Below are 72,089 nucleotides of genomic sequence, written 5' to 3'. Positions count from 1 at the left end.
GCTTCTTTGAGGAATCTGCTGGGGAAGTTTCTGGAGAAAAAATTCATATTGTGCCAAGTGCTAGATTCTAGGCTACTGGGAAAATTGACAACCAGATTCTGGGGTTCAATTCAAGGAATACTAATTTCTTATGGTTAGAACCTAATGCCATAATTTTGGTGCATATATGTATCTTTTGCTTATCTAAAAAGACTTGAAGGACAAAAATCCAACTAAAAATGAACAATGTATCCACACAAACAGGCTTCTAATGTCATGTTATTTTGTTTCTTCTTGTTATCTTTATGAATTTACAACAGCTTACTCAAGTGTCCTTGCCTGGTCACACAGGTTACACATATTGGAAAGCCCCTGCCTTTGTTAGAGGTGAAGCTATACTTTCTCTTTGATGCAGTGTGATGGTGACAGACAGGTCAGTGACAGGGTGACTCTGACTTCCTGAGTCAGGAAGTAAGGTGCAGCGATCTCCAGTGATTGCTCCTCATCTTCATACTGACCTCAACTTCCAGGGGCTACTTTGTCTTTCCAAACTTAACTTTCATTAGGAAAGAGGGCTGGCACTTTCCATATACATACTTCAAGCACCAGAATATGAAAGAAGCTCATGGGCCACAGCAAGTCTTCAAAAGTGTGTGGACCTCTCAGAGGAATAAAAGACCCCTCTTCAGACTCAGCACAGTTGACCTAAAGCCCAGGGAGAGGAATCTGGGAGTCAGAGATGGATGTGCCATCCTCCTTCAAAGTGCAGAGGATATCAAGGCCTCTGAAAGCCAGAAAGGATGCCTCCCATCCTGCCAGGATGGCACTTCTTACAGAGCAAGGACTAAGAAGCGAGGGCTCAGACCTCAATGGATTGACACTGTGCCAACTGATTTCCTCTCTCAGTCTGTGGTCTGGATATCTTGGAAATGACAAGTACAATTATGTGTTCTATGAATTGTGCCAGGAGTTCACCCCTAGAATTTGAAGCAGAAATCTAAACTTTAAATCTTTTACCTGTTGATATAATGTTCTCAGTAAAAGATTTGCTTTAAAAAATATCCAGTATAGGCCAGTGGAGGGCTTCCTTCTGTGGGCAGCCGGCACAGGTAGAGAGAACCAGTCAGATCTGCCTCCTCCTGTCAGCCACCATCACAAGGCTTCCTTCTTGCAGGCAACCAGCAGGAGCAGGGACATGCAGCCAGGTAAGCCTCACGCACCCGCAGGCCCCCAGTGGAGGCCCTTGCTTCCTTTGGGCAGCCATCACCCACTGAGAGAATCAGACAAACACACCACTGTGTGCCTGCCACCATTAGGAGAGTTCCAGTGTAGACACACAGGCTGAGAAAAGAGGCAGCCCCAACACCAGGCACCCCTGGCCATCAGGGAAGCCCCAATGTAGCTGCACGGGTCTACAGAATCCTGTTCCATGCCTTGTTATCTCCCTATAAACCTGTGGTCGGAAGAACCCAGGTGCCTGTCCCATTCCCCTGCACCACAGAGGGGCAACCAATGTGGGGAGTGCCTGGGACCTCACAACCAGCTAGCTTGTTGGGAGAAACACGGGAGAAAGACAAGATAAAAGACAATCTCAGATCTCCAGCCCGCACAGAACAAGCCTGGGAGATACATTCATTGAATAAGATGGAAGTCACACACCTGAAATCTCCAAGAGGATAGCAACTAAAGTAAAGAAACAACTTCATGAGTCTGTAAAAGTAATCAAACCAGAAATAATATCTCATGTAAAAGAAAAAATCACAAACATACTGAAGAATTGCTTAGCATACCCAAAGACATAGATAAAAAAGAGGAGCATAGGAAAATGATGGAAACCTTGAATTAACAATGTAGAAAGGAATTACAATGCATGAAACAGATTCAAAGAGAGATCTAGGAAATCCGGAAGTTGATCAAAAGCTGGTAAAAAAGCTTGAAAGAGAGTGAAGATAGACTTTCAGACCTTGAAAACAGGATTGCAGCTAGCAATTATGAGAAGAAAGATTTCTTAAAAATAACAAAGAACCAGGAAATACCAATTCAACAGCTGCAAGACAACACAAAGAAACACAATTTAAGGATAATAGATACCAGGGAAGAAGCAGGGGTCAACACAAGTGAAATAAAAAGTCTTTTTATAGAAATAGTAGCAGAAAACTTCCCAAGCATGGGAAAAGCCTCTGGCATGCAGATAAGTGAGGCATATATAACTCCAACTAGCCTTAGCTAAAGTAAATCTACACCCAGACATATAGTAATCAAGATCCCAGAAATTCAGCACAAGAGCAGAATACTAAAAGCTGTTAGAGAAAAGAGTCAGATCACCTCTAAAGGAAAACCAATCAGAATCACAGCGGACTTGTCAACACAAACCATCAAGTCAAGAAGAGTCTGGAGTCAGGTGTTTCAAATCCTGAAAGAGAACAACTTCCAACCCAGATTGATGTACTCTGAAAAATTATCTTTCCAAATTGATGAAAAAATAAGATACTTCCATGATAAAGAACAAATGAAGAAATTCATGACCACCAAACCAACCCTACAGAGATTGCTAAAGGATATTTTAGAGAAAGATAAAGATGACCGTGGTTCCAGGAACAGCATCAGAGGAGGATCGCCAAACAGGACAGGCCATTGAATGAAGGGGAAAAGTGGAGGACGAACAACAGGAAGACAACAGGTCAGAGACAAATCAGTGTATGCTGGATGTAACCATTAGTGTAGATAGCCTCAGGTCAGCAATAAAAACAAACACATGGAGAGTGGATCAAGAAACAAGATCCATCAGTATACTGTATACAAGAAACACATTTAATTCAAAAGGAACTTCATAGACTGAAAATCAAAGGAGAGAAAATAATGTTTCCATGCAACAGTAGATCAGAAAAAAGCGAGAGTAACCTGACCCAGTAACTGTAGAATGCATAAGAAAGATATGGTATTTTCATACAATGGAAAGCTACCCAGTTATAAAGAAAATCCTGAGGCTCTTGTAAGTAAATGGATGCAACTGGAGATCCCATTCATGGGCACAATGGTTTAAACTCATACAGGTAAACCCTAGCATAAAAAACAGAAGGAGTTAGTGGGATCCAAAAAGCACAGGAGACAGTATGAAAGTGGTGGGGAGGAAACGCCCAGGAGGGAACGGTGGTGACTATTGTTAATTTCTTATTGTCTTGTCTTGAACTCTTACATTGTCTTCACAATTTTGTTAGGTTTGGTTTTGTTCTGTCTTGCTTTGTTAGATTTTACTGTGTCTGATGGTATGGCAGCTCTTTTGAACATAATTGGATATATGGTTAGTTTCCTATTATCTTGTTTTGAAGTCCTATAATGCTTTCATTCTTTTGCTTAATTGGTTTTATTCTGTTTTGTTTGGCTGGTTTTATTATATGTGATGGTATAAACAGCTATTTGAAGAAAGTGAGACATTATAATAGCCATCGTTGATTTTCTATCATCTTGTTTTGAAGTTCTATAGTGCTTTTATTCTTTCTTTTGGTTGGTTATATTATGCTTTATTTTATTTAATTTTATTGTATGTGATAATATGGATGACTGATTTGAAGAAAACAAGACATTATAGTAATCATTGTTTCCTTCCTGTTATCTGGTTTTGAAGTCCTGTAATGCTTTCATTCTTTTGTTTTGATTGGTTTTAGTCTGATTTCTATTATTTGATCTCATTACACGTGAAGGTATGGGCAGCTATTTTGAAGAAAACGAGGGACATTATGGTAGCCACTGTTGATTTCCTGTTACCTTGTTTTGAAGTTCTGTGTTGCTTGCATTGTTCTATTGTTTGGTTCTCTTTAAAATAAAAAAAAAATTTTAAATCTGGTATAAGTGGCAGCAATCACAGATCGTTAGTGACCTAACCAATGAATATTTATTATCTTACATAGAAGAAAATCTGAGGTAGGGGATTTGCTGGTTCACAAAATTAAATCTTTCCATTCTGATACTCTTTCATTTTTTGTGTCAACTTTTCCTCAGATCAGTTTCTTCTGTGGTCACAAATAGCAAGCAGTTCCAGGCTATAACACTAGCAATGCATATGTCAACATGCAAAGAGAGAAGCTATTACTTTTTAGGTCTCTCTTCCAATGTATGTCTCTTATGAGAGACAACCTACCCAGAAGCCTCCAGCATGCTTCCAGTTTTATTGGTCAGTTGAGTCACGTGCTCAAACTAAGACTATCACTGACACGGAAAATAAGACCACTGGAATTGGCTTAGGACAGTCAAGCCTGGGCCTGCAATTGGGGCCAGCTTCTCTTGAAGTGCCTGGCTGAATGGAGTAGAATGGGATGTGAATAACATCAGGATTCTTTTGGGAGGAAGATGACGAGGTAGAAAATGAATACAGGCTAAGCAATCGATAATAGATATCACACCTGATTTCTCCTGAATAAGGAGGTTCCCAGCCCAAGTGCAGACTAGAAGGCAATCAATATTTGCTCTGGTGGTATTTGGAATAGACTCAAAACAGCCATAGGACAAAAAAGTGGGTGTTCCAGCAGAGACAGAGGGATCAATACGAGACGACCTATGGATATTGGTTCATTTCCTCCATGGCCATTTCTTCAACGTTAGATGCTGTTGCCTCCATCTCTCTTGTGAAGACTAACTTAATAAAGCTGGTGGCAAGCTTTAAGACTGCCAAGGTGGGATCTTGACTCTTTTCAAATAGCAGGATTAACAAAAACCTCAGGAAGCTTCTCCGCAAGGAGCCATTAGCAAAAAGCACTGACAGCTGGATGGCCCAGTGAGTCCGCCAGGCCAGGCCCCCTCCGGGGAGTGGGCTGGATGCCACTGTCCACATGTGGTCCTGTGGAAGTCCTTAGGCAATGTCCACCCCAGCAGTAGGGAACTGCTGGATATCACTTTTCCTCCTCCCTAGAGGCATTTTGGATACACAGACAACCCAGGGGTCAGGTGAGGAAGGAACGGGTAGGAAAGAGAAGCAGCAGAAATTAATTTCAAAAGGTCATTTTTTTACTGACTGAAATTTCTTTTGACAACTTCTATTAAAAACTCAGCAGCAGCAGGAGCAGCCTCAACTGGGAGCGTGGTAGAAATGCAATTTCTGAGGTCACACTCACCCTATGAATCAAAATCTTTGGTTTAGAGGCATAAGAATCTGTATATTAAAGAGCTCTCTGGGGATTTTTTCAAGTATGAAAGGCATCAGTTTAGGTCTTTGTGGCCCTGTGACCTGTCTAAGGACAGTGATACGTCTAAGGGGAAGGCAATGGGCCATTGGATGGGAACATGATCTACATTGGGTAAGGCCCCAGACAGCCTCTCTGCAAAAAGTCCATTAGCTAGCTGCAAAAACTGGGGAAAACAGAGCAGTAATACCCCCGGGGGAGTGTCTGTTCTGCCACATGTCATCAGTTTATGCTAACACCCAAGTGTGTTAGTAATGTGATGGACATTACAGCAGGACATTAAAGACAGAAAGGCCATATACTCAGGGGCACTACAGGTATCTACTTGGCTGTGCACTGTGCAAAGCTAGGAGGAACCTACGATTTTTGTAGGGCCTGGGATTGTGCAACGTGGCGACTTTGCTGATATGCTCCTAGATCAAAGTATTTTAGATATAGAAAGGACCATAAATCTCGATGCCTTCCAGTTATAAACCAAAGGAAAGAAATAATCTGACCAGGATCACATGGTTAGTTTAGCAGCTGATCTAAGACCTTGAAAACTCAGGTTTCTATCTTAGGAAATTAGTCTTTAAAGAACAACTCAAAAAAAAGACACAGAAGTAAATGCTGAAAAATATTAGTTTTACTCCAGCAATACCAATAACAAAACCTCACAAATATTTTAAAAGATGAGAATGATTATAAATCATATTAAATTCATTGTATAGTGGCAGAAATTATATTTATGGGGCTGGGGATTTAGCTCAGTGGCATAAGCACCTGCCTTACAAGTGCACAGTTATGAGTTTGAATCCCAGTACCAAAAAAAGAAAAGAAAAAAAAATATATGAAGTAAATCTGTTACAACTTTATCTTATATTATTTATATTATATTGTTTATATTGCATTAATAATTATATTTATGAAGATAAATACCCACATAGACACATTTTAAGCAGGTTAGAAAAGTGCAAGTTGTTTTTTAGGGCACCTTCCCCAGACTGTCAGATCCTGTGCCTATCACTGCTGATGTCACCAGACCTCCAGGAATGCCTCAGGCCACACAACGCCCCCCTACACAGCTGCTGGAGCCCAAGAAGGGACCAGTTACTGCTCTGGGAATCACTGAGAAATTTTACCACTATCCAAGTCCAACAGGCTGATTTGATCCAACCTTCTGGGGAAGACAGGTATATACATTTAAATAAAAATGAAGAAAACCAACAAAGCAAGCAAACAAACAAACAAACAAATGTCCCCAGGTAATTATACTTAAGGGAAGACTGAAACTCACTGGCAGGTCAAATTACCTTCCAGTCACCTGGGAAGCCCCCAAGCATACCTTGTTTGTGAACTTCAGAGGACGGTGCAACAGGAGTTAAAAAACTGGTTAGAATACTAACACTCTTACTTTAAAGTCTAAACAGTACATACAGTTTCTTTGAGTTCACCCACAGTGATATGAAAGATGGTAACAAATTATTTTCTACTTCTTCAATTCAGAAGTAAACCCTATCTTCTTTTCCTCAAAGTTAGGCCAACATTAATGATTTGCTTGATTGGCATCACGGAAGTACTGTGCAGAAGGGGTGTGTTAGGACTTCTTAGGAAAGTCATAAGAAACTGTTACAGTTTGTGTTTAGCTGTCCCCCCAAAGCCTCCTGTAGTCATAGGGCTTTTTCAGAGGTGACTGAATCTAGTGTGTGTGATACTCGGATTAAGCGTGTGTGGTTACCGAATCAGCCCACTGATTGGTTTGGCGCAGTTCTGGCTAGGGTTAAGGATGTGAATGCTACGCCTGTCCTAGGGCAGGTAGCCTGCACACAGTAAACAAATAGAAAGAATCTTACCTCCTTTTCCTCTCTTACTGCTTTTGCTGTCTTTCATTGCTAGGAGAGGTTGCCCCTCTGGCCTCTGCCACCCTGCCTTGAATATAGCCAATTGTGGACTGAAACCTCTACAAACTATGAGCTAAGTAAACCTTTCACCCTTTAACATTGGGTGTTAGGTATTTTGTTTCAGTAAGGAAAGCAATGCAACTAAAAGCCTTATATTTTCCACCCAAGCCTGTTGACTCACTGACTCTGGGAGAAGCTGGACACCATGCAAAACATCCAGGTACCTAGAAATAACCAGGATGTTCAGAAGCCCAAGACAGTCACTAGGGAAAAGCTGTGCAAAACAGGAGTGCAGCATAGCTGTTCCAGTCAGGTGAGTGGACAGACCATCTTGAAAACTCCAGACCTAACAGATGTTCTGTCTTTCTAGCTGGGGACAGATCTGGCATCAAATAGCTGTGCTCTAGATTCTTCTGGTAACAACTAACGCTGTTACTATAAATGTCACCTTTTCTTGGCTCTGTTTTCACGGCTTGGTGAATAGAGGGTAAAAGTTTGATGTACAGAAACACAGGCAGCAGAAATGCCTGTGAGCTTTATAGTCCAACGGGTGTTTAAGATTTTGGGAAATTTCAGGTAGATATTTCCAAATATAAATCCTGGTCACTGTGTCTTCTCTGCCCAGTCCCACAGACCATACCATGTAGCTCCCATTAGAGGAAGGTTTTTATGAACAGTTTTGTTTGCATGGGAGAAATGCACACAGCCGTTTTTCTGTCTTAATAGGATTCAATTAAATTAGGTATATGATAATTACTGAAGGGTTCTTTAAGAACCTTATTAAGGCTACATGAAGTGTCGAAACTTTAAATTTAACATGCTTAAAAAGGATGCATGCAACTGCAAAGCTGTAAGTTTACAAAGCCTCTGCAAACCCTGAAGGCGCGTCATGGGGCAGGGTCCTCCTGGCCCCCTCATGTCTCCTCTTCCGTGTGTGCAGGGTCTTCCTGGTGCCCACCCTGCCTGAGCGCTAAGGCCTGACTCTACAGTCTCCTTCCTTTCTCAGCAGGAAAAACTTTGTGCCTGCTTAAGCTGCTTTATAGGGGTGTCATTAAGAACCAAGTAAGTTATCTGGAAGAGGGGGCTTCTCTATGGAATAATCTGTAAAGTGCCAGAGGTACCTAGTTTATTTGTTAATCTCAAAAATCACCTTCTCTCTGCCTTAGGCATTGTTTATGTATCCATGTTCTCCTTTGTTTCTACTAAGTGTTCCTAGATGAAAAAATAGTTAAACTTTTGATAAGAAGAATAATTCTTTATTAAGTTTAAAACTGGAGATAGTTTTTCATTATGTAATCTATGTATTACCATAAAATTTTTCTCAGCGGTAAAAGCTCATTGGTACAATAGTGATCACCCTCACTGGGCCACATGTATTCCATGTACAACCATTTACGTGAAAGATTAGAGGAGACATAAAAATCATTGTGATCATGTGGGAATTACGGCTGAATTTCTTTTTTGTCTAGCTTGCCTTAAAAATAAATCTACACTATTTCCAACAAATTATAGTATCTCTTATATTTCTTCTTTGGGTTCACTGAGCAGGTTCCTTGAAAGGGGAGTTTATTCCTTCCCCTGGAACCCCAGGAACCCAATTTTTGAAGACCATATTACTATATCCTTTGACCTTGTAATTTTAAGAGTTTTTAGGTTGATCCTACTTATCAATTTCCTTGAAAATGGTGTAAAAAACTTCATCTCAGTGAAAAAAGGATTTTACTAATACCAAGACCAATACTGTCACTTTGTTGGGATGGTGGAAAGCCTGAGCGGATTATCTTCAGTAGGTGCTAGCTTTTAACCAAGATATTTCCAAGAGAAACTGTCTAGAAATGGGTCAGAACTTTTTAAAAATGTTTTTATTTATGTAAATAAAGAGAGAAAAAACAAAATAGAAAAAAAGGTAGAGTAATACAGAATTTAAAAAAAAGACACTAAGAAATTGCTAGTTGATGCATTACATATTATCATCTTAGAAATGGTTGTCCAAGTTACAAAATCAAAGCATAAAAAGTGGACAGACACTCAGCCATTGACAGTGCAAACCCTTCTGTTCAATGATCCAACAAAAACTTAGTATTATGGTCATCTATCTCACACACTTATACATTCGGTTATATCTTTAGAGCACTTTTCTTCCCTTTCATTTTTACAATATCTGTTACACATTTTGAATCTTATTACTCTTTCATTTTTCAGTATTTTTTACACTAGACAGACAGTGTGAAATTTATTCATGTGAGCCTAGTTCATTTCACTTATGAGAATAGTCTCAAGTTGCCTCCATTTACCTATAAGGGCCGAAAGATCATCCTTTTTATAGCTGAGTAATATTCCATTGTATAAAAATATCATATCTTTTTTATCCAGTCTGAAGTTGATGGGCATTTTGGTTGTTTCCAAGATTTAGCTATTGCAAGTTGTGCTGCTATCAACATAGGTGCATGTATATCGCTGAGACATGACCTTTTCAATTTTGGGGGAAAATACCCAGGAGGGGAATAGCTGGATTGAATGGAACTTCCAATCCTACTTTGTGAGGAAACTCCATGCTGATTTCCCTAGTGGCTGCACCAATCTGCACTCCCACCAACAGTGGAGCAGTGTCCTTTTTCCCACAGCCTCGCCAACATTTGTTATCACTTGATTTCTTGATGGTAGCTATTCTTTCTGGAGTGAGATGAAATCTCGGTGTTATCTTAATTTTCATTTCTCAAATGACCAGTGATGCTGAGCATTTCTTCATGTATTTATTAGCCATTTGTACATCTTCATCTGAGAAATGTGTGTTCATCTTAGATGCCCATTTTTTGAGAGGGTTTTCTAATTTGGGGGTCTTGATATTTTTTAATTCTGTATATGTTCTGGATATAAGTCTGAGGGATTGCTGGTTAAAAATTTTTCCCATTCTGTGGGTTTTCTTTTCACTCTGTTGGTGATTTCTTTTGAAGTGCAAAAACTTTTAGTAATATGAGTTCCCAGTTGTTGATTCTTGGAAGTATTTCCCATGTGGCTTGCATTTTGTTCATGAATTCTCTATGTCTCCTACGTCTCCAAGATTTCTACCTACCTTGTCTTAGCAGATGTAGTGTTTCTGTTTTAACATTTAGATCCTTGATCCATTTTGACTTTAGTGCATGGTGATAGGCATGGGTCCAGTTTTAGTCTTCGGCGTGTGGAAAGCCAATCTTTCCAACCTCATTTATTAAAAAGGCTATCTTTTTTCCAGTAGACATGTTTAGCCTGTTGGTCAAATATCAGGTGACTGAGTGTCTTTGTAGTTGTTTTGCACCTTCTAATCTGTTCCATTGCTCCTCAGGTCTATTTCTTTGCCAGTACCGTGCTGACTTTATCACTGTAGCTTTGTAATATATTTTCAAGTCAGGAATTGAGAGGCCTTCTGCCTTTCCTTTGTTGCCCAGAATTGCCTGCTATTCTAGGTTTCTTCTGTTTCCAACTGAATTTTAGGAATGTTTTCTCTAGATCTGTAAGGTATGTTGATGGTATTTTAATTGAGATTGCATTAAATCTGTATAACAATTTTGCAAGTATAGGCATTTTCACAATGTTAATTCTTCCTAGCCAAAAGCAAGGAATATCCTTCCATGTTCTAGTATCCTCTTCAATCTCCTTTTTAGAATAGTATAATTTTCAGCATATAGGTCTTTTACATTCTTGGTTAGGCTGATTCCTAGGCATTTCATTTTTTAGATGCTATTGTGACAGGCAATATTTCCACAATTTCTCTCTGTGAGTTTTTTGTTTGTGTACAGGAATGCTATTGATTTTTGAGCACTGACTTTGTATCCAGCTACACTGCTGACTTTGTTTATTGCTTCTAGTAGTCTTTTAATGGAGTTTTTTGGATCTTCTATGTAAAGTATCATGGTATCTGAAAATAATGATAATTTAACTTATTTTTTCCTATTTTTTTCCTTTTATTTCTTTCTCTTGTCTAATTGCTTTGGCGAATATTCCAGAACTATATTGAATAGGAGTGGTGATAGTGGACATCTTTGTCTTGTTCCTGATTCTAGAGTGAAAGCTTTCAGTTTTTGCCCATTTAGTATAATGTTGGCTGTTGGTTTGTCATAAATGGCGTTACTGAGATTGTGATAGATACCACCTATTCTGTGTTTCTGTAGGGTTTTTATCATGAGCATGTGTTAGACTTTCTCAAGAGCTTTTTCTGCATCTATTGAGATAATCATGTGATTTTTATTTTTGGCTCTGGTGATGTGGTATATTACATTTATTGATTTGCATATGTTAAACCATTCCTGCATTTCTAGAATAAATTCCTCTTGGTTATGATATATAATCTTCTTGATGATTTGCCAGTTTTTTATTGAGAATCTTGGCATCAATGCTCATTAGGGAGATTGGCCTATAGTTCTCCTTTTTGGTTGGGTCTTTCTCTGGTTGGCTATCAGTGTGATACTTGCATCCAGGAATGTGTTACAGAGGATTGCTTCTCTTTCAATTTCATTGAAGAGTTTAGGAGTACATCAACAACTGTTTTCCATCCTTTGATTTAATCTATGGATTTCCTTTTGAGTCATATGTGTTTCTTGTACACACCATATTGTGGGATCCTATTTCTTCTTTTCTTTTTTTATTTAAGGAGATTTTAAAAAACAGAAAAAGGGTAGAAATAATACAGAATTTCAGAAAAATAAACATTAAGAAATCACCAATTGATAAGTTACATATTGTCATCTTAGAAATAGTTGTTCAAATTACAAAATTAAGGTATACAAAGTGACATTCAAATAATGACACTGCAAAGAGTTCTGCTCAATGATCCAACAAAACTTTAGTAATATGGTTATCAGTCTTACACACTTGTTTTTTATCTTAAAGAGGGTAAGATTAAACATGACAATACAGAACAGAACAGTTCATTAGGAAACAATTGAAAGAAACACAGATCTCAAAGCAAGTCTACTGGAGATCTTCACTTTCTATCTTATTGTCTAGTTTTCTTCCAGATAGTTGTTCCCATCTTCATACACATTGAATATATACTGAGCATTATAGAACTAATCAAGTTATTACAGGATAATGAAGGCTTTTTAGGTCTTCAAGACCTGATTTTGGGGAAGTCAATAATGGCTACAATGATGTCTCTCATTCTCTTCGTAGTAGCTATCTTTATCTTTACATATGCTGAAATTGAACATAATAGACTAGACTAATACCACTCTGAACAGTGAATAATAGTATTGCTAGATTTTATATCATAATGCTACAGAATTAGCATTAGGTTTCTTAGTATCTCTTCTTCTTCAGAGTATCTGTTCATTACATTGTGTATTATATAATCTGGTCCCGTAAATAGTATAGAAATTCTTCCCATGTGTGAAACTTTACATGTATATCTATCCCTTCTGTATTTTAGGGAAAAACAGATCAAAACAAGACAACAAAACAAATTCCTGGAAAACATGAAATGAAAAAGACATATAAGACCACAATATTAGGTGATCTACAGTAGTTACTGTGCTTTCTCTTGTTATTTTCAATAGGATTATCCACATCATCAGGCATTATATAGTTAAGCATAGCATTACATAGCTATTTTTATAAAAACTCAACTTTGAAGACATTGTAGGACTTGAAAGCGGTTAATAATCAAAACTGGAATTGATATCTTTTACATCCTGTCATCTTCAGAGTAGTTGCCTCTACTCTTAGACTTGATACTATCAAGCAAACCAAATTCATATAAAATCAGTCAAGGCAAAATAGTGGTCTAACAAACTAGCTTCAAATAAGATCAGTCATAGTAAGACAATGTAAGTAATACAGGGTTTCAGTTTAAGTTAATAGGAAATTAAGGATAGTTACCATGCTATAACCTGCTATTTTTGGGTTAGCTGTCTGTGCCCTAAAATCTCATATGAGTAGACAGACTGGAACAAAATATAATCAAACTAAACAAAGCAATAAGACTACTGTGGCTTTTAAATCCTGATATACTTTTAACAATGTCCTCTACCTTCCTTTTTTAGGCAATTCTTTACCTTTCTCCTTCTCATGATGCTTTGTATATTTTGGGTCCCACTAGCTCCTTTAGTTTTTAGACTAAAGGGTCAACCTGTTATCTGAGTGTTGCTGAACCTTTTTACCCCTGAGCTTAATCTTGAGCTGTACTCCTTTACTTACTAAAGCCACAAGGTTTTCTTTCCTTCCAGCCGTGTAGTTCTACCCTGCACAAAAATGTCATAACTTTCCAACCTATCTGTGGCTGCTGGACAAGTTGTCCCTATTTCTCTTTGATTTCCTGTCACATATAACATTGTTTTCTCATCTTTGACTCTCAGTTTATTAACCCTTTTTTCAGGTTCAGTGTATTACCTATTCAGAGCATCTCGATGGGATCCTATTTCTTGATCCATTCTGTCAACCTGATTCTTTTGATAGGAGAATTGAGGCCATTTACATTTATGGATATAACTGATATGTACTGGCTCAATTTTGTCATGTTATATTTCTGTTGTTTGTTTTCTGCTTTTCTACTTTGTTTGATTTCTTGCCTTACCTGGTGGTTTATTTCTGTTGTTGTTCTGGAGATTATGGTCATTTTTATCTCTATCTAGCATGTCTTTCTGTACTCCTTCTAGGGTTGGTTTGGTGGACATGAATTTCTTCAGTTGTTCTTTGTTATGGAAGTATCTTGTTTCTCCATTAAATTTGAAAGACAGTTTTTCTGGGTACATCAGTCTGAGATGAAAGTTGTTTTCTTTTAGGGCTTGAAATACTTCACTCTAAGCTCATCTTAACTTGAAGGTTTGAACTGAAAAGCCTGCCATGATCCTAATGGGCTTTCACTGGTGCTTATTAGTCTTATATTATTTCTCATGGCATCATTTTGAAGCTGCTGGATTGTCATTTAATGCTATTTGGTTGTTTTTAAAAATTCTATCCTTTCAAGGGCTGGGGATTTAGCTCAGCTGCATAAGCACCTGCCTTGCAAGTACACAGTCATGAGTTTGATCCCCAGTACCAAAAAAAAAAAAAAAGAAAAAAAGAAAAAAGAAAAAGTCTGTCCTTTCATGATCGCTATCTGTAATCCTGTCCTCAAAGTCTGAAATTCTACCCTCAGCTTCATTTAAATGGTTTTGCCATCTTTCAATAGAATTTTTTTCTTGGATATCTCTTTGTATTTATTTCAAGGATTCTGCTTGTTTTCTATACTGTTCATTGAAGCTCAGAACTTTGCATTATTTATTTGATAAAGATCATGGTTTCCACAAGAAGGTTGTGTGACCATTAGATGTATGTGCTTGACTGAGTAGACCAGTTCCTACTGAAGTGTGCAGGTGATTTGCAGGTATCCAGAGGAAATATACAGAAGTCCATTAAAAAAGAGAGTATGGAACATGAACTTTTGTAGGTAAATCCTTCCATGTGCTTTGGCTCTGTCAACATTTTGTGTGAGCTATTTCAAGGTGATGCCCAATCCTATAGTGTCATGATATGTCTCTTGGAGAGCCTGGGTTAGGCATACAGCTGTGTCACCTACAAGATGTATTTACAGGTCTTGAAAACCCTTTTGATGGCTACGATATTCACAAACATGTCATGCTTCACTCTTAGGGAGAGACTTATACACAGAGACTGTTCTAGACATTTTAATGGTTCTATGTGACCATGACTGGGCTCAACTCATCCATCCCTGCATGAGCATCTGAACAATCTAGGCCCATCAGAGTTCTTACCCAGGGTTTTTAAAACTGAAATAAGGAAAGATGCCTCTTTCTGTGATGATGAGATCCATGTCATGCTTGGGAACTGTCAATGATTATATTTTCATCATTGTTGAGGAAACACTTTTATCACAAAGAAGAGGAAGTGGTAGATGGTAGAAGGAAAGAAGTGAAAGCTAGAAATAAAAATACCAAAAAGAGGTTGGGTTTGGACTTAACAAAACAAAATGATTTTTCTTTTTCTGGTGTGGTGGTATTGGGGATCAAAACCAAGTCCTTGTGCATGCAAGGCAAGAACTTTACCACTGAGCCACATCCCCAGCCCCCAAAATGATGTTAAGTGACCTAAGCTCATTTATGTTTCTAAAATCCAATGGCTTCTGAGGCTACTTTCTTCTGATTATGTAACACATTTCAGTTTTTATTTAATACATTCTTATTTGTGGCTAAGGTGGTGTGAGTTGCTCTCCTAACATATGGTTGCTGGCAGCCATTGAAGCTGGAAATTGACCACACGTGCAAGGTTGGGCGTGGCCATCCCAAGAACAAAGAGTGCCCGAAGCAATCCATGTGAAGAAGCCGCTTCAGGCCAGAGAACATCTAGCCCCAATACAATCTAACAGTGGGTTGCTAGGATAACAGGGTGTCATGGAAAATTAAGTTGCTAAACGGTATAAATAAATGCCCCTTAAGTGAAGTGGCAGCTCCTTTCCTCCCATCATAAGGGTAAGGGCTCCACCTGACCTCTGCTTTGTCCCTTCATTTTCTCATCCTCTCACGATCCTTCACCCCAAGAACTTCAAGAGCCACATGGGTCACCACAACTGTGAGTGAATGTAGCCTAACAAGTACTCAAGTGACAGCAAACCACACTCAGCACCCAGGCTCTGTTCTATCTATCTTCTGAGGGGACCAGACTGGATCAAGAGCTGCTGGCAAATGTCATCCACTGCTTTACTGAGAATGAGAGTTCTTGACTCAGTTGGGATTAGTGTTTGATTTCACTGTAAATAACAATGTCTCGTCTTCTGTTCTAAGCCTCTTGACATCCAGGTGGCCAGGCTGGGAGAAAATGAACTCTTTTGAGGTTACTTGCAGAATCCTTTTCTGGATCATGACTCTTTCATTTTTGCTTCAGCATGCGAGATCCTCAAGGAAAGGATGAAGGTGAAGCAAGCGTGGCACTCGGGGCACACCCTTTAAAGAAGTGCTCGTTCTCCTGGTCCTGCAATTCTCTCAGCTCCTCACTTGCCTCACCTGGGATAATGGTACAAGGTAAAAACACACGACATTTCAAACCAGGGAAACAAATTTAGACTGGGAACCAAAAACTAGAATTTTTATTTTAGTTTTCTCACTGACTCTAGGCGATCTCAGAAAAAAATCTGTAACCTATCTGACCTCTGTGTTTTGTTGGTCAATTAAGGATAACGACTTCTACTCTAATTACTTCTAAAGACTATGATAAGACTAACATAAAATCATTTACTGAGAGGTTAACAGACTCATCCGAGGCTGTAAAGTTCACTCACTGGAACATTAGACCTAATATCTTGCACCAGTGCTAGGCTTGTCCATGACTCATTACTTATTTATTTAAACAAATAGATATTAAGTGCCTACTAAGATCAAGACTCTGTGGGAGGTACCAAGAGGAATTAAAAAACAAATTCAACAGAAACATGCTCCAGAGGAAATGGAAATTGGGTAGAATGAGAATGAAACTGCCACCAATGTCCTCACATCTCAATCCCCAGTGATTCCTGTGTCTCAGCTGTATTTGCCACCTGCCTCTGAGCCAGTTCTCTCACGTTTGAGTTACTTTTTATATTAGATCTGACTCTGCCCAAATGCTGATCAGGAGAAGAGCCAGGGTTGCCACTGGGGTAACTCTCATTACAACTGTCTTGGGGAAAAGAACTTCAGCTCCCAGAGGTTACTCTTGATTTACATGGACTCTCTTAGTCCCAAACTCATGTTACAGAATTAGCTGGTAAGCAAGTCTAGAAGAGAGAATTCCCAGTGACTATTCTTTATTGCAGTTTTTGGTCTTTCTTAAACTTCGGTGACACCATCTTATATTTTGAAGACTAGGATAATTGAAAATAAACTGAAATCTCCCGTGTTCAGAATTCAGAGTACCATAGAGCAGTGCCTGGGGATGGAAGTACACTGTGCATTTAATACTCTGCATTAAAGACAAGCACCCTGCAAATCTCTGCTCCTTTGCTGCCCTATCTAGGGCAAGACATGCCAGCAATTTAACAAGCACAGGGATATAAATCAAGCAGTGAAATCTCTCACCATGGGAGGACAAAGATTTCCTCAAAGAATGAAAAAAAGCCACCCAGCATTCGGCATTTTAGAAGTCAATGTTCGTGTCTAAATGTTAAACATTTACGTTTTACAGCAAAGTGACATTTTTAAAGGAGTTCTATTGGCCATTTGCAGCCGTTACTTGCTGTTGGCCATGAGCTCGGGGTTGGTGCTGAGAGATGAATCAAAGACACCCTTTGTGCCGTGTCACTAGGCAACTCCCTCTTCTTCTGTCGCTTGCAGAGCCTGGGCTGGGCACACAGCCTGTGTCATCTACAGGGTGGATTTATAGGTCTTGATTTATGCCAGCCAAAGTTTCCCGAGGAAAAGGCAGCTGGATTTGGCCATGTCTCAGCTGTGTGCTGGGAGGAAAACATGGAGCAATCGAGGACTGGCGCAAGTGGACAAGCTCAGATCTGGCCCTTTGCTAGAGGCTCCCAAATTTACTGTCTAGGGTGACACTGAACTCTAAAGAAAGCAAATACACAGGCTGATGACTTTGTGCCACTCAAACAGACACCACTAATCTATCAGAGAAGACACCCTCCCGATGAGCCAGATACGTATGCTTCAGAATTGTTCTTGATGCACATTCCCAGCATTCATTGCCAACTGGTCATTTGGCAAGTGACACAGGTATTTGTCACTCCACTTTGATTTATGTACCAAAGTCTGTTTCTCATCACTCTTCACAGCCAGATTTCAGGCTTCAGAAATTCTCCAAAATATAGCAATATCTTTGAAAGCAATAAATAATAATAGCAATTAACATGTATCTTCATATGGGCCAATCTCTTTATGTGCATAAAGTCACTTATCATATGAAAGTTATAGTATTTGTCATTTGTTGAGCCCCTACTATGTCATGCTGGGTATGTGGATAGCAGGTATTAGGTATGCAGATACACAGGTATGTGCATAAATACACAGTAGCTATCACTATCCCGCAATCTCGTATTTCCCTGTCACCATAAACTGAAAGCTCAAAGAGATGAGGAAAGTTATTCATAACTTTCAAAGGAAAAGCCAGGAAATAGATCCAAGAATATAAACCTGCATTCTCACGTTAGCGCTGGACCTAAAGCCCAGGCACATTGGTTTATTACTCTGATGCTCACTGGATTTTTTTTCTTTGCTGCTGAAGGAAGGGGAGATTTTTTTTGCTCCCAGAACCTTTCCCTAGACTTGCCCTAAAGGTCTCCAGGCTTCTTTGGCAACATCTGCTTACTTTTCCTGTCCTCTACAGTCCTTTCAAATATGCGTCACGGAGAAAAGTAAGGGTAAAGACTACACAGTGCTGGATTTAAGATGTTAAGTATTTTAATCTATATGTGATGCTCTGCTAACGAGGGCTTTGTGTGTCACCACAGTGGATACCCGGCGGAGAGGAAGTGTGGATTTCTCCATGCTTGGCACCAGGAAGGAGGCCTGGTAGCCTCGTCTCTGGCCCTTTATGCTGAAAATTTCACTCAGAATGAGATTCTTTACATTCCTTCAGGGTATTTCTCAGGACCAAGCTTTTCACCTGTTTGCTCTGACTAGAACAGCGGACTGTCACCTGCGTCGGCTTCCTATTCGGTGCCTTCCTCAGGCCAACTCCTAATTCCTTGGAAAATTTGAATCTGGTGTTTTCTATATTCTCCTTAGTACCACACCAGCTCTTTCTCCTCCCAACTACATGCCCCACTCTAATGCCCTTCCCTGATCTGCCACTTCCACTAGGCTGTAACCTCGCTTGGGACAGACAGGTATCTGGCTTGTATCTCTGATGCTGTGTCCTGTTTCAGGGTTGGCCTTCCAACATCTGCTGATGAATAAATGCACTGATGATTAGATAAACCCATTATTAGGAAACTAACGAGTGACATGTATAGGGAGAGTCTCCCTGCCTCACTTTTGTGGCCAGTTAGCTGTGATTGGAAGATGTCCTCTCAGCTGGAGAAATGTGAGCTCAACCAGCACAGCCCACAGCGAGTTCAGTAGCGATATCTAAAGGCTGAAGGAAACCAGGCCAGAAAGATTGCTTTATTCAGATGCTGTCTATCAAACAACTCTGGGTATAAAGAAAAGCAAACGCAAGTGATTACATCTTAGTTTTACTGCATATCACGGCCAAAATCTATATCTGAGGTTAAAAGAAAAGTTCAGAATTTGGCCTTGGCATACAAATGTGTATTGATTTCTCAAAAATAGATATGAATTCACTCATACAGGAGTATTGGCAGCAGATGAGGATCACTTCCAGAATCTAAAGACAGGACCATTAAATGCCATCCATTTGCCATAATTTGAATGAGATTTACCAACTCAGACTGGGTGAATGAAGAAGGGAATTGGGACATTTGAATAGCTGGGACTCAGAGACCAAAATTATGTCATTAGCTTTCCTTTCCTCTTGGACTCAGTTTGGCTGTCCACACTGTTCCTCCAATTGGCTTCTTTCCCTATGGTGTGTCTGCTTTTATGATCCCTGATAGGGGACCCCAAAGTAAAGAGGCAGCCCCTCTCTGTAGCTAAGTGTTGGGAAGGACCCCAGTTGAGGCTGCTCATGCCTCTACCCTTGACCCAAGCCCTTTGGTCTGTGGATAGAATGAACTATGCTTAGCCTTATGATCAGAGGAAGCCAACGTACCATCCAGAGAAGTCTCTTTGTGACTCTTCTCAGAAAATCCCTCCTGTCTCTGGCCCCAAGCAGTCATTGGTCGGCCTTCTACCATTGTAGATATAATTCCTTTTTTGGGGTTCCATATGCTGCAATCTATGGAAATTCCAGAAGAATGCTGAGTTCCAAGTTTGAGTCAATGCCTATCAACCTGAAATTTCAGACAATAGCCTAAGCAAAGGTGATGCTGAACACTGAAGCTGGAGGAATTGTGATACCATAATTCAGTTCTCTCTCCCTCCTCCCAAGAATCACCAAACACCTGGCATGATTAGTTTTCTATAGGTCATGGAATGTGAGGGTAAATGAACTTCACCAGATTTTAAAGGATGTAGAGATTCTTGTTGATAGCTGGGTAAGAAATGCAAAATAGAACTTAGTGTAAGACAAAGGAATAGAACATTAAGAGCCAGCCACAGATAGTGACTATAATAAATAATAATGCATTGTATATATCAAAATTGGAAAACAGTGAATTTTAACTTTTTTCAGTACAAAGATGACAAGTCCATGGGTTGTAGATTTGTTAATAGGTCTATTTAATCATTCTACCATGTATGTATGTATTAGATACATTACACAGCACTGCATAATTATATACAATTATTATTTGCCAATTAAAAATAAAAATTTTAAACTTAAACTTAAAATCAGTCTGTTAACTCTCACATACTATACATACACTCCCCAGAAGATTAACTTTATACAAAGAAAAATGAAAATCTTGGAGGAGGCAGGGTCTGAGCTGGAATAAACAAGGAAAATAGAACAAACAGAGGAAATTCTAGCTAGAGAGACTGGGAACAAATAAACTAGTAGATTAGTTAATTAATTAATTTAAGGTTGACAGTGTGTGAAGCTACTGCAGTGTAAAGAGCATGGATGAAAGTGGGTGATAAACCTGGAGAAATCCTCACAGGTACTTAATTACAAGTGTGGGAAGGAAGGAGAGAGTTTGGGGGATTTCCCAGACTGGCACAGGCTCACCATGGGGACCTGTGTCCTTGTTTCTGGCACTGTTTGTTTCCAAGAAGAGAAGAGAAGAAGCCAAGACCTGCTTTGGAGAGGAGACGGTGGCTCTTGTGGTCCCTTCCAGTTGCCTAATGGGATCTCAGGAGTATTCCGGAGCTCACCAAGCAGCCAGCACTGCCCCAGGCCTCCACGGATGCCCACTCATTATCTTCCTAGTGTCAGTTTGCAGCTGTTTGGAATATTTCATGAGAAAGTTAGTTTCTTGCATGCCACCACATGGCCAGAGTATAAGACCAATCTTAAAACTGACTTACAACTTTCCTAAAAATTACTTAAGCATTTTCCTCCATTCAAATGTATATAAAATCTAAATATTGGCCTGCAGCTCACTGCACCATCTCGTGCCCCTAGAACTCACATTTGACTTTCTCTTTCTGCTTCACAAGAGTCCTAGGACACCTACAGAGAATCCCGGGAACTGCGCAGCATAGTCTGAAAAATACCACGGAGAGGTGGCTTTCGGGACAAAGGGTCTGTGCCACGTTCTCACAGGGGATGCACAATGGAGGTACTTGTTACTGAGGTCACGTGTTAGTATTTAAGTGGCTTTCCAGCGCCACAGTAGGCTATTCTTTATCCACACTGCTTCTTTCCATGCCTCTCTGGGAAGTAACCTTTCCTTTGTTCTGATCTGCTCCTCTCTCGCTGCACTGTACTTCCTTCTTTCCCTACAAGAGTTTCACCATTTTCAGTTTCTTTTATATCCAACCCCTTCCTTCATCCCTCGGCTCTCCTCTATCATCCGATAAGACTTCTTTGGACTCATAGACTCAACCCTGCTGGGAAGCCTGGCCTGATTTCTGTATTCCCCAAGGTCAGAGGATCATAGAAGTAACACTAGTAAGGTGAGCCCATTTCAGGTCTGTGGAGATTGCCCAGGTGAGCTTGAGCACTGGGGAAATATTCATCCCATTCTGTGAGCAAAGACAGTGTAGAGCACAACTTCTTGCATTAGTGAGAAAATATTCTGTTCTTCCAAAGCCTGGACCTTCCTAACCAGAGGTCCCAAGGATCACACAGGAAAGAGGGAGGTAAGGCTGTGTAGATAACTGCAAGGAATTTGAAATCCTCATCCCTTCTTGCATGAAACTTAAACTGAAATTTTATTCCTCTTCTCTGAAGTTTCATCATTTCTAGGTTTATTTTTTCCCTCCACATAAAATAACACCATATGTTGGAACTGCGGATATAAAGGCATGAGTCTTACTTTACAAATTCAGGTGTGCAGCACATTCACACTGTTCTATACTCTTTAAATTGAAATAAATCTCATTTCAACCTATTCCTGTCCTCTAAACACCATCTAGTAGAAAATTAAGTTTCTGTTCCCTCTTACCCTACCCCGCCACCCACCAAGGTCTAGGATCTTAAGCAGTTATCACAAGCTTTGCTTCTGCCCCTTGGGTGCCCCTTAGGAGCCTAAATCTAATGAATTTGCAATGCTAAGATTCCCTAGATTCCTCCTTAAGCCTCCATTCTTAGTTTCAATATCTTCCTCGCTATTGGTATGAATTTCCTCTGGCCAAATAACAAAGACAGAAACTATCTGTGTCATGTTCGCAGCAGCCAGGTACACTCGAGCGGGCTGCATCATCTTGTTTACCCATCACAATGGCCCCTCCTGCTCCTGAATCATAAATTGGAACAGGACATGCTTCATTTTACATGGAAGGAAATGGAGGCCTGCAGTTACGTCTTGCTCAAGGTCATGCTGATCAGGAACTGAAGCACACAGTACATGTCTTCCCTCTCTTCTGCCCTCTGAGTAATGGCCACACTGGCCTCTTCTGTTCATTGTAATTCATAGCCCAGCTGTTTCTCTTGCCCTGAGAAGATCTAGTGTGCTGCCCAAGGCCTTGGGACATGTTGCTCTGGTGACTTCTGCTCTCCTTTCTCCTCCTCCTCTGCCCCAGCCATCTCCTTTCTCTGATTCACATGTCCTCCTTTGGAAGACACTTCCAAATTTGCCGGAAGGAGCAAACAGCTTTCCCACCTGTGCTAGACTCTTTCACAAATGAACAACAAAGCCCTAGACTGCAGAGTTTGGAGAAACATGTTAATTCTAAATTTCTAACTTTTTCCTTTTACCTGGAAGAGGAACAAACTGAAGCTCAGGGAGGAAAGGGATGCGTGCAAATTTAACCATCTAGGGAGGGGCAAGCATTATGGAGTTCATGTGTATACTCACACTCCAGCCAGTTCTTTTTTTATTATTTTAAAGAGGTTAAGATAAAAGAGGACATCACAAAGCAGATCAGAACAATGTAACACAGTGTTTCACTACAAGACAACCCAATATAACAGTAGCTACCATAATATCTCTTTCCTTGAAATAGTTGAGCACACCTTCATACACAATAGTATCAAACATGTTAAACAAAATAGTATAAAACCATTAAAGAGAATGAAAGTATACAGGGCATTCAGAACCAAATAACAGAAAACGAACAAGGGTTACTATATTATCTCATTGTCCATAAAAATTTGTTTATACTACCACACAGGATAAAATCCAATAAGATACTACATGATAGAACTAATGGAAACAGAAGAACAAAAGTATGGTAGGACTTCAAAACAAGATGATATTAAGTCAGCACTGGCTATTAAAATGTCTTGTTTTCATTAAAATAGCTGTTCATAATATCACAGATAATAAAATCAAACAACCCAGGATAAAATCATTCCAACTAATGAAACATAAGACTTGTAATGCAATGTAAAGCAATGTAATGGAGAATCATGATTACCATAAACCTTTATGCACTGTTACCATTTCTTACACTAGGGAGACTATTCGGTATTTATACATGTGAGTTTGATTTATTTCGCTTATGAGTATGGTCTCAACTTGCATCCATTTATTTATAAATATCTCAATGTGATCATTTTTTATAGCTCAGTAGTACTCCATTGTACAAAAGTACCACATTTTTTTTTTACCCATTCCTCAATTGTTGGACACTTAGGTTGTTTCCAAGATCTGGCTATTACAAATTGTGCTGCTATAAACATGGGAGCACATATATCACTGTGGTATGACGTTTTCAGTTCTTCTGGGAATATGCCTAGAAGCAGAATAGCTGGATCAAATGGGACTTCCAATCTCAGCTTTTAAAGAAATCTCCAGACTGACCTCCACAGTGGTTGCACCAGTCTACACTCCCACCAACAGTGCAGGAGAGTTCCTTTTTCCCCACAGCCTCTCCAGCATTTGTTGTTGGTAGTTTTCTTGATCCTGGCCATTCTTTCAGTAGTGAGATGGAATCTCAGTGTTGTTTTAATTTGATTTTCTCTAATGAGTAATGATGATGAACATTTTTTCATATATTTATTTGCCATTTGTATTTCTTCATCTGAGAACTGTGTATTCATCTCAGATGTCAATTTTTTGGATTGGGTCTTTGAATTTTGGGGGTCTGAGGGACAGTTCACTAACATTTTTCCTAGTTTGTGGGTTTTCTTTTCACTATCCTGGAGATTTTTTGACATGCAAAAACTTTTTAATAAGATGTGATCCCAGTTACTGATTATGGGAAGTAGTTCCTGTGTGGTTTAAGTCCTGTTCATAAATTCTCTGCCTACCCCTATGTCTTCAAGGTTTTTACCCAATTTGTCTTCAAATAGATTTAGTGTTTCTGTTTTAATATTCAGATCTTTGATCCTTTTAGATTTTAATTTAGTACACGGTGATAGGCTTGGGACTAGTTTTAGTTTTTGGCATATGGAGAGCCAGTTTTTCCAACACCATTTATTAAAGAGACTGTCATTCTTCCAGTGAACATGTTTGGCCCCTTTATCAAAGATAAGGTGGTTGAGTGTTTGTAATTGTGTTTGTATCTTCTAATCTATTCCATTGATCTTTGGCTCTGTTCTGATCCCAGTACCATGTTGATTTTACTACAGTTGCTTTATAGTATAACTTCAAGTCAGGGATTGTGATGCCTCCTGCCTTGCCTTTGCTGCTTAGAATTACCTTTGCTATTCTAGGTCTCTTCTGGTTCCAGATGAAGTCTTAGGAGTGATTTCTCTAGATCTATGAGATATGTTGATGGTATTTTTATTGGGATTGCATTGAATCTATATAACAGTTTTGGGAGAATGGCCATTTTTCACAATATTTATTCTTCCTATCCATGAGCAAGGGATGTCTTTCCACTTTCTGAGATCATCTTCAGTTTCTTTTTCAGGGCATTATAATTTTCCTGTATAGAACTTTACTTCTCTCATGAGATGAATTCCTAAATATTTCTTTTTTTTGGATGCTAGTGTGAAGGGTGTGGCTTTTCTTATTTCTCTCTCAGTGATTTTGTTGTTAGTGTGTAGGAATGATATTGATTTTTCAGTATTGATTTTGTATCCAACTACATTGCTGAATTTATTGATTATATTTAGGAGACTTTCAATGGGGTTTGGGGGGTCTTCTATGTAGAATATCATGTCATCTGAAAATAGTGATAATTTAACTTCCTCTTTTCCTATCTTTACCACTTTTATTTCTCTCTCTTGTCTAATTGTTATGGCTAGTATTTCCAGTACTCTGTTGAATAGGAGTGGTGATAAGGGACATCCATGTCTTGTGCCTGATTTTACGGTAAAAGCATTCAGTTTTTGGCATTTAATATGATGCTGGCTGTTGGTTTGTCATAGATGACCTTTATCATATTGAGGTAAAGACCATCTATTCCAATTTTCTGTAAGGTTCTTATCATGAATGGATGTTGGACTTTATCAAAAGCTTTTTCTGCATCTATACAAATGATCATGTGATTCTTACTTTTGGCTTTATTGATATGGTGGATTATGTTTATTGATTTATGTATGTTGAACCATCCCTGTATGCCTGGGATAAATCCCACTTGGTCATGGTGTATAATCTTCTTGATGATTTGCTGCATCCTATTTGCCAATATTATATTGAGGATTTTTGCATTTGTGTTCATTAGGGAGATTGGTCTGTAGTTCTCTTTTTTAGTTGGGTCTTTCTCAGGTTTTGGTACTGGAGTAATATTTGCTTCCAGGAATGACTTAGGAAGGATTGCTTCCCTTTTGATTTCATTGAAGAGTTTGAGGAATGTTGGTATTAAGTCTTTGTATTTAGTGTAGAATTCCACAGGGAATCCATCTGGGCCTGGGTTCTTCTTTGTGGGTAAGGACTTAATTACATTTTCATTTTCATTAATAGAAATCAGGTTATTCAGCAGTTTTACATCTTCTTGACCCAGCTTTGGTACGTCATATGTTCCTAGGAATCTGTTTATTTTTTCTGTGTTTTTGAACCTATGAGAGCAGAAGTTTTTGAAACAGGTGTTGATGATCTTCTACATATCCACAAAGTCTGTAGTGATCTCACCTTTTTCATTCCTTATTTCATGAAGTTGAGCTTTTTCTTTTCTTTTTTAAATGAGGTTGGCTAGGGGTTTATCAATTTTATTTATTCTTTCAAAGAACCAACTCTTTGATTCACTGATTCTTATTGATTCTTTAGATTATTTTCTTAGTCTTTATTGCATTGATTTCTGCTCTGATTTTAATAATTTCCTCCCTTCTTTTGGCTTTGGGCTTGACTTGCTCTTCTTTTTCTACATGTTTGAGGTGTAGCATCAGGTTGTTTATTTGTATTCGTTCTGTTTTCCTGATGTGCTAACCCTGTGCAATAAATTTTCTTCTGAAGATTGCTTTCAATGCATTCCACAGATTCCGGTAAGTTGTATCTGTATTTTTGTTTGCTTGTAGGTATTGTTTATTTCCTTCTTCAACTTCTCCTGTGACTCACTGATTGCTCAAGATTGTATTATTAAATTTCCATGTGTTTGTGGGGGTTTTGCAGTTTCTTTTATCATTAATTTCTAGTTTCATGGCGCTATGATCTGATAACATGCATGGTATAATTTTAATTCTTTTGCATTTTTAAATATGTTCTGTTGGCTAGTATATGGTCTATTTTAGAGAATGTCCTATATATTGATGAGAAGAATGTGCATTTGGATGTTGTTGGATGGCCTCTCTATATGTTTATCAAGTCCATTTGTTCACAGGTGTGATTCAGTTCTGTTATTTCTTTGTTGATTTTCTGTCTGGTTGATCTGTCCCTTGTGTCAAGGGTGTGTTAAGGTCTCCTGTTATAATTGTGTTATTTCTTATTTGATTTTTCATTTCTGTTAATACTTGTTTGTATAGCTGGGTGCTCTGGAATTTGGTACATATATATATTTAAGATTGTTATCTCTTCCTCTTGAAGTTTTCCCCTAACCAGTATGTAGTGACCTTCTTTATCTCTTAGGATCATTCTTGGTTTGAAGTTCACATTGTCTGCAAACAGAATGGCTACCCCAACTTTTTTTTCAGTTCCTGTTGCATGAAGTATTGTTTTCCATCCTTTGACTTTCAGTCTGTAAATTGCCTTTTGGATTAGATGGGTTTCTTATAGACATCATATGGTTGGATGTTGTTTCTTGATCCATTCTGCCAGTCTGTTTCTTTTAACTGGTGAAATTAGACCACTTACATTAATGGTTATAACTATTATATATTGGTTTATTGTTGACATGTTATCTTTCAGCTGTTGCATCTTTATCTTTTCATTCTGTTTGTCTGCCTTGCTCAGTGGTTTTTTCCTATGTGTATCTAAACTGTCTTTCAGTATTCTTTGCAGGGTTGGTTTGGTGATCATGGAGTTCTCCAGCTGTTCTTTGTCATGGAAGTATCTTATTTCTCCATCCATTTTGAAGGACAGTTTTGCAGGGTGTATCAGTCTAGGTTGGAAATCATATTCCTTTAGGGTTTGAAATACTTCACTCCATGCTCTTCTTGACTTTATTGTTTGTGCTGAGAAGTCTGTTGTGATTCTGATAGGTTTTCCTTTATAAGTGATCTGACTTTTATCTCTAAAAGCTTTTAATACTCTATTCTTATGTTGGATTTCTGGGATGGTGATTATTATATGTCTGGGTGTAGTTTTATTTTGATTTTGGCTATTTGGAGCTCTATATGCTTCACTAATCCTAATGTCAGTTTTCATTCTCATGTTTGGGAAATTTTCAGTTCTTACTTCTCTAAATAACCTCTTGATATCATTTGTGTTGTCCCCTTCTTTTTCATTTATCCCTATCAATCTTATGTTGTTTTTCTTTGTATCATCTTGCTGCTATTGTATTGTTATTTCCTGATTCCTTATTATTTTTAAAAGATCTTTCCTTTCCTGTTCACTAGCTGCAATCTTGTCTTTGAGGTCTGAAATTCTACCTTCACTTTGGTTGATGAATTTTTGACAACTTTAAGTGGAATTTTTGATTTCCTGTATATCTCTTTGCATCTGCTTCATGTATTCTGTTTGTTTCTTACATTGTTCATCCAGGGATTCTATCTTTTTGTTTTGTTCCTCTAATTCTTTAACTATGTCTTCTTTAGATGTGTTCAGCATCTCTTTCATTACTTTTATCATTTCTTCTTTTACTTGGGAGATTATTTCTAGTTTGAATTCCTTTGAAGCTTCCCAGAGTTGCTTCTTTATTTCAGTTGCTATTATTTCAGGTATTCCGGGGGTATGGCATATATTTTCTTCTGTGTACATGGCTCCTAGGCTTTCTTGGGACGGGCTGGAGGTTTGAGATTGCATTTTGGTCTTTCATTTTGTCATTTTCCTATATTTCTGTGTTTCAAGTGTTGTTCCAAGGCTTCCCCTGGGCATGTTGGAAATCGTTTCCTCGGCCCTCAGCTTCTGGGACTGAATGGAGGTTGCTGAGTGTGGTCCAGTCAGGCCCACAGGACCTCCCTTGCCACCTCCAGTGTTCTAGGAAGCTGGGCAGGCACCTAATCACTGTGGATGATGGTCCAAAGCTCTCTCTAGGACAAATGTGCTGAAACTCACTTCACATGCCCTCGACTCCCCTGATTGAAGAAGGTCGCTGTGTATAATCTAGTTGGACTGCAATACCTCCCAAGCCTAGTCTAGTGTGGCTGGAAGCTGGGCAGGTTTGTGACCACGGGGAGTGATGATCTTAGACTCTCTTAGGGCTCGGGATGGTGTGCAGGAACTCACGTTTGGCAGCCCAGATCCCCGGAATTGAAAGAAAGTCACTGGGCATGGCCCAGGCAGGCCCAAAACCTGCAGAGTCCAGTCTAGTGTGGCTGGAACGTGGGCGAGTCCTTGACCACTGGGAGCGATGATCTTAAACTCTCCTGGGGCTCGTGATGGTGAGCAGAAACCCACCCCCTCCAGCAGCCCAGTTCCCCAGATTGAAAGAAGGTCACTGGGAATCACCCAGGCAGGCCTGAAACCTGCAGAGCCCCGTCTGGTGTGGCTGGAAGCTGTCCAGCCAGTTCTTATTCCAGTTCTTCATGCAGTGCAGGGAAGGAGGCTTATGTCTACTTCCTGGGACATTAACCAAAGAAATGAGGACCAGAAGTTCCTCCAGGAATTAGATTCATCCTTGCCCCTAGAAACTAGATGACAATCTAAACACCCTCATCATGTTAAAACCCAAGTGACCAGATACATAATTAAGCATTGAGTTAGTTAGCTCAGTTGTTTCTTGGTTGACGATGACAACCAAAGAGAGCCCCAAACAAATCTACAAAAGTTCTAAAATCGGAATTGGTACACAATATCAAATTAATAACATTTCTGCTAATCACAGACAAAGTCAACACAAATTCTAGGTGAAACTACTATAGGATTGACACACATATAATTTATTTGACAAGTGTGGATATTTTATAAAAGAGAAAAATCACTATTAATTGTTACAAAAATCGCTTTATTTTGAATATGAAAGTCCATGTAACACTTTTGAGACCTCAACTACCTAGGAGCCTAGCATATCTACCTGCACCATCCTGCAACTCCCCAAAACTTTGCCCTTCCAATCTGTGCCCTTCATTTCTTCAGTCACTCCTTCCCTGTCCACTAAATGAAGTGCAAGGAGGTTTAGCATCTGATATAATAGTTAGCACTGAACATTTATTGTGACCCTACAAAATGCTATTGTAATGTCTTAATCTTCATAACACTCTGAGACAAGTACCATTACTTTATAAATGAGGAAACTGAGGCCCAGAGAAGATACACCACATGCCAATGTTACTACTCAACTTTGGAAGTCACTAGAATCCAAAGACTGTAGTGTGACTGACTTCACCATAATGCCTGCTCATCACTGATGAGAGAGGATTAAGTTTATCAACTTTGTTTCACAATGACAAAATACTTAAGAAAAATCCTTTTAAAGGAGGAAAGATTTACTTTGATTCACAGTTTCAGAGATTTCAGTCTTTGGTCTCGTGACCAGCTGCTCTTAAGTTGGAGACAAGGGTGAAGGTCATAGTGAAAGGTTGTGAGTTCACAATGAAAGATGCTCAGTTCATTGAGGCCAGGAAAAAAAAAGAAAGGGGGCTTGCTTTGGAACAAGCCCATCATGCTATTAATGATGCCCATTAAGCTACTAATACATAAGTGAAATAGTCCATTCACAAAATCAGATCCTTTATGATCCAATCATCTCCCAAAAGATTCACCTCTCAACAGTGCTACACTGGACACCAAGCCTTCAATATATAAGGTTCCAGGTAACACCTAAAACCCAAACCACATGCTGATGCTGAACACCTATTAGTTTTCTCCTGCTTCTAAGCAAAAATATCTTCACCTCTTCCCCATTATACCACCCTTACTTTCTGTATTAGAGATGTATGCCTCTGGGTTTTTAAGGCCTGCAGTTTTAATGATGCCAGGGATGTGTGCTTTCAACATCTCTGCTACTTTTCAAATACTCTGAAATAATTTCTAGAGTTTAACTTCTTTCCCTGCTCTTCTCTGGTCACTATGAATGAAAACACAGCCTGTTGGGTGAACACGTGCCTTGGATTCAGCATCCATGAAGGATGTTTGCACAGATGTCTCTGTCCTGGAAGTGGTAAATGTGAAGAGGACCTTGGTTAGCTCATTTCATGCAAGAGCCAAAGGGTCTCTGGACTTTCTTTAAACAACAAAGTCTGAGTCATCATCATAGTTCACTGCTGTTTCCCTGGACCCAAGTGCACCGACACAATGTAGAAGTACATGGTCTATGGAGTATGTTTTTGGAGACACGGAAAGTCTCCCAAAAGGTTTATTATATTGAGGGCTTGATTGCCAGCTTATAGGGTTTGGAGAAGAGATTGGATCATGAGGACTGTAACTTTATAAAGTAGATTAATTCATTGATGAATTAATCAGCTGAGTGGGTTTATTAGGAGCTGAGATCTAACTGGATGAAGCATGTCAAGGCAGTGCAGCTTTGAAGGACATATTGTCTATTCTCCCTTCATCCCTTCATCTCAGGCTACCTTTTATCTCTCACTGCTTCCTGGGTGAGAAGATGAACAGCCTGATGCCCTTCTGTCATGATGCACTTCTGTCATGATGCCCTTCTGTCATGATGTTCTGCCTGACCTCAGGCTCACAGTAATGGAACAAGTCAACCCTGACTGGACCCTCTGAAATCATTAGCCAAAATAAAGCTCTCTTCATTCCAGTTCCTTTACTCAGGTATTTTGTTACAGCAACAGAAATCTGACTATTATGGGTGGATTTGCCATTGATGTTTACCAACCACAATATTATCTAGGGCAAGCAACATTATCTCTCCAATTTTCAGCTTCTTCTTCTATAAAAATGACATAGTAATAATATTTTCAGGATTATTACAAAAATGATATAAGATGGCTCATTGAAGCACTTATCACAGTGCTCAGTAAACACCAATGATGGCTATTACTGGTAGTAGCACTAATAGCTGTGGCTATACATGGGTGGTTACAGTAGAGATGTTTCAGCAGGAACTATCTCAAATAAAAAAAACAAAAAGGGGATAACTCTGATGCCTCATTATGCTTTCAACGTGAATTGATTTAGTGCACATTTTATTCTTAATTTCAGCCTTTCTCCTCAAAAGAATCTAAGACATTATAATAAAACACTCAAATTAGAAATAGAAAATTGAAAATCATGCTGAAGGAGAAGGGCACATTAGAAACAGTGACAGTTAAAATTTACTGTCAATTCTGACCTTCCTAGTAACCAATGTAAAAAGAAGTCAGACACACTATGGCATACTCATTAGATGATGGTTTGTACATAGCAGTTTTGTCTGAATCCAGATAGTAAAATTTAATTTTCTTAGAGTTTGCCAAATAGATATTGCTACTGAGTGAAAGTAATTTCTTATCAGCTGTCTTTACAGTGAACATTTCTATTTTCTTCCGCCAATATGTAGATTTTTTGAGAGGTGGAGTTGTGTTGTATTATACTGCTATCTTCTAAGCATATATCTTGTCTTCAGAGGATGCTTTAAAAACTGAACAATGAAATAAACTGCACACATGTTACTTAGCTCCCAGACAGGTTACTGTCTGCACATTTTCACATGCAAAATTCAAGTACGGTTCTCCTGATCCTTAAAATCTAGCTTCTCTTCTTCTAAGCTACCATTCTAATTACCTATTTCAATATTGAAAGTTAAGGTAAAATTTAGCTGCTTCCAGCAACTAGTATCTTTCATGGTTCTATAGAATGCATGAGCTCAACTGGGTTATCCCTGTTCAGGGGTGTCAGTCAGACAGGATTAGAGTCACCTGAGGACTCCTTTGGTCACTTGTCTGCAGAGGCAGCAGAAGTGGCTGGAGTAGCAATGGTTGACCATGCATTTCCCTCCAGAGAGCCTCTGCAATCCACAAGACGATGATACCAGAATGGTTAGATTGCTTTCATGTTGCTCATTAGAGACTAGCATTCCATGACGTCAAGGTAGATGTTACATGAATTTAGATGGAAACAATTTTGTCCTAAAACAACTGGCCTACACTGATTCTAGAAATGTAGGAAGAAACACCATTTCTTAATGGGAGCAGACTTACCGCACTTATCTTAGTTTCCAAGATTAAATTAAAATAATCCACAATAAGCTGTCCAAGACAAGCTGATATTGATGTTAGAACATACAAGAAATTGGCATAAAGATTCCAGAAATAGACTCACACATTTACACTTAGTTAATCTCTGACACATGTACTGACATTTGATGCTGAGATGATTTTTTATTAAAACAATCTATAACATTTACCCATAATATAAAATTTAATTTTCATAACACAGAAAACTAGTTTAAATTAGATCATAGGCTTAAATATAAAAGTTAAAATTATAAAGCTTCTAAATGAAAGTACTTTTGCACCTTGTGGTAAATATATTTCTTAGACAAGACACAAAGCAATACCTTCCATCATCTCTCATTCTTTGTCAACAGAATGCCTTAAACCCATCATCATTATCCTCAAGGAAAAGAGAATTTTACAAATATTTCAAAAGATGCAGTACCTTACAACTGGAGTAATGAAACATTAGCTTACGTTTCTCTTTAAGAACTGAGTCACATAAAATGATCAAAGCATTGATGCTTGAAAAACATCTGAAAAGCTGTGTATTTTTCTTATTTTTTTCAGAAATTTATAAGTACTTCCATCAATGACGGGATGAAATAATTTAGCCCCTCCCTTTGCAATGTATCTTAATTTGTGTGAAGCAATTCTTATTAACTTCTAAAGTTCTGGAAAGAGGTTTAATTTAAAATGTTCTGTGCTAACGGAAGTTCTCACAGTGTTTAGCACTGATTCGGCTTTATTTTTCTATCAAACTATGTACTGCCATCAGAATATTCTTTTGATATTTCATGAACAATAAAGGAAATTCACACACTGGTTAGATGCTTTAAAAGTTTTGGGATAAGTTTTGTTTCATTTACAAAGGGAAACTGCTTAAGCGGCACTGTGGTTTAACTGGACTGAATTCAAATACTCTTTCAGGTTCATCTCAATTGCGTTTCTTTATGAGAAAGTTGTCCAGGTTGTTTCATATGTTTTAAACAGATATTTATTTTGAATATTTTTTAAATTCCTAGCATGTTTTTAGGACTTTTAAGAATTTGGTACGTGTAGAGATGTTATATAAGCTTTACGATTCAAAAGCTCTTGTACTTAATAATTTCTTGTTTCATGCAACAGCTTTAAAGATTTTTAAGAAGTTTTCTTTGTGTGTTGCTAGTCTTGAGCAAATGTTAGCAATTTCAAACCTAAAATTTATGCCTTTCATATTAGGAATTTATAGACAAAAGCCCAGTGGGGTATTATGTTGATGTAATCCTAATGAGTCTTATTTATATTATAGAATAAAATTAGAAAATAAAATTATTCTCTTAATGCTTTTTTCCTTATGTTTTAATACCTTAACATTTAAATGAAGTTTCAGTGAATTTGTTTCCTAGAAAGATGTCTCAACTAGAAAAATATTTCCCAGTTGACTAGATTAATATTTGGGAGCTACAGATACTGTTTTCAGAGTTGGTCCTCTCATACTAAGGTCTTAGTACAGAAATATTTATCTGTCATCAGACTTTACAAATGATTGCCTTGTGTTAAGGAAACCCAGTGGCCTTGTCTGTTTTGTTAGCTAAGAATGTAGATGTGATTATCTTTTGGAGGCCACTTAACTGATTAGACTTCCCCATCCTTGGGTCATTTGATGATTGGGGACAGAAGGTATGGAACTTTCTAAAAAGTGATAAATAAGACGTTCTCTTTTTGTTAAATCAAAAGACATCACTAAGAAGGCATAAGGCAAGCCACAGACTAGGAGAAAATATTTGTACCCCATATACGTATGAAAAAGAACCTGCATACAGAATCTATTAAGTGTTTCACAACTCAAAATAAAATTGGCAAATAATCTGATTTAAAATTCAAGCATAAAACTTAACCAGACATATCACAAAAAGAGATATATAAATGGTAGGTAATTACTTGAAAATGTGTTCAGCTCCTTTCGTGGCCATGCATATGTACGTGGAAACCAAAATGAGATATCACTGTTTACCCTATAAACAGGATTAAAAAGATGGATCAAATCAAATGTCAATAGTGTTGTGAACCAACAGGAACTTTGATGTATTTCTGGTGAGACTAGAAATGTTAATAAAAATGGTTTAATCATATTAAAATGGCAGCCTCTTATAAAGCCAAATATACATATGTCCTATGACCTAGAAATTACATTTATAAGAATTTTCCCAGTAGAAATAAAGACATATATTCACAAAATCCTTGCAGAAGGAGAGTAATTGTAGCTTTACTTATAATAACTGCAAAATGGAAACAACCAAAATGTGTATCAACATGAGAGCGGGTAAAGAAACTGCTCGATAGTCACCCACTTGGGAACCATTCAGCAGTGGAAACAAGCGTCCAGTGCACAGCAAACCTGAGTAAATCTCAAAAGCATGTCAAGTGAAAGTAGCCAACTGCAAAAGAGCATCATTCAAGTGAAGTTCAAGAGCAAAGATAACTGAGTTAATAGCAGAAAAATATGTGTGACTAGGGTGAGATGGAAGTAGAGAGAAACACGGGGTGTCATCCTGGGGTGACAGAAGTGCTCCTGGCTTGATTTCTGCAGAGGGTGCTTGGGTGTAACTTGTCAGATTCATGAAACTGTAGTATTTTAGATTCCCGTAATGTCTATTTAGATGTATCTTTAAACTCCCACCCAGAGTAGGCAAGAAGCAAGAAAACTGAAAAGTGGAACAGCCAGGAAAACAGAAAGCATATGGTAAGGTAGTAGATTCAAACCCAAATTTAGCAACCATTGTAATACATGTAAATGTGCCAGCTGTTTCAAATAAAAAACCATTTGTCAGACTGGATTTTGAAAATCACAACGATTTGATGTTGGTGATAGATACATCTGAAACCTAAGCTACAGGAATGTTGAAAGGAAAAGGATAGTAAAATAACCTATGCAAATGTTAACCAAAGAGAAGCTAATAGGGCAGTCACAATCAGACAATGAGAGTTTTCAAGTTGATAAGATTACTAGAGAAAATAAAAATATTTCATAGCAATCACAATTTCAATTAACCAGGAAGAAAAATAACAATTCTAAACTAATACTCACCTGGCTTCAAAATATCTAAAGTAACAACCAAGAGGAGAAACAGATAAAGCACAATCCAAGTGGAATATTGTGATTTACTTCTTTCAGTAACTGAAAGTAGACCAGAAAGTCAGTAAGAATGTGAGCTATTTTAATAACACAATGTGTAGATTTAATATAGTAGAGAACGAACACTGTACCCCAGCTAAAGAAGGCAAATAATTTCCCAGTGTTTGTGGAACTTTTGCAAAGGTAATCATACGGTGAGTCACAAAACAGGTTTCAACAAACTTTAAAAATTCCAATTATGAGCACACACTGATGACAAAGGAAGTAACCTCAAAGTAAGTTATTAAAATGGAAAATAAAATTTGCTACTTATATTTTTAAAATATACTTTAAAATTAATATCTGTTAGATAATGGCAGTGTGAGGAAATACCCCAAGACCCAGGCTGTGGGAAAGATTAGATTTTATCCTACCTACAGTCAGGAAAGCTGACATCAGAATGATATCTGCAGCTATGGGGGGCAGAGGCTAAGTATATATAGAGTTTAGGGTTGGGGTCAAGGCTTCAAAGAATCTTGATGGAAAGTCTGAAATCAAAGCTGCAGGAACAGTGTGCACCATGTGTAGGTAGGGCTAGTGTCAGAGACTGCAAGTCTGGTCCTAAATTTCTTGATGGCCCTTACTTCTTGTCTGCAGAGAGTAGGCTGTTATTCTGTAACAGCATGAAGCTTTCTCTCAGGTCAATCTCAGGTCAGGCCTGGATATAACAAAATTAATCATAATAAAATTTAGAATATTTTAATTGAAAGATGACAAAAATATGATATATCAAGAGCTTGTAAGATGCAGTGAAAACAATATTTGAAGAGAAATTTACATAGTTCAAACTCATATGATAGCAAAGAAAGAATTTTAGAAATTAGTGAAGTAAGCAACCATTCTAACAGGTTAGGGAAATACAAAAATACAACCTGTAAAATAAAAGCTAAGAAAGTAAAAGTAATAATAACATAAAAGTAGAGGTTAATGAAATAAAAGCAAATCTAAAATTGAGAGGAAAACAGAGCCTGAAGCTGGTTCTTGGAAAAAGGATCATAACTTTATTGAAGAAAGGAGACAGAGAAGGTAGCAATGTCAGGAATGAAAAGAATGACATTGTGATTTAACATATAAATATTAAAGAGAAGTTAAGAGGATGATGCCAATATATTTTAAATTCAATTAAATGAAAAAATTCCTAGGAGAAATGCAATTTAAAATTGGCATGAGAAAAATACTAAACATTTTATTATAAAATTATCAAAGAACTTAAATACGTAATTGAAAAGCTCCTTCTCACCAAAAAATGCATCCAGACTCCAGTGGTTGCAATGGTTAATTCTGACAAATATTTAAGAAAGATTAAAAAAAAATGCCAATCTTACATATTCTTCTAGAATAAAGACAAGGCAGCCATAACTGGTTTTTTTTTTTTTAGGCCAAAATAATCTCAAAGCCAAACATTATGAGAACTGAGTGAAAAGGGGAATCTATAGGCAATCTTACTGAGAACATGAAAACAAAAATCTAAACAAAATATTAGCAAGTGAAATCAGCAATCTAGAGCCAAATAATTCATCAGATGAAGATTCATTCCAAGAAGTAAATTTAAACATTCAAAAATCAACCTAATTCACATTGATGGAACAAAAGATAAAATGTATATGATCATCTTAATAAATAAAGTCAACAAATCCAACATCTATTCATCACTAAAACAAGCAAAAGAATACTTTGCAAGGTAGGAATAGAAGAGAACTTAATAGCGTGGTAAGATACATCTACAATAAGTCTATAGCTAGCATCAAATGTAATCATGAAACATTGAAAGTTTTCCTTCTGAGACAGCAAATGGCATAAATAGCTGGCCAATAACACTTCTAGTCAATAATGAACTACAGTACATGTGTCTAACATGTGGCTTGGGTAGCTAGTAATGTAGCCTCACAAGATGGTAAACTTTTAACATTATTATGTGTTCGGTATTGATATTTTTCAAGACTGTATTGCTGGGTGCTTGTAGGTACCACCAGAATGCTGAGGTAGGGGAGAGAAGGGGTGCAGTGCATTGCTAATTACACCTCTTGAGCTCTCCCACAGTCAGCCCAATGGAAACGTGGGTGTATTAGACCTTATATTTTCTTATGGGACTTGGTGAGTCAAGTACAGCAGTTGCCTATAATAGTTTTTCAGCCTACCTGCATGAGTGTGTAGACAAAGCTTTACTACTCTTTACTGTTTCTTGCTTAATTACTAAACACTTCCATCATACCAGACACTGAAGCATTCATTTCACAAAAACAAGGTCAAAGAGGTCTGGGAAGATGCGGGACAGTAAGCAGCAGATTAAATAGCCTCTCTGAGAGCAAGAGTCCAGATGCTGGAATGTAGCGTTCTGGAGAAGACAAGAAGGAAAGAAATGGGTTCCCTCCACCCAGGAAGAATCCAAAGTGAGAATTGAAGCCCACTGAGAGAATAAAAAAAAAAAAAAGAAAAAAGAAAAGCTTAAACAGAAAGCAGTAGCTGGCGACACTTTCACCAGAGCTGGACCTACTGTGCCAGAAGCACTGTTGGAACCCAAAGATGCACAGGCACAGTGAAGCTGGTGGCTAGCAAGCCCAAAGGCCTTGCAGGGGAGATGTGGTGGTGGAGGAGAGCAGAACTGCACAGAACTGCACTGGCTGGTGGTGAGTGTGTAGGACTCAGTTCTCCTGCAGGAGTGGGAGATTGGCCAGGCACCATTTTGGAGTTGGGCAGGATAAACCTGGAGACAGAACTGCAGCCGGCTTCATTCAGCCTCTTTTAACTCAGAGCAGACTGGTGGAAATTGCTTAGACTGAGTTCTGCCCCACCGTGTGGACCAATAGCCACTGCCAAGGTTTCCCTAAAGCTATCACTAATTAACCCCACCCACCCGGTGTGCATTAACATGGTGAAGACTCCCTGTGGTTGACCAGCTCAGAAGAGAGGGGCCAGCCTGCCCCCTCCCTGCTTACACTCCAGGAACCACCAGCAGACTGGGGAAAGCAGCAAACAGCAGAAATCCCTAGCCAACACACTTCAGAATAATTATAACCAATACAGGAAGTGCTGGGCACCCTGTTACCCACTTGTCTGGAAGAAACCAGGAACATGACAAGAGAAAGAAGCAAAAGGCAGTCTCTGGCCTCCAACCCAAGCAGGACTGGTCCAGGAGATATAAACACAAAAGAGATTGGGAGTTGCACAACTACAGTTTTTGAAGCAACAGCAACTGAAATAAAGAAACAACTCCATGAAGCTATAAAAGAACTTAGAACAGAAATACTACTACAGGTAAAAGAAGACATGAGAAACATAATAAAAGAATTGCTAAGCACCTCTAAAGAAGACACAGATGAAAGAATAGAGGAGCATAGAAAAAGGAGGGAAACCTTCAATGAAGAATATAAAAAAAATTAGAACACATGAAACAGATTCAAAGAGATTACCAGGAAATTAAAAATGCCATTGAAAGCTGGCAGAACTGCTTGAAAGAAATTAACGACAGACTATCAGACCTTGAAGACAGGTCTGCAGCTTGCAATTGCAAAAGGAAAGATCTCTTAAAAATTAACAAGAAACTAGGAAGTAACCATACAAAGGCTACAAGATGACAAGAGGGTAACTTAAAAAATTAAAATGTGAGTGAAGAGGGAGGAAGAACTTTCCAAGCATAGGAAAAGGAAATGATATTCAGATATATGAGGCATACAGAACTCCAGCCAGCTATAACCAAAATAAACCTATACCCAGACATATAATAATCAAGATCCCAGAAATTCAACACAAAAACAGAATATTAAAAGTTGTCAGAGAAAAGAAACATATCACCTATAAAGGGAAATTCATCAGAATCATGGCAGACTTCTCAACATAAACCATCAAATCAAGAAGAGATTGGAGTGAAGTATTCTAAGTCCTGAAAGAAAATAATCTCCAGCCCAGATTGATGTATCCTGAAAAACTATCTCTCAAAATTAATGGAGAAACAAGATGTTTTCATGATAAAGAGGAACTGAGGGAGTTTGTGACCACCAATCAAACTCTACAAAAAATACTGAAGGACATTCTAGAGAGAGAGAAAAAAGACCATGGTTTCAAGAACAGTGCAGAGAAGGCTCACTGAATGGGGCAGACAGTGGGATGAAGAGCAAAAGTGGACAACCAACAGCAGAAAAATAACACGGCAGAGATGAGGCAGAGAAAGTTGGCTCTAATCACTAATATGATGGCCTCAATACACTAATAAAAAGAAACACAGGCAGAGTGGATCAGGAGATAGGATCCATCAATAGGCTCTGTAAAAGAAATATAATTAACCCAAAAGAGGATTTACAGACTGAAAGTCAAAGATGAGAAAACAATGCTCTGTGTGACAGTGAACCAGATAAAAGTGGGGATAGCTTGTCCATCAGCTGCAGAGTGGCTAGAAAACCATAACACTTTTATACAATGGAAAACTACTCAGCTATAAAGAAAGAAAATCTTGAGGCTCTTTTAGGTAAATGGATACAATTTGAGGTCATTCTCAGGGTTAAAAAGGTTCAGAATCACTTACGTAAATAATGAGATGTCTCTCTAACCTAAAAACTAAAGGAGCTAGTGTGATGCAAAATGTATGATGCACCCCGTGAAAGTGAAAGGGGAGGAATTGTCTCAAAAGGGAAGGCAGTGGCCATGGTTAATCTTTTATCATGATTTGATACCCATATTGTTTTCATCATTCTGTTTAGTTTGATTTTGTTCTGATCCAGTTTGTCTTATTGTATTACATTTGATGGCATGGACAGCTATTCCAAAGACAGCAGGATATATTATGGTAACCATTTTTCTTTCCTATTAACTTGATTTGAAGCCCTGTATTGCTTTCGCTGTCTTGTATTAACTGATTTTACTCTATTCTGTTTTGTTTGATAGTATCAAGTCTGAGGGTATAGGCAACTACTTGGAAGACAATAGGATTCGCTATGACACCCATCTGATTTGACTATTATCTTCTTTTGAAGTCCTGTAACGTCTCCAATATTTCATTTTTATTGGTTTTGTTCTGTACGGTTTTGTTCAATTTTATTATACCTGATGATATGGGCAATTCTTTTGAAGATAACAAGAGGCATTATGGTAACCATTGTTAATCACTTTGTAGTTTGTTTTTATGTCATGTACTATGTTCATCCTTTTGTTTTGACTGACTCTATTTTATTTTGTCACATTTGGTTTTATTTGCTTCAAAAAGCAGTAATAAGAACTGTGGGAGTAATAAAACCCAAAATGTGTAATTGTCATTATAAAAAAGGGAGGAGAAGAAAGTGCTCTGAAGGATATAACTGCATGTATGTTTAAGTGTGTAAGATAGATAACCATATTATTAGGTTTTTGTTGGATCCTTGAGTAGAACTGTTTGCAGTCTCACTGTTCGAATGTCCACTATGTATTCTTTAATTTTATAACTTGAACAACTATTTCTAAGATGACAACTAGTGATCAACTAGTGATTTCTTACTGTTTATTTTTTTGAAATTCTGTATTACTTCTACCCCTTTTTTCTGTCTTGCTTTTTTTCTATTTAAATAAAATTTTAAAAACAATAAAGTCAAATATTCCACCGGTTGTATGTCTTTGTTGACCTTTCTTTTTTAAATGTTATAATAAAAATAAATTTGTTATTTTTATTCATTAATTATATTGTATATTTTAAATGCATCCCAAAACAACTCATCTTCACTCATGTGTGTGGCCTAGGTAAGACAAAAGTTTAGAAACTTGTGGCCTAGAAAGGCAAAGGAGTTACAAGAGAAGAAATAAGACTTCTTATGGAACTTGAAAAATCATGATTAACCAACAAATTTTTATCAAAGTTGCAGATGCAAGAATGATAAAAAATAAATTGATTTCTATATACTAATAGCAAACAGTCAGAATGTATTGTTTTCAAATTCCCATTTACAGTACCATTAAAAGAACCAAATATCTAGAGCTAGATCTAATGAAAGTTATGCAAGACAGTTATGTAGAAAGCTCTGAAATGTCACTGAGAGAAATGAAAGAAGACCCATGTAAGTGGAGTTCTTGGAAGACTTAATATTGTATGAATCTTAGACTTCTCTAACTTATAAAAAGAATCAAGGCAATCCAAATCAAAATTCCAGTGGATGTTTTGTGCATCTTGGCAAGTTGATGTGAAAATTTATAGGAAATAAGAAAGACCAAAATGTTTTCAGGAAAAAAAAGGTAGAAAGAATGACTGCCAGAATGCAAGACTTATAAACCATCTTGGTTAATGACAGTGAGGAATCCATGTAAAGACAAATCAGTAGAATAGCTCACAAGCCCAAGGACAGACCCATAAAGTGTTATTTAGCTTTTGTCAAAGATGTCATTTCAATGGAAAAAATTCTAGATCAATTAATAAATATTTACCAGGTGGGAAAACATTTTAAATATGACCCTTCCGTTAGGTTGTTTATAAACTAGTTATTATGAATTGATACAAAAGACATATTTTGTCTTATACGTGAAAGATAAAACTGTAAGACTTCTTGAAGAAAATACAGAGTACTTCGTGATCTTGTGGTATGAAAAGACATCTTTTACAACATGACACAAACAAGGCACCAAGTATAAAGGAAGAGACTGATAAGCTGAACCTGTGAAATGAGGATTTCTATTCATCAAAAATTTAAAAAGTGAAAAGGCAAACACATATGGAAGAGATCTCATAACGCACACAACTGTCTCATATCCACAGTATAAAAAGTTGTCTCACAAATTGATAGAAAAAATAGATAACCCAATAGAAAAATGTGCAAGAATCACCAATAGGCACTGCACAAAAGGAAGTATTCAGTTGCTCAGTAAACTAACAGAAGTCAACCTCATTTGTAGTCAGTGAAATGCAAAAACTGAATGCAAACTGAAGAATATTCACAGAACACTAACTGAAATGGCTGAAATTAAAAGAAATGACCATAATAAGCGTTGGCAAAGATGTGGAGTAAAAGAACCCTCATACACTACTGGAGGGAGTGAAAATTGGTGCAATCTCTCTGGAGAATGGTTTGGCATATCTACTAAAGCTAAGCAGACATGTACTCTATTGCCCAGCAACTCCACACGGGCATCAAGAGACAGGCTCAATGGTTCTAGCAGCTGTGTTTGTAATAGCTCCAAGTTGGAAACAGCCCAAACGTCCATCAATAGTAGAATGGTTGCATGATTTGTACTATATCCATACAAAAGAATTTGATATAGTAATGAAAATTAATTAATTCCAGCCATACTATGTATGATTCATATATTATGTATATATGTATATATATAATAGATCAAAAAATCCAACTTAGCAAACAGTATATGTGATTCATTTTTATGATTCTTAACAACTATATCATTTAGAGATGGCTGATTAAGTAATACAATTAAGAAATACAAGTAAGTGATTGCCACAAATATTTGGTAGTGATGATCTCTGGAGGGATGGGAGGAAGGTGGTTTGCAGCAGACCTAAGAAGGCTTCTTGAGCTCTAGTCCAATTCTATTTGAATGGCAGTTGTGTGGATATGTGCTTTGTAACACTTGGTTATTTTTTGCCCCAAGTCATTTCTTGTACATTTGACAATAAATATTTAGGGAACAAAAAAGAGATAATATTGGTGACAGCCAACATGAGAAATCTAGGCTGATTAGTTTCTAAGTTGACACCAATCCATTTGTTAGTGTTCCTTGGACTGAATGGTACCCAGGGAATGTGGCATGAAAACTTGGTGCTGCAGTCCACCTTGGCAAATATAGGATGCTGTGCATATTAGATAGAAAAATAGCTGGTTATGCTTCACTGGTGGGCTAATAGTGTGCTAAAATTTTATTTGGATGGCTGCTGCCTGAAAAGCCAGAATCAGGGCTGTGGAGAAGGCTGTAGTAATTTGGGAAGATTTGGGAAGAGAATGCTGATTAAAATGGTTGTCTCCTACTAACCCAGTGCCTCAGCTCCAGCCCAAGATTTTTCTGGCACATTGAAGCTCCAGGAAAGCTGAAGAAGGAGATGCTGGACTCTGGGAAAATAATCCCTCCTGCTGCCATTGCAGGGAACGGCAGGGCTGAGAAGAGGAATGAGAACTCTAAGTGGCACGTGTACCTAAGTGACACTCACGAAGCTGTATTTCCCCGACACCGTGTCTATCCTGCTATCTGTGCTCTCTCTTCTCACTCTCTATGTTCCTCCCGCAAATTGTTTGTTTTCAGAGAAACTGCACTGTGGCTCACCAGAACCAGACTCTGGCACTTTCTTACTGCCACACTGTCTTTGGCTGTGCCAACATTAGTAGCTGCTGAGCACCCAGTTCTATCTGGGTTGAAAGTGGCACGTGGCACTGGTCAGGGGACCTCTGGATGAAATAATTTGTTTGGCTAGTCCAGTGTTGAAGGCACCATCTCTAAGGTTAATCTAACCTGGGCCTGAACCCAGCAGTCTTGCCTATAAGCTATATGTGATCCTGGAAAATTACTGGAATATGAATATTTTAAGTAGCAATTCATAGAACGCATTTAGTATGAAGCCTGGTGCATAGAAACTGCTATTTTATTATTTATCATCATCATAACAATTATCAACATCATCATCATCATGCAGGCCTAGGCAATTACTGAGCAATCTCTTTAGAAGAAAACAAACAGGAAGCAGGCTTTGGAGACCAGCACTCCCTTCCTCCTGGTGCGCTGTGCAATTAGCAAGACGCATGAGACTTTAGCCTTCCTACACAATCGAGTTAGTACACTAGCTTTCTTGAGCCCAGCTCAAGGTGACACACAGTCTTTCCTCTTGGCAGAGACTGTTTCCTGCCCGGGAACACAAAATAGGCTGGATCTCAAGAAGGTAGAATCTTCTGCCTGGCATCTTGTTATGTGAGCTATGCAGATTTTTCTACAAGACTAGAAGGTGGATAAAACACCTCCTGGTAGCCACCTTTTGCAACCTTCTGTGTGTGTTTTTCCATATTTTTGTACTGCTGTCTCTAATGTCACTCCATCATAGTGTTAAGTACTATCAGATCAATACATGTTCTTCAAGTATATGATGTAAAAGTGCCAGTTAGGGAGAACATGGCTAGGAGAAGTGACCACTTTAATCTCTGTCCAGGGCAAGAAGCCAAAGAGAAGAAGTAAATAGTTACAGGATCACCAACCACTGTGAGGAGAGCATACAAGATCAGGAAAATGGAAACCAGGTTTGGAGCTAACAGGCTGGATCTCCTGGGAAGCGCTGGTTTGCATGCTCCATATATAGACACTGAAACAGACACTGGAGAAGAAGACATGGTAAGTTGTCTGCAAAAGTGGCCCCAGTTCCTCCTGCCTCTGTACATGTGCACTGTCCCTCCCATCAAGAACTAGAGTCTATTTCCCTTTTCCTGGACCTAGACCATTCTTGTGATCCACTTTACAAAGGAAATGCAGCACAAGTTACACTGTGTCATTTCTTATCTTAAGCCTTAAGAAAACTTTGCAGCTTTTGTTTGCAACCTCCTGGGGTCCAACTGCCAGATATCAAGGGTCATAATAAACCACCAGCTAAGGAGCCAGTATGTGGATAAAGAAAGGCCCAGCCAGGTCCAGTGATTCCTTCAGGCCACCCCAGATGAAGCATGAAAGAAAGGGCTGTACCTGAGAGGGTGATCCGGCCCCTACATGATGGACTCTACCATGAGATGGAGGAGAACTGCCCAGCTAAGCCTGGCTGACACACTGATGCAGGGGTGAATAGGAATTCTTTACTGTTTCAGCTAACACTTGGGCTATTTTTTTAAATGTAACCGAAACAGAGAGTGATTCACTCAGAGACACTAAAAGGCAGCTCAGTTAACATCACCAGTCCCCCCGTTTCAGAACATCATGCTTATTGATCTTTCATGCTTTTGACAAAATATCTGTTTTAATTATACACTGTGGACGGCACGCTTCAAGTGAGAAGTCAGTGCCAGTAACTGAGACTGCTCATGAGACTGTAATGAGAAATGAGCTAAGAAGAGAGTGACACACACAATGACAAGCACAATCACATGACAATCCCTATGCAGAAGGACATTTCCATCATTGCTTTAGTTTATCTTTAAGGTAAGACTTGTAAGGCCCTAGCTTCACAGACTAGGAAACACTAAAGCTTAGAAAGCAAAGGCATTTGCCCAGGGTTGCCCTTTAAGAAGCAGCAGAACAAGTATTTGGAGCCAGAGCTCTTTGGCCCTGTAGTCCGAGTATTTGACCTCCAATTATTACTGCCCTTCCCGAGCTGTAATGCTCTAGCTGTCCCTTCAGATTACAGGCTTGGGTTGGAAGAGCTGGAGACTTAACAGAAGCTCTTGGAAAACTCTCCCTGGGGAAGAGGGAAATACCTGAGAGGCCTAACACGGAGTCAAAAATGAGGATCTTTGGGACGGAAAGGCGCCTGACGTCTGAGGGCATAAGGCTCCATTTCCCAGAAGCAGCGCTTGGACATTTTGTGACCTCACATTCTGCATTCTTCATTTCTAAGAACAGAGCTACCTCTTTGAAATCCATGATTAGCCACAGGCTACTTAAGAGATGGAGCTCTGTGGAGTTTCCTCTTGTCAGAGAAGGATGGAGCCTCATTTCTGCCCCCATTTAATCTTGGAAGTCTTCCTGAGAGAGTTCAGCTTTGAGCTCTGTTTTGGAAGCAGTGAAGGAGGCAGCTGGATGAATGCTAAGTAGAACATTTTTAGTTTGAGCAGTGACTCTTGAGATGCTGCAGTGAAAATCTTAGTAAAGTGGAAAAGCCAAAAATAGTTCATTTGTTGTATAGCAAAATTGAAATTCAAAATAATTTCCATGGTTTTCAATGATGAGTTAAAAATCAACAAAACAATCTCTAGCAAAAAAATAAAAAAGTAAACTCCCAAATGTAGGTGCAAATGATCCTTTATGCAACGTTAGGTGGGGAGGGGCTGACCTGAAAGCAGTTCACAGGAAAACTAATTGGGGGTTTGGTTGAACATACAGAAACTCAGTACAATTCAACGGCAAGTTGCAGCTGCTAAAATATCCAGAGCAATCTTCTGTTGCATAAATGCATGCTTAACGTGCCAGTTCAGGTTACAGGAGGGGAAAATGACCGACGATGAAGGCTAGGTTATTCAAACGAACACAGAGTTTGAGCTTCCAGGCCATACTCTGGATCCTTCAGGCCCAGCCCCATCTGTGCCTCCCACATCCAATTTGGATTGATCAGATTCAAGGCCTCCTGATTGAGTCATGTTTTCAAAGGGTAAAACTTTCAAAAAAATTAATGTGCTCAGGCATAGGATATGCTCTCATCTTTTTTCCTCTTTTAGTTTCTTTTGCCAGGGTCTACTCCCAGCCATTTCTATCTCTTACTGTCACTTATTCTCTCTTTTTTCTCCCTTGACTGATTTACAGCCCAAGCCCCCAATTCAGCCTGTGAAGACTCAGGATTGGAAACCAGGATCAGTTCTGCTTTGAATGTCAAAGCCAACAGCTTCTGTTGCTTTGTCTCTTGGTCTTTTTATTCTGATGTGGTAGGTGGCGTGGAATCTGCTATTTCTCACCCGAGGGACTAGGGACTGAGCCTCAGGTATCATCACTGAGAATGTAAAGAACTGGAAAACCATGGAGGAGCAGCCCTAGGGTTGGAAATCAGGTTGACTCTGGCCCAAAGAGTTTTCTCGACTCTACTGGCCTAGCTGTGTTGAGCCTTGTTTGGGAATTTGAGAACAGTACTGCAACTCATAGTAACACTGTGCTTCGTCTGTGTGTATATTTTCTTTGATGCTGCTTTAGACTGAATTGTGCCTTCTCTCCCCCTAATTCACATGCTGAAGCCTCAGTGTGATGGCACTGAGGGAGGAGGTCTTTAGGAAGTAACTAAATTTAGATGAAGTCATAAGAAAGGGGTCCCCATGAGAGGATTAGTACCCTTACAAGAAGAGGCCAGAACATGCACTCTCTCCACCACAAGAAGACAGCAAGCCAGCAAGAGGTCCTCACAGGCATCAAATTACAGGCACCTTGATCTTGGACTTCTCAGTCTCCAGATCTGTGAAAAATGAATGTCTGCGGTTTAATGCACTCAGTCTGTGATATTTGGTTGTAACTGTCCAAAGTGACTAATACAGAAAAGTTTGGAGATGAGATTGGGGTTGGGCTTGAATGTTCTTATCATGGTGTCCTAATATACCATTGTAATACCATATCTCATAATAAAATCAGTCACTTTCTGGCATTAATGGGTTAGATTGGCTGGACAGCCACCATCAGGCAAGAGAAGGGACTTGAGCCACAGTATGTGAGAATGAGCAGGGAACCGGGATTGCTAACTTCCACCAAGCAGGTGGTTTTGTCTGTGAGGTGATACCCCAGTGAGGTCACTGCTTGGAAGGGAAAGTTGGGGGTTGAGTCCTTCCCAGTTTAAAGCTGTTTGAGACTAGGGACACCTACTGATAAAGCTGTCCTGGTAAGGGACCCATCAGGGAAGTGTTACGAAAAAAGAGAGTACTGTAAATGGTGCCCTAATGATAGTTTCAGTGAGGCTTCTACTTGCCATCTTGGCTAGGGTGGCAGAGTTACAGGCTGGCCACCATGCTGTGTGAAAACACAGTAATATTCCCTTACATCACCACTGAAGGCTTCTTCGTGTGAAAGTGGAATAATTCCTCTCTTCTACTACTCTAGGGGTGGAAGACGATGCATTTAACACGACAAAGGACTCTGACGGACAGGGTTCCCACTTTCCGCTAAACACACCAGAGGTAAGCACAGAGGCTGGGTCCAGGGTGGGAAAATCCTCACTGAACAGCCTTGATGTAGAATCAGAGTAGAACTACTGGCCCAGGTGACAGAAGGACGTGATACCCATCTCCCATATCCAAAGCTGTCCTGTTGAAGGTGGTCTCAAGGGAGAGAGCAAGGATGAACAGGAAAAGTAACAAAAAAGGCAGTTTGGGAAATTTCCTGAAGAAGACTTCACTCGCTCCAGAGCTGTACGGTGTTGAAGGCTCTGATCCATGAGGAGGAGGGTCCCCGCCTCTGAGAGACAAGGCAGGGACTCTTCTGCTCGGTGACCTAGACACCAGAAGCTCTCTATTGTCTTTTCCAGCATAGAAGAAAAACACCTTCACAAAAATCCAGCACCAGCCCTCAGAAGGAGGCATGGACAAAAGCAGGGTGAATGGCTACATAACCACGATTATAAATGTCAGAGGAGTGTCCATTGGATTATGACTGTTTCTGGAAAATTGTTTTTTTTTTTTAAACTTATCTGGAGATGATGTCACTCAATAGTTGGACACTCACATGTGGCCGCTCTTCTTCCTGGCGCTCACTGATCAGACAGACTTCTCTGCAGGATTCATGAGCAGAAACACTATGGCACAGGATGAGTAAGATAAATTAAGCCATTCTCAAGTAAAGGTCTTCTCACTCTAAGCCTTCTGTGTGCTGAGAATGTAGAAAGAAGAGCTGGCCCTGGTACCTTCAAGGAGCTCACAGCCCATAGGGAAGGCAGCCTCGTGGATGATAGATAACTGGACTTGGCTTATCCATTTGATAAATGTTGACTGAGTCTGATTTCTGTGCAAAGCACTGGAGATTTATCAGAGACAAGAGAACTGGTCCTTGAGGAACTTACAAAATGGGGCAATCAAACATTAGACAAGTCACACATAAAAAAAATTCCTGGCATGGGTGGAAAATATTTCCCTTAAAATTACCTTGATGGAAATATTTTAAGTGGGAAGCTAGACAGTGGGAGGGTGGGTTTTAGGAAGAATGACTGAAGAATCCTCTCTGGGCCCAAAGTTTGAGAAAAAGCCAGCCAAACAAGGAGTGCAGAACTGAGCATTCCAAGGAATAAGAACAGCTATCATAAAGGCAGGGAAGATCTTTTGCAGTAAAGAAATAGCAAAGAAATCCTTGTATCAATATAGCAAGAGATGCCACAAGATGAGGTTGGAAAAGGCAGGAGGAAGATTCTACAGGTGTTCCTGGGATTTGAGAGATTTTCTTTTGTATTCAGTTCAAGATCAGTATTCTCTGTTTTGGGCCTGGGACAGTGAGAATTCTCAAAGAAATAGTGAAAAATGTCCAGAGCCTTCCCTCTGTTCTCTCCTTGGAGAGTGACCTGCCTCTCCTCTGTCCCATCTCCTAACTCAACAGAAGTAGATTCTTCTAAAACATAGAGGAACATGGATGCTTTAGAAACTGCCAAAGAAAGGTGTTTGAAGAAACAGAAGGGTTCTTAGAGATATGCAGGGGCAAAAGAGGACAGATCCCTGGAAACAAGCTGTGGGGCTCTATCTCTGTGGAGCCTGTTCTAAAGGATAAATCTCTCTACATGCCGTCTCTCCCTCCCTCTGCCTCTTGCCCTCTAGCTTCCCCAGGAAGAGAGAGTTGTAGGACACAAGTTGCATGTTTGCAAGCCTATGCTTCACTAAGCCAGTGCAACTGCACTAACATTTATCACACCGATTTTGGAGAGGAAGGGGCCCCGGAAGCTCATCCCAGCATGCAGCAGGAAACTTGGGTACATCTCTGAGTTAATCTTTTCTTTTCTGCTTTATTTTTAAAAATCCACTTTTCAAAGATATATGGTCTCCAAGTTTCTGAAAAGGGAAGCAGCAAAGAAACTCCTTCTGGTGTGAATGAAAAGAATTACATAAACCACAGTAAATTTAGTATGAAATTACATTGCCAGCCCCAGAGGAGAAAGATGCTTTTCCATCTTGGATTAACCATGTTCAAAGATCCATTATTCTGAGTTTTCTGCCCATCCACAGACACTTAAAGACACATAGTGACATGTAAGCCTGGCCCTATGGGACAACAGCTGCTGGAGAACACCAATTATTTGACCTTCTTTAGGGGACTGATTTTTTTTACATAGATTTCTTCTTTGTATTTATATATGCCTTTTCTTTGCTTTCTAAATTAGGATTTGGACTCCTGCTGATTCACGGGCCCCATTAGAACAGAGCTTCATTCCCCTTGGGGTTTTGCAGAAGTCTCACACCTCTAATGTCTAAGAAGGCCTGCCTCTGTGATGGCTCTTGTGAAGCTTCCAGATTACAAGGAGATAAATACATGCTTCCTGTATGAATTTCAAGTCCAAATTTGCCAACTTCCAGCAGTGTGACCTTGGGCAAATTACTAAACAAACCCAGGCTTGTTTCCTCATCTACAAAGAGGTGATATCAGCGCACACAGCCTGTGGGTCAAAAACGTGTGGTGGAAATTAATCAAAGAATAGCTTTGTGTCATGATTGGCACCTGAATCCACATCACTGACCAATAAAACTTAGCTACATTTATGGACGATTCCTTTCAGTTCTTCTGGAAACATCTATTCCCTCCTTCAGAGATGTTAATTTCCTCCAAAGGAAATTATATAGTCCTTATAATGTGGAAATCCAACTAACATGTTTCATTTATTCATTCACTTGTTTGTTAAAGTTTACTGAGCTCTTACTGTGTTCCCAGAGCTAAAACAGTTTCTGCTGATGAGAAGATGAGTGAGGCATGACCTAGACTCTTAGGGATTTACTGACACTAAACAAGATACACATGAAAGCAACCCGGCAGGCTGGAGCAAACCCCAGAATGAACAGTCCTTAGGGAGGTCGGGCTTTCCTGAGATATCCTTGGTTCCTGTGTGGTGAGTCTTGGACTTAGAAGCAGCCAGCAAGTTACCATGGAGTTTTCCACAACAAGTCACCACAGACTTGGCATAAGATTATGGATACTGTCACTTAGGCAGGTGAACTGGGACTCACAGATTGATTTCAGGGGTTGTGCACACCAGTCAAGCCGGAGTGAGGCAAAGTCCACCAGGAAAGGGAGGAAGCCATGGGCTGTATCAGTGGAGGCAAACCTGATACACTGGAGGCCAGCGTGATACAGTGGGCTGTCTGTATCACTGAGAGCTCTAAAATGTTCACCACCACTGAGCTATAATCAAATCCAAAGAAAGAGACTGTGTGGCTCGTAAATTACAGGAGGCACACACTGGCTTTCAGTGCCAGCAGGACCAAGACCAGTGATGACGACAACGGTGTGGTTCAGGAGACCAGAAGAGTTGAAGAGAGAACCAGAAACATTCTCCTTCACCACGAGTTTCTGTGAAGTCCCCTTCTTCCTTGTTTATCTTTAGAAGAGAATTAAGAGGAGAAAGGAACACTATCACAGACTAAGCAGCTTTTCTTTGGGAGAATGGAATTCCCTAAAAGGACGACTGCCTGGTGGGATGAAATCAAGCTCGAAACCAGATTGGGTAGATAACTACCTTTCTCATGCTTCCATTCCTGGGGTGGGGGGCTGACCAGTTTAGTCACAGATAATTGGATCCATTTGTCTCACATCTGAGTCTTACTGTAACCCTGTTTCCTTACCCGTATGCTTATGCTTAACAGCTAGCAGAGTGGCCAGAACAAAGTGACACTGGGTCCATTTCACAAACCTTCGAGGCAACAAAGAGAAGTTGCAGAACAAGCTACATCTGGCTCTCGGAAGCCATTTCCGAATGATATGATCAAGCCAACATGCACACTGTGTACAGCACGCAGCCCTGGACCATCCCCGTGTATTTTCCAGTCTTGGTGCCTGGACCATGCCCAAAGCCTCACTGCTCTGAATGTGGGAAGAAAAGCAGCGGCTCATCTGGACCTGGTGCCAACAGCCACGCTGTGCCTGGGAACCGGTCTATTTTAAACAAGCTCCCAATGACGTACCAATCCCATGTTCCTTACAGGTCCCCCACCCCCACACACAGACAACCCCACCCCCAAATACAACTGAGTAGAGATGCCATGTGGGTGTGCGAGTTTGCAGAGTGGAAGGGTGTCTGCTCTGGTTCCATGAAGATGTTGAGATGGGAGCAGAGTGAAAAGGAAGAAATCCATGAAGCCCCCTCCTCCCTCCTGCGCAGACAATGTGCTAACACGTGGCCAGAGCGGGTTGTTCTCCTGGGAGGAGCCATGAGAAGGACAGCGCCTGCCCCGGGAGACCAGACAAAGGTTTTGTCTCTCTTAGATCTCATGCACGAAGCTTTTCACGCATGTGAGGTTGCCTCCTGTCTGGGGCAGGTGAGAATGCAGAGAGGGGAGGGAGGGTGTTGGAGTGTGCGGATGACATCACAAGGAAAGCAGGATGCTGTGATATCACAGACATGTGGGGACTTCCTGAGTGAGAAGTCTGGAGGAGGACTAGCTCAGAATCCTATTTCTGGATTTAATAACAGCCCTAGTGACAACCAACCACATGAGAAGGGTGCAGGCAGGCAGATTTGTCAGGGAGCAGGGCGTCTATTGCTTGGAATGAGGGTTTTCTTGGTTTCCTTCTAATCCAGGGGTGAGGTGGGCAATGTGGGATGCATTTTTAGTAGTAAAAGGCCAGATGCTTAGAAAAATAGAAAATGACAGAAAATTGCTGCCACATCCAAGTTTCAAAGGAGTCCGTGAAACAGTTAAGGAACATGGTCCAGAAGCTCTGCCTCCTCCTAGCTCATATTCTTGGGAGATATTTAATCTACCTGGGCCTTGGTTACCTCTCCTGTAAAATTAAGATTATAATAACACCTCACAGCAGAGTGAAGGTTTAATAAGTTAATATTCTGAAAAGCTTAGAGTGATGCTTTGTACATAGTCAGCACTCTAGAAAGGTCAAGTGTTTGGCAAAGAAAAGATCACTAGTGTAGGAAACAGAACATGGCTTTAATGCCCACTCTTTCAGTGACCAGATGAATGCCTTTGAGATACTCGGTTCCTTGCTTGTGAAAAAAAGTGAGGGATGAGATAGTGTCACCCTCCCCTGCCAACTCTATCATCAGAAGTGCTTGATTCAGGGTTCTGCACAGAATCAGTAGAACCTCCTCCAGACTTTGCTCCAAATTATCCTGGGCACAGTCCCACCCTTAGGGATGTAAGGCTTTGGCTTTATATACCATCTACAGAGACAATACGTCTTGAGACTAATGGTAAGTGTTAGTAATACATGGGAGTGAAGTAATTCCTCCAAAAATAAACTGTCTCTGGGTAATACAGGGACACTTAGAGTAGGAGGATGAGGTAAGGGTGAGGGTACAGGGTTCAGAAAAAAGGGAACAGGACGACGATGAATCTAATTGCTGGTGTACAACTTTTGCTAGGGTAGGCCTTTCCTTAATGATCATTATAAGAAACTGTAAATAAAAGCAACTGCATCATGAGGGATCTTAGGCCATGTGATGGATGACGTGAGTTCTAGAGGTGCCGTCACCTGTGAGGCAGGCAGAGGGACATCTGACTCCCCTGGGAGTGGCCCTCTGCACAGCCCTGGCAGAGTCTGCCCTGAGTCTGTGGCTCTGGAGGAAAGGCTTAATTGGCCTTCCACTGAAAGCTCAGGGAAGGGGTGTGTTGCACAGTAGCTCAATGATGCACTCCCTGCTGGGCACTGCAAATTGAGCTCCCAGAATATTTGAATTGATCTCCAGTCACCAGGCAGAAAAATCTTGTCATGCAAACCAGAGGCAGAGCGCTCAGCAACTGGTCCAGAGAGAAGGGAGGGAGGAGAGCATGGGGAAAGAAGAATGTGGGAATTCCAGTGGATTACTGCCTGTGAGCCACAACTCCAGCCCAAAAAAGAGACTAGTGATTAGACTTGAGTAGCGAAGTCAGTATTTTGAAGTTATTTGGAAAAAGAAGTTAAAGTAAGCAAGATTCTCAAGTGTGCTTGGTTTCCTATGGCTGAAAAGAAATGCAGACTAGCAGGGTATTTTTCCTATACCCTCTTGCAATGTGCTCTGTCTCACAGTGAGGAATCTCAGAAGAGGGTAATAGGGAAATGTATTCATGAAATCATTTATTCATTCATTCATTTGGTCCATGTTTATTGAGGTTCTACTGTAAGCCAGAGGCTGTGCTAGATGTCAAGACACACAGAAGTTCCCAGTGGAGGATGTAGGGGAAAAAATCACTAGTCACCATGAAGCATGTTACGGTGAAAGAGGGTTTGGGCAGCAGAGGACAAGGGGAGGCAGGAGGCCAGGCATGCTCAGGACGTTGCGGTGGAGGAACAGAGCCAGTCGGGCAGAAGTATGAAATATAAATGACCTTTATTTTGAGAATGCGGGGAGAGACACCCCCGACCCCCTGGGGCATGGCATCTCCGCACAGAGAAGATGGTGTCATGAGACACAGAAGAATACCAATGACGAGACCTGGGCTCACAGTTCCTGTGGACTGAGGGTCAGAGATGGGGAGGAGGAAGAAGGGAAGGTGGAGAGCGAGGCAGCCAACTCACACAGATGTCCTACTTCAGTTCTAGGAAATGTGCCCTGCGCAGTCCCTGGGTCACAAGCCATGGATTAGAAGGAACTTTCCAGAGACTTATTCTAACCTCCTGTCAGTACAGGAACCTCCTCTGCGGCACCCGTCTGCCAGCCAGCTTCCTCTGCCATGCTGTCACCCAGCACCTAGTCGCTGTGCACATACTTTGTTCTTGCACCGTTCCATAGCTTGGGGATACAGTGCAGAAAGGCAAGTGGGAAGGGGCAAAGAGGGGCTAGAGAAGAATAAAAGAAACAATACGTTTGGCAAACAAAGCCAAAAATGAATGCTTACAACCCAAGTGTCATGTCTTTTGACCTTTACATTATTCTGATCTTTGCCACATCCCAGGTAGGTTCTTACCATTATCCTATTTTAACAAAAGAAAACAGAGACCCCATGGCATTCCACCTGTTTATTAGTAGCAGAGCAGGGCTCACATCCATATCTGGGGCTCTGTGGTCCTTGTCCCTTCAACTTAGCGATAATGAGGACGAGCTTGCAGACTGCTGACCTCCGGTAAGATCAGTGCAAGAAGAAACAGACTGAAGTTTCATGGTGGGAATTCCAGCTCAACATAAAGAGGATTTCCAACCACGCGAGAGCACAAAACCGTGCTGGCTTACTGAGCGACTGACTACACTTGCTCAGCAGATGAGGACTTGCCGAGGAGCCGGGGAGATGTCAGTGCAGAATCTGTGTTCCCGGTAGTCCCAAAGGGCCCTCAAAGGGAAAATCACGTCAATAACATCCCATAGGCCTCAAACTTGTGGCTCCTGCCTCTGCCCTCTGTGTTGGAACTGAAGGCATGTCCAGACATGCCCAGTTCACCCTTTTTATTTTCAATATGCTTATCTGTTGTAGGGTAGGATTTCCTCTCCACTTGGAGGGGAAAGGTTATTTCTATGGAATACATTCAAATGACTGTTCTTTTTTAAAAATAAATAAGTTTAAAATAGATGCAGTTGGTAGACCAGATCTTTCAAACCTCCAGGTCTACATTAGCAGGGGTCAGGGACAGTGCTGAATGGGATGACAGGTTGGGAAGCCCAGCTCAGCCATCCTCCAGGGAGGTCACAAGAACTGGGGGGGCAGAAGTGCTGGGGCAGGGCGGCTGTGAAGCCCCAAAGCCTGAGGTGTTCTGCCTCCCAAGGGAAGGTGCAGATACGGTAGATTTTACCAAAGACAGTGAAAGCCTAGATCAAGACCAGGAATTCCAAGAGAATAGGAACTATACATACAACGTTCTTTTTAAAGAACTCTTTTATTAATAATTTCATAGGTTTTTTTTACTTTCTTGTTATAAAAATAAAATATTAACCTGTGTTTTTAAAAAGTCAGTCTTTGAAAGAATTTGAGATATATGTGAAACATTGCATACAACTGCGATCACAGGCTGAAATTTTCTCTCCTTTTCATCTCTTTGGTTTCCTTAAAGAGAAAGAGAGAGAGAGAGAGAGAGAGAGAGAGAGAGAGAGAGAGAGAGAGAGGAGAGATTCTGTTTAAAAGAGTGTGTGTATCTGCACCTGCACACTACGTTCCCTGAGACGTGACCTCTGTGACAGAATTTGGTACCTTCTTAGGGACAGCATTTGGGGTCAATGCCAGTGAAAGGGAAGGGACAGAAGCAAGAGAGACTTGACAGGCAACTTGTGCTGAAATACAGTACCATACAGCTACAATACAGCTAGCTCCATTTGGAGCTCTGGCACTGGATGACCCTTGGTGGGCCAGGATGGGGCGAGCAGACCAGGCTTACATTGCTTCCCTTTGCCCCCATCAGTCCTTGAATTCCAGATATCCAGGAAAGAATTGTGGCCTTGGAGAGGATATTTCCTCTCCTCCAGCAGAAGCCAGGCACAAAGCTCTGAGGACTGATGCCTGCCTTTTGACAGCATTTATAACTACCGAGGAAGTAAGTCCTGTATGACTTGTGGAATATCTGGGTGATGCAGTCAGTGTCTGCCATAGACTGTGTGTCTGGGAACACCCAGAGCATGTTGGTATGTGTCTGCCCAGCTGTCGCCATCTTTGTCTGTCTGTATTCATTGCCGCCCTCTTGTGGATCAGAGACCATGGGAGCTCTGCCGGGTTGAGAAAGTGAGCTTTGCTTCTGCCACCTGATTGTGCCACTCCAATTCTTTCTCATCTCTTTTCCAGTTTGGACCTGGGGAAAGCATGGCACTGGGAGAGAGAGAAGTCACGGACATTGCTGAAAATTGCTATCTAGTCTCGCTTGGGGACTAAAAGTGGAGCCATCCTTTAAGACTCTCTTGCTTAAATTAAAAAGGTTCACTCACTGCCAGCACACTCAGTCTGGATACAGAGTCTGGCAAGTGGATTACAGACAGATTCAGCCCCCACAGGACCTCTCAGCTGGCCACCCTTGAGTGGACTATATCCTGAGCCATAATGGTCTGAACAAGACTCTAGAATCATCGCTTCCAACGAAATCTCCATCTCCAGGGATTGAACTTCCTATTGCTTCTGTTGTTGGAAGAAACCTAGATGGCAGTACTTGCCTTGATGGAGGCTTCTTAAAAAGACTCCTGCTGATAGGACCCTAAAGTCCTGTATCCCTAAATTAGAGCAAGAGAAGACATAAGGATGACCTTGGAGAAAGTTTAGCACATATAGGACATCTATCTTCCTCATGAAAGGACTTGTTTCCAGTGCAGTGTTGGCATACAGTATATCCAATGACCAGACAGGCTTAGGAAGAAGAGATCAGCAGAGATGAGGGTTCATATCGAAGGCTTTACAGAGATGGGAAAATCAGATCACTTAGTACCCCAAGGATAGATCCAGGGCTGGAGTATATCAGTGGCTCAACTTGCCTCTATCGCTATACTTTTTCAAATGGCCCCTAAAAAGTCTATGATTCACAGAAATATAACCCCTCTTATTTCAAAGGTTCATGTTGTCATGTTATTTTACACATGCAACTATTTCCTATGGCACTTTTATCCCACTGAGAAGTACACAGAGCCAGTGGCAAGCGGGTTTGTAGCTTTGAATTCTCAAATGCTGGAGCTGTAAAATATTTGAGACAACTTCATCCAAGGGTAAAGCACACAGCCTGGGATAGAACTGGTCCAGTACCTAGTTTGACTGAGCCCGTAATATGGACAATGCAAATATGCTTGTGCAGAGCTGTCCTCTCCTACTTAACTCTTGCTGTCTGCCCACTTCATCTTGCCTGGACTGAAGGCTCATGGAGTGCAATGCTTTGCCCAAGGTCACACAGTGATCATAGGCAGGATTAGGACCAAGCCTGGAGGTAGGAGAGAAGAACATGTACTAGTTACCATGAAATAACAGCCTACATACGCCCCTGTACTTCCCAGACAACCCACGGGTGCACACACGAGCAATCATCCTTTTATCATTCTGGATTTCAGCTTAATGCTTGGCATGCCGTGTTGCACAATACAGGATTGTTGGATGAATAAATGAATAATGAATATTATCAGATATTTACTTTCTTCTATGGTCCTTAACATAACCTTGTTTCTGAGTTGCAAATAAACTGTTTCATATAAGATAGGAAACAGGAAAGAAAAAAATTTCCATGCTAAATTCCTATATGTTCATTTCTACACTGGCTTCTTGAATGTACATCATCTCAGCTAATCTCACTTTAAAATAAAAAATCCTAGATGAGGAGACATTCACAGAAAGAAATAGACCCACTGCCCCTGGTGCTCATACACAAGGGCTTTAAGAAAAGCAGGTTTGCGGCTGTTTCATCGTTTTCTGTTTCTGCTTATCCCAAAAGATCTGAGAAAGAAAACAACATCAGGACTTCTGAAGACCAAAAGCTCAGAATCCTAAGCTTACAGCTTTCCCTTTTGTGAGGCAGAGAAGCAGGAGAATATTAAGAAGAATGCAGGAAGCTAAAAATATCTTCAAAGCTTATGTAAATTTGGAGCACAGAGAGGCACTGGCCTTTGGGCTCCAGCTGTTCTCAGGACTGACTTAGATGCCCTTGGCATGTAGATCCAGACAGTCTCAGAACCCGCCCACTGTTTGTAACCTTTTAAAATTTTCCCTAATTGTGTTCTTTGTTCTTTACATTTATCACCCTTGGGAGTTGAGCTACAATACAGTAATTAGGCCACTGAAGAGCCTCAGACACTCCTCCTCCTCTGTCTCTTAGGAGAAATGTACAGGTCAGAGACATCCATCCTTGGAATAGCAGGTGCCTTTGAGGAGGACTGCGCCCCTCACCATTAACATGTTAATAGAGAGGCATCAAAAGTTCACTCGATCAAGGCCAAATGAGGGCATCATTTTAATCAAGAGCACATCTCACAAAAGTCCTGATGCCACTTACACTGCATAAAAACAATTGCTAATTGGGAATTAAGCAAACTTTTATCCAATGCGATTCTAAACTTCACCCTTTAAAATAATGCCAAGTTCAGAAACACATTTGGCTTCATGATTCTGTCTGGCGGATTCTATACATTTAATTGGTATTTTCCCTCACAGCTGACATTCTGCCTTCCCGGTTCACATAGGAAAATTAGATGGGTGTCACTTTTTCAAAGGCCACAGTACTAAGTTAAGAGACTAAGTAGGAAAGAGGTTGTAACTTAGCAAATTTTAACCTTGAGTGACCCAGAGCAAGGCTGGGTCTTGGCTTTCTAGTTTTATACCCCAAACCTACTAAGTGTCATTCAGCCCTTAGGTACTCAGAACTGTTTGTCAGACGAGGAGACAAATAGCTCTTACCACACTGACATCACGGTGTTCCTGTCATTAAATCATGGCCATGAAGCAGATGAACCATTGCTCTCAGAAAGAACAGCTTAATATCAATAGTGCTAAATTCAAATAATCATACTCAGCAGAGGTTCTTCGGCATCCAGACGGATAAGATTTGAATATCTCCATTCAGCCAGGACAATTCATTTTATTATCTTCAGAGTCTTCCTATAGTCAGCTCACCCTGGGGGCCCTAGAAGACCAGACCTTTGTGAACATTAACCATGTTCAGCAAGAATGTTAAAGCAAAAACAGGAATTCTAAATCTTCTGAGGCACTGTCACCAGGCCCTTGTATTAGATGTTTAAAACTCTTTATGCTGCCACTGAAGATCTGACCAAACTCATGAGCAAATAAAGGTACTTTCTTTGAAACCATCATGCTTCTTGAGGGGCCTTGTGCTACCTTGCACAGCTGGGCTGACCTCACCAGGGCGATGATGGTTCGGCCCCCTTCATGCATCATTCCTGCTCCCTTTGATAGTTAAAGCAAGTCACGCTCCTCTTCCTCACCCCCAGCAAGTATTTCATGGTATCACTCACCAGTGACTCAAACTCTGGCAAAATATTGAACCAAAGTATTCTCCAGCCATTCATTCCTCTACTCAGAGATAAAAACAAATAGTGGTGGCCAGCTGGTTTGACGGGACACAGATGGTTGCCCAGGGTCACCTTCGCACCTATCACATATGCGCATGTACGTGAACACACACACACACACACACACACACACACACACACACATACACACATGCAAAGTGTGTTCTTGGAAAGTACAACTTTGAGTGGCTTTAGGCTAGATCTTCACTTTCCTGGATGCCACAGTCTCCATCAAGTCTCATCAGCACATACCTGTTTGACTTCATTCATTTACCTAATCTGCCTGGGCTCTTAGACTATTTGTAGTGTAAAATCCTTCAATATTCTCTAAGCTAATTCATGTTCCAATTCTTACCCAAATATATATATATATATATATATATATATATATATATATGAACAACAGGTGGTTCATTGGACTACAGCCAGTGAGCAAATTAATCTCAAGCCATATAATTTCAGGCCACAATCTCAGGCCATAGAATTTCTTTCATCTGGTTCAAAAGGCATAAGAGGGATTCTAGGGTTAGCCACAATTCTCCCTTCCCTGCTGGTCCTTTCTGGCAGTTGTTATTAACTTCCCTGGGTGCTTGATTCAGTACTAGACAGAAAATCCATATGCAACTGTTAATACCCCAACATCAAAGATGGTACTGATTACATTAATTGTATCCATGTCTGCTAATATATAAATGCTTGTTAGTTATATTAATATTAATTTAAAGAAGCAATACATTAATTACTGTGATCCTATGTCTAGGGCAGAAATTGCTCTTCAATAATGATACTCTTTCCCATTGGGCCTGGATAAGGCTTCAGAATCCTCCTCAACATAATGTTTGAAAACACCATAAATTGAAGTTGGTGCAGAGGCCATAACATATCTTATACTTGTTCTCCATAGCCAGGCCTCTTTCATTTTGTTAGGGGCCTAGGAACTGGATGAGAATCAGAAGTGTCTGGTGCATCCCTGTTGAGCTGTGACTTCCCACCAAGGTTTCATGTTGGTCAATCTCTTGTCCATCTGACTGACAAAGGGCAGCTATAAATGTCCTTTTTTTGCCTCTGTATCAAGCAGTTAATCCTGTCATGGTTATTCCCTTTGTGCCATAAAACTACAAGAAGCCCAAGACATAGATAACTGATGGGATCTATCATCACACTGTTCAGTTAGGCTGGAGCTATTGTCTTATAAATCATTTTTTATGTTTCCCTTTAATCACAATCTAAGGCTGCTTTTTCTCTCATTTCCTACTGTCCAAGAAACGCTGTCTCTAGAGCTGAACAGGCTTATTTCTAGTGTAGGTTGGTCTTTCTGTGAAGCAAAAGAGAGGGCTTGTTAGGGGTAAATAACATCACAATGCCCTTCATAGAAATATCTCCACATGAACTTCTGGGAGAACATGATGGATAGATAACAGCAGCTACGGAGGCTCTCTGAGATAGCCAGCTTAGATTCCAGGAATGGTGCAGTGTGGAGAGTCCTAAGCAGGGGGAGATATACCCTGCCAACCCAAGAACCAAATAAGCTGAGAGAAACCAACTAGAAATGCAATCCTGGTGCTACGACTGGAACAGCTAATGTATCAGTGTTGCCACAGGAACCCATACCTCTGGAAACTGAAGCTTGAATTTCCTGCTACTGCTGCTACATCTGAATCAGCATAGCAGGAATAGAGTCACAAAAGCTCTGAGAGTGGGAATGGGTGAACCGAATTGAAAGCAGAGCTGGCCGGGAGCGACCTGCGGTGAGTGAGAGGAACGGGGACCCTTCCATAGACTAGGAGGCTCCAACAAAGGACATTCTGGGACTGGGAAGACTAGCTGGAACAGGACGCTGCAGTGACTTCAGTCACATATTCCCTTCTCAAGTGGGATTGGTGGGGAGCACTTGACCTAGGTGACACTACGGACTAAGACCCAGTAGGCTAGCCCAAACCAGGTCCCTGTGCCTGGCACTGGACCCTAATGCAGTGAAGCCTTCAGCAGGTTTACTGACCTGGAGAGGCAGGCCCAGCATAGGCTGTCTTGGTCCGTATCTCCCTAGTAGACTGCAGTGGGTGGGAATACCTAGTCAGCACAATTCAAACAAACTGTAACCAACAAAGAAAGAAATTGGGCCTCCTATATACACTTGTATGGAAGGAACAAAAACTATGGGAAGAGGGAGCAACAAGAAAGGGTCCTCAGTGCCCAATCCTGAGAACACTGATCCAGGAAAGGTAAATGTAAAGGAGAATGAGCACAGAAAACATGCAATATCAGGCACAGCACCAATAGACATAAAGCGATATCTCTGGGACCTCATAGACGAGTTCAAAAGGAAGTATTTAACCAAGTAAAGCAAGATATAAGTAGAGTATTTAAAGAAATGTTAAGCACCTCCCAAGAAAAAACAGATGGTGGAATGGAAGAACAGAAAAAAAGGGGAGAATTGTTTGATGGAGAAAATAGAGAAAACATAGAATACATGAAGCAGGTTCAAAGAGATTACCAGGAAACTAAAAACTCTATTGAAAGCTGGCATAACAGCTTGAAAGAAACTAAGGACAGATTATCTGAACTGGAGGACAGATTTGTAATGTGGGAGCACAAAATGAAAAACTTCTTAAAATAACAAGGAAACAAGCAGTAACAAAGAATGTAAAGGAAGAAGCAGGGATACAAACAAATGAACTGCAAAGGCTATTCACAGAAATAATCAAGGAGAACTTCCCTAATATGGGAAAAGGTAAAGATACTCAGATCTATGAGGCATACAGGACCCTAGCCACATACAAACCAAACAGAACTACACCCAGGCATATAATAATCAAAATTCTAGAAATCTGATATAAGAACAGAATATTAAAAGCTGTCAGAGACAAGAAACAGATCACTTACAAGGGAACACTCATCACAATTACAGCAGACTTCTCAGCACAAACCATCAAATCACAAAGAGCATGGGGCAAAATTATTCAAGCTTTGAAAGACATAACCTCCAGCCAAGATTGATATATCCTGCACAACTGTCCCTAGAAATTAATGGAGAAACAAGGTGCTTCCAGGATAAAGAGGAACTAGGGGAATTTGCAACCACCAATTCAACTCTACAGAGAATACTGCAGGACATTCTAAAAGAGAAAAATACCAAGATACCAGAAATAGTGGCAGAGAGGCCACAATGAATGGAGCAGAAAGTGATATGAAGAAGACAAACTGACAATTAATGACAGAAAAAGAGCTCAACAGAAATGAGGCAGAGAAGGTTGGATGGTATAAACAGCTATTTTGGAGAAAACAAGACATCATAATAGCTAGTGCTGATTTAATATCATCTTGTTTTGAAGTCCCATCAAGCTTTTGTTCTTCTGTCTCCATTGGTCTTAACATGTTGTATCTTATTGGATTTTATTATATGTGGTATTATAAACAAGAACTTTTATAGACAAGGAGATAATACAGAAACCATTGTTCATTTTATGTTAGTTGGTTCTTTTAAATACCCTGTAATACTTTCATTCTCTTCAATGGTTTTACATTGTCTTGATATGTTTGATGCTACAGTATACGAAGTTATACTCAAAGATTTCAAGGAAAGAGACCCTATGGTAACTATTTTTATGTCAGGATATCTTGTGGTGAAACAGTATTTTGCTTAAATGGTTATATTCTGACCTGTGCTGTTTTGCTGTTATGTCCTCTTTTATCTCAATCTCCTTTTTTATTATTTATTTTTATTCTTATTTTTTTAATTAAGAGAAAAAATAAATAAAAATAGCAGGATATATTATAGTAACCCATTTTGATTTCCTATTAACTTCATTTGAAACCCTGTATTTCTCTCACCATTTTGTTTTGACTGATTTTACTCTGTTTTTCTTGATAGTACCAAGTTTGAGAGTATAGGCAACAACTGTGAAGACAGTAAGATTCACTATGATGCCCATTCTGGTTTGACTATTATCTTCTTTTGAAGTCCTATGTCTCCAATGTTTTGGTCTTATTGGTGTTGTTCTTTACTTTTTTGTTCAATTTTATTATAACTGAGGATATAGGCAATTCTTTTTAAGATAGCAAGAAACATTATGGTAACCATTGTTGATCACCTTGTATTCTGTTTTTACATTATGTACTATGTCCATCCTTTTGATTTGACTGACTCTGTTTTGTTATGTCACATTTGGTTTTATTCTCTTCAAAAAAAGGTAATAAGAACTGTGGGAGTAATAAAATCCAAAATGTGTAATTGCCATTGTAAAAAAGCGAGGAAAAGAAAGTGCTCTAAAGGATATAGCTGCATGTATATTTAAGTGTATAAGATAGAAAACCATATTACTGAGTTTTTGTTGGATCACTGAACGGAACTGTTTGAGTCTCACTGTTTGAATGTCCACTTCATATGCTTTAATTTTGTAACTTGAACAACTATTTCTAAGATGACAATATGTAATCTTTTAACTAGTGATTTCCTACTGTTTATTTTTTTTGAAATTCTGTATAACTTGTACCCTTTTTCTGTTTTCTTCTTTTTCTCCTTAAATAAAATTTTAAAAAATATCTCCACACAAATAATATTTAACGTTATGAATTTAGTTTAATAAGAAAAAAATGTTAAAAATTGTATTTGGTCTTGTATAAAGTCATGTTCAAAACGTTCTTCATGTTATTTATTGAGTTCCTCCTTTTGAATGAAATACTAGTGAAGCAGATTGTCCTTCCTAATAAATGAGTATTTTTTGTTTTACTTGATAAATCCATATTTGCCTTCTTGCCAACCAGCCAATAAAGTCACAGCTACATTTATTCCTCTATAATATTTCTTATGCTTAGTTGCAGATCTCAGGTAAATTGTTCTCTCCTTTCATTACTGGTCTCTCCTACTCTTCCTTAATGTGTATGTATCTTCTACTACAAATCATCTGTCTCCTTAAGATGTAAATATGGCCATTTTAATATATAAACATAAATAATGAGCCTGACATATATACCCAAGTGCTTGAGCTTTAACGCCAATTCAGTGTAGGGTCAATAGATCAGGGACTGAATTTTCCAAAACTGTGAGCCATGCTGACTCTTCTTTTAAACTGATTATCTCAGTTATATGAGGATAATTAGTATATCAATTAATGCCTATGCATAGTCCAATTCTCATATCTTTTCTTAGTGGTCTCTAGGAAGAAATTTTGGACTTTATGCAAAGAAGACACCTTAGGTTCAAACACAGCAAAGGCTTGTCAATAATTAGTATGCTTTTTTTTTGAGTACAATAACAAATCTCAAATCCAAAAACTTGCATAATTTAAAACACAAGACAACCCATAATTTCAATTTTTCCTCTGCTCCTAATAAATTCTTATCCTGGAATGGAGCCGACAAGGAGGTTAATGCATTTTAACATTATGAACTCTATCATATATTCAATCTGTAAATAGGCCAAGAACTGACCTCTTTGGTGTACCTAATGTAGACTCCATAAGGTATTTATTTAATACTATTATTAATCTACACCTTGTCAAAAGAAAAACAAAGTTGTTAGTCTTAATGAGCTTTCAAGAAATATCAACTCATAAAGAATACGTGCTACAATAATTAAGTAAAAGCAGCTCACCTTGCTATGTTTTTTCAAGTAGGATTTAGATTTGTTCTGCTTTTTATACCATTCCATTATATCGCAGGGCATATAACAATTAAAACATGTATCTGTTGCTTTTATAAACATATGCAAAACCAAAACAACTAAACCATTGTGCTATAATCAGATCTATAATTGAGTGTTGCATGAAATTCTGAAAGATCAAGCCTCAAGGTTTTATAATAGTGTCTTTTAAAGAGTTTGCAGGTTTTGATGAATTTATCCATTTTTTTCTATTTTGTATCATGCTTCTGATGTCATAGCTAAGAAATAGTAATCTCAGAAACACTATATCTACTGGAAGAGAAGGTAGGTAGAGGTCTTGAAGATGTAGGGGTAGGCAGAGACTTCATGAACAAAGCCCAAACAGCATGGGAAACACATCAAAGGATCAGTAACTGGGATAGCATCTTATTAAAAGGTTTTGCACATCAAAAGAAATCACCAACAGAGTGAAAAGGCAACTCACAGAGTTGGAAAAATTTTATCCAATTGTGCCTCAGACAAAGAAAATCTACCTAGAACATATAAAGAACTGAAAAAAATCAGATCCCCCAGATTCAAAGACCCAATTCAAAATTGGGCATCTGACATGAATATACACTTCTCAGATAAAGAAATGCAAATGGAAAATAACTTTATGAAAAAATATTCACCACCACTGATCATTTGAGAGATGCAAACTAAAATAACACTGAGATTCCATCTCATCCCAGAAAGAATGACCATCATCAAGAAATTAACTGATAACAAATGCTGGAGGGGCTGTGGGAAAAAAAGGAACACTTCTCCACTGTTAGGAGAATAAGCTGGTGAAACCACTATAAAAATCAGTGTGGAGATTTCTCAGAAAACTAGGACTAGAGGTCCCATTTGATCCAGCTGTTCCCCTTCTGGATATTTTCTCAGGAGAATTAAAAACATTTTACCACAGCGATATATGTGCACTCATGTTTATAGCAGCATAGTTTGTAATAGCTAAGTCTCGGAAATAACCCAAATGCCCATCAACCAAGGAGTAGATTTTTAAAAAGCGGTATTTTTATATTATGGAGTGCTACTCAGCTATAAGGAAGAATAAACTTGAGACATTAATAGGGAAATGGATGCAGCTGAGACCATACTCATAAGGGAAGTAAACATCATATTATCTCCTTGATGCAAGAAGCTGAAAAATGTATAATAGCTATTGTGGAATGGGAAGAAATTGTTCAAAAGGAAAGAGAAACTGGGATGAGAGAAAGAAGAGAAAAGGGAAAAAAGAAATATTTAACTCAACGTCACAAATTTTTTGTCCGTTTTCTTATTAAAGTAGTATAATTTTAGGATTTATATTTAGGTCTATGATCCAGCTTGAATTAAATTTTTAAAAAATGATGCAAGATATAGATTAAAGTTCTGATCTTTTTTTTTCTTTTCTTGACATATAGACATACAATTAACACAATACTTTTTGTTGAAAAGATTATTCTTCCTCTGCTGAATTTCTTCACATTTTCATTGAAAGTCAGTTATCTATAAATCTATGTTTGTTTCTAGAATGTTTATCCAGCTGCATTGATTCATTTGTGTATGTTGGTATCAATAGCAAACTGTTGTGATTATTACTATCAGACAATGCTAGTCCTCACACTATGATTTTCCTTATCAAAGAGTTTTTTTGGCTACTCTAAGTCTCTTGCATTTCCATAAGAACTTTGTGAACCAATTATTGGGATTTCATCAAGATTGTATGATTGTAAAGGTCAATTTGGCAAGAACTAACATCATTAAAAGATTGAATCGTTTGGCTCAGAAACACAGTATTGTCGCCCCATATAGTTAAGTCTTTACCTCCTCTCAGTAATGTGTTATAGTTTTTAGTACACAGATACTGACATCTTTTGTTACACTTATGTCTAAATATTTTTCTTTTTTGCAAGTGATATCTCAAACAAATTTCAGTTAGTTCTAGTAACAGTTTTTGCTTATCCTGTTGTATTTTCTATGCAGACAATCAGATCATCTGCAAATCAAATCAGCATTAATTCCTCTTAATGTTTTTTGCTTTATTGCAATGACTGGAACTTCTAACAAAATATCGAACTGAAGTGGTAAGTGCAAATATTCTTGTACTGTTTCATTTCTTACAAGGGTGAGGATTCAGGTTGTTTTGCTTTGTTTTGTTTTGTTTTTAACCATTAAATAAGGGTTAGCTGCAGGCTTTTCACAGATGTTATTACGGCTTGAAGAAATTCATTATTCCTAGTTCTACCCATGCTGCTCCAAATGGCAAGGTTTCTTTCCTCTTTGAGGCCAAACAATACACCATTTCTACCAAACCACGTTTCTTTTGTCCATTCATTTACAGGGCAGTGTCTTGGTTAATTCAGTACCTTTGCTATTGTGAATACTGCTGTAATAAACACGAGTGTGCAGGTCTCTGCTGATTTCATTTCCTTTGACTCTGTCCCCAGAAGAGGGAAAACTGGACAGACACTAGATCTATTTGCAGCTTTTGAGGAAACTGCGCTGCTCTCTATACTGTACTAATTTTCATTTCTTCCAAACAGCATATAAGTTTTTCTCATATCTTTACCAACATTCATTTTTCTGTTTCTTTTATAGTAGGAATTTTAAATAGTATGCCAAGGTGTAGCATTACACTTTTTATTTGCATTTCCATGATGGTTCATGATATTAATCATTTGTTCCATATGTTTGTTGGTCGCAGATATTTCTTCTCCTGAGAAGTGTCTTCAGATCATTTGCTAATTTTAATTAAATTACATTGTTGCTGCTGGGTTTGTTGAGTTCTTTCACTACTTAAAAAATTCTGCTCCGTTCTCATTTGTCATGATTTGAATGAGAAATCTACTGTCACTTGTGACTGCTTTTTGTGTGGTAAGCATCTTCCTCACCCCCATTCATGGGTATTTTTAAAAATATATTATTTTAGCACTGCTTTTTAAAGCAATTTGATTATGACTGCTTTGGTGGAAAAATCTTCATGTTTGCTTGGGGTTTATTGAACTCAAATTTGTAACACTATAGTTTTTATCAAATAAAGCAATTATCAAAAAATAGCAATTATTTGATCACGTATTTTCTGTCCCTTTCCTTCCTTCAGGGAATCCAATTATATGCATGTTGGACTTCTTGGAATTATCCTACAGTTCATTTTATAAAATACTTTTCCTGTATGTTTCTCATTTTGGATAATATATGGCTTACCTTTTAGCTAACTAATCTTTTTCTTCCAGAAATACTCTGTTAATCCCATACAGTGTACTGTTTAACTCATCTAGTAAATGTTCTTTTTATTTCAGACTTCATAGTTTTCATCTGTAGAAATATTATTTGGGTTTTAAAAAATATCTCCCATGACTATGCTTAACTTTTTGAACATATGGAAATAAGTTATAAGAACTGTTTTAATACCATTTCTGCTAGTATAACATCTGTTTCTGTTCTGGGTTGTTTCAATTGATTGATTTTCCTCATTATGAGTCATATTTTTATGCTTCTTAAAGTGTCTATTAGTTCTTGATTGGATGCCAGACATTGCAAAATATCCTTTTTGGGTGCTAGTTGGATCAACTGGTAATGTATTTACATATGCATATAAATATTCTTGATCTCCTGGAAGCACATTGATCCTTTCTAGTCTTGCTTTTAGTATTTACTAGCTAACACTAGAGTAGCATTTAGGTCTAGGAATAATTTTGCCAATTATGATCTTTCTTACTGTACTGTGACCAGAAGAAAAGGCCCTTTTTTTATAGTACTAGACATTGAACCCAGAGTCTTTACACTGAACTTCACAGATATTTTTTATATTTTACTTGGGGAAATGCTTGCTTAGTCCCTAAATTGCTTTGGTTAGGTTCAAATTTGCAGTCGTCCTGCCTCAGCCTCTCAAAGTACTGGTATTATAAGTGTTCCTACCTTGGCTTGCTGACAATATTTTAATTTTAGGAAAACTATTGAGGGACTAAAAGAACCAGGTACCACATAAGGTGCCATCATCCAGGATGTCTATGTTCATATTGCACTCCTCTCAGTTCTCTGTTACACAATATGTTCCATATTTAATAAATAGATATACCTATAAATAATAATTCATGGTTTCATTCTGTTATAGAATTTGCCTTCTCCTTTATCCTATTTTGGGTGTGTTTAAGCTTAGATGTTCTTTTTTCTGTTGCTGTATTGCAAATCACTCAAAAATAAATGGCATTTAGCAATAATTTGTATATTCATGAATTACAAATGCCAAGACTTCACAGAGAGCACAGTGGTCGTGGATTATCTCTTCCCTAATATCCAGCATTTAGTCTTGGGAGTATGAGTGGACAGAGGCTGGAAATGACCTTGATGTAGTCTCACTCAAATATGCAGCAGTTTACATTGGTGATCACTTACAATTGCATACACAGGAGTCAATTAGAGCATATATTTGTGTGGTGTCTCTCTGGGCCTGTTAGGACCGATACACAAATTCAATAAATTGCCAGATACAAAATCAATACACAAAAACCAATACCACTTTTATATGGCAATAGCAAACTATCTGAAAAAGAAAACAAACCTATTTATAGTAGCTACCAAAAAACCTCCTAAGAATAAATTTATCCAAAGATAATTCTACAATAAAAATTATAAAGCAGTGATGGAAGAAGTTCAAGAGGACACTGAAAAATGAAAAGATGTGTCCATGGATTGGCAGAATTCATAGTTAAAATGTCTATATTAGCACTGATCAACAGATTCATGCAATTTCCCATCAAAATACAATTAACATTCTTCACAGAAATAAGGAGGAATTTCTATTTTATATGGAACTATGAAAGACATTAAATAGTCAAAGCAATCCTGGAGGGAAGTAGGGAGGGAACAAAGCTAGAGACATCACACTCTCTGAATTTGAAATACACTACAAAGCTATAGTAATCAAAAGAACACACTACAGACATAGAAACAGAATCACAGACCAATGGAACAGAATAAAGAATTGTGTTAGTGAACATTTCATTGGTGGGGCAAAACACCTGACATATACAACTCGAAAGATAGAAAGCTTATGTTTTCTTTTCTTGATATTGTTTTGGCTCATGGTTTCCATCATCCACAGTTATCTGACTTCAACTGAAAACATTATGTTAGAAGGTCACACTGACAGGAAGGTGCTTAATTCATGTCCAGGAAACAGAAAGCCAAAAAAAGAGCCAGAGCTGAAGAGGCCAGGGACCAGATATATGTCCCAAGATAATATTCCCATGCCACCCACACACCCACAGAAATACAGCTTACTAACTTCCTATGTATCTTTTAATCTAATCTAATCTCATTAACAGTCAAGATCAACTGCCACCATAACCCAGAAAAACTTGTCCATGTCAGCAAACTGGTTTTTGACAAAAATATTAAGAATATGCATTAGGAAAATGACAGTCTCTTTACTAAAATGTTTTTAGAAAATTGATTATCTGATGCAAAGAAGAAAATTAGGTCCCCATCTCTCACCATCTACACAAATGAATTAAAAATTGATTACAGACTTATATATAAATCAGAAATTATGAAAGTACTATAAGAAAACAATGAGAAAATACTCCAATATATGAGCCTAAAAAAGATTTTTTAAACAAAACCCTAAAAGCATAGGAACAAGAGCAAAAAAAGTGGGATCATGTAAAACTAAAACGCATCTGAAATTCAAAGTAAATAATCAACAGAGTAAAGAGACAGTAAGAGATAATAGAGTACACAGAGAAGAGTAAAAAAAAAAATTCTTATGCATCCTACAACAGATAAATACCCAGAACATGTGAGGAACTCAGTCCAACACAAACAATAATCATCATCCTTACCGTCTGATTTTAAAAAGAGTAAATGATCTAAATAGACATTTCTAAAAAGAAGGCATATGAATGGCCAAGAGACACATGAAAAAATGCCCAGCATCACTAATCCTCAAAATGCAAATCAAAGTCACAGAGAGATATCATTT

Source organism: Cavia porcellus, unplaced genomic scaffold (assembly GCF_034190915.1).
Source record: "Cavia porcellus strain 051 isolate PalLab524CR breed Dunkin Hartley unplaced genomic scaffold, mCavPor4.1 scaffold_9, whole genome shotgun sequence".
Lineage (NCBI taxonomy): Eukaryota > Metazoa > Chordata > Mammalia > Rodentia > Caviidae > Cavia > Cavia porcellus.
The sequence above is the reverse complement of the archived record's forward strand: the minus strand, read 5'-3'. Positions refer to the sequence as shown.